The following is a 72,089-nucleotide window of genomic DNA, read 5'->3' as shown; positions in this document are numbered from 1 at the left end:
CTTTAAAATCAAGGAAAGTTAAATAGCTTACTTAGAAAAAAAAATTCTGAATTTTCTGCTTTGATTTATTTCATTCATTACAGGACTTTATATGAGCCAAATATTCATTTGTTTAAATGCAACTGGCATCTCAGGAGAGGCAACAAGGTGGAAGAAAGAATATAGGTACTGGTGTGAGAACTGGGTTTGAATCCCAGCCCTGCCCTCAGTAGCCATGACTTTGGGCAAGTAACATCAGCTCTCTGACATGAGTGTCCACCCCTCTTAATGCGAGCCATGGCAGCTACCTCATAAAATTGTGAGGATGAAACAAAGCATCATACCAAAGGTCCACAGCAGAAACATGCCACAGGGTAGACACTCAGTAAAGGCTAGGTTCTTTTCTGCACACCCCTCTAATTTGCATTATAAGTCATATAACAAGTTCATGTTTCATCATAGGCCCACCATTACCAGATGCTGGAGGTTGAAGAATTAGTAAGACACAATTTGGCTCAGTCCTTTAGGGAATTCATTCATTCATTCAACAGATATTCATTAAGTTCTTATTATGTGCTGGGCAGAGTTGTAGGAGAGAATAGACAATATCCCTGTCCTCAAGGAGCTTATATGTTACAGCAGGTGACAGTAATCATACAAAGAAGCAGATAATTATCAGACAAGTAGGGTTCAGTGCTCTGAAGAAAACAGGAGCTAAAGAATGATGAGGGTTGTTGTTTTAGTCACGTGTCTGGGGGCAGCCTCGCAAGGAGGCAACCCTTGAGGAGAAAACTGAAAGATTGAGGGAGCAAGCCATGTGGCTCTGGGGGAAGGGAATTCCCAGAAAGTACAAAGATCTAAGGTGGGAATGTGCTTGATGGAGAGATGAATGGGAGGCCTGTGTGGCTGGAGCAGAAAGAACAAGAGGATGGTACAGAAGGTGAGGTCAGGGACAGGCAGGAGTTAGATGTCAGGGAACAGACAGACATGCAACTCTCTGGAAAATAAGTGCTTCTGATGGCACAAACATGGTGCTTTGGGGACACAAAGGAAGACTTTGTTAATTCTTCTTGGGAGTGAAAGACAGCATATGGGTTGGTGTGAGGGAAGTCTTCTCAGAGAGCTAGAAATAGGTGAGCCACTCAACACACGCTCAAGCTCTGTTAAGTGCTGGGCTAACACAACAAGACAAAGTAATTGTCCTGATGGGGTTTACAATTTATTGAGATTATGAAACAAAATACTTGACCTGCTAAAGCCTACATGGGGTGTAATGGAGCCCCACTGAGGAAGAGGTCAGTGGTGTGTGTAGGGTATGTGTTATGTGGTGTGTGTAGGGCATGGGGTAGCCATATAGGGTGAATCTATGGGAGATACAAAAGTTCTTTGAGCAGTAAAGTAATGCGATTGGATCCTCTTGTGAGTGGCATTGAAGATGAACAGGAGAAGGGACAAAGTGGAGTAAAAAATAAACGCATTTGCTGAAATTGCAAAGGAGATCTTTGCCAACATGACACAGCAGGCTATATCTTGTCATGGGGGTGTGAGTGAGTGTAGCTGTCATGCCTTCCAGAAGCAAGGGGCTTCCTCTTCTATATCGCAGTGCACTACCACATGTTTAGATCTTCAGGTGGGAAACTGTTCTGCAGGCCTCTGTCCACACAGGGAACTAAGAAGAAATGTAAAGGGCCATTGTTTCAGGGGATGACCACATGTCCTCTTGCCCTGGGCCATCCTGTTAAGATGCAGGATGAGGAGGATGAAGGGCTCCCTTGGATGGGCCTACAGAGAAAGTTGTGAGAGGCGGCAGGCACAGACGGCTCAAGGTGAATCAGGCAGATCTAGTCTGATTTTCACTTCTGCCCTGAGAGCTGCCTGTGGGTCTATTACTAAACCTCTTCAGACTTTATTTTGCTCATCTGTAAACTGGGCTAATAATTATACCAATTTCTTCCTCTTGTTGTGAGGACAAAATGAGTTAAAAAGTATGTACCACAATGTGTGAGACGTTTTCCATAAAGTTCAGCTATATTTCTCATTATAATACATCTTATTAAATTGGCAGAAATGATCTCAGCACAAACTGCACAGTTTAAACTGTTTGAACTTGATTTGGTGGAACGATGGGATCCAGAAAAGTTCTTTGAACAGTGAATTAAGGAATAATGTGTTTGGATCTCACAGTGAGTGGCATTGAAGATGACCTGGAGAAGGTACAAAGTCAGGTAAAAAAAAATGAAGCAGTAAACACAGGTTTCTGTTTCAAGACTTTTGGTTGCACAGGGAAGGAATGACTGCATAATAATGTGAGGGGAATTTTTAGGATGGATTTTAGGGAAGACTTCAGATCCAGGCTGATGGACCTGATGTGATGTTTCTCACCATGATACCATTCACTCCCAGGGAGGCAGGCTTGGTCCTCCACTCTGGCCAAGGGATGGTAGAGAAAAGGTATAAAGTCATGACCACCCTGAGTTGGTGCCAGAAGAGTGGAACAAGGACAGAGCCCTTGCTCAGACAGTGTCCCCGATAAGCACTTTTGGCAACACCCTTTGCCATGGAAACTGCTGTGCGCATAGCCTCAAAGCATATGACTTCCACTGTTATGTTAGGTCAACTCTTTTGTTTTGGGTGAAGAAAACAACCCAACAGCACCCTCAACCATTCTTCACCATGCTTGGCACATATTACACACCCAATCATTACTTCTTGGCTCTATCAATCAGCCTATTTTTTTCTCTAATCAAAAATTAAATCATACTCTATTATTGGAGAAAGCTCAAACTCATTCTACTGGCTAAAATGGATGAAGAGATTAGACCAACGAACAGTCAATTCAAGTTCATGATCATAAACTAGAAATAGCCTGCAAAAAACTACTAAAGATTTTCCAGTTCACATGCATTTTATTAGCACATGTTTGCCAAACAAGCGACACAGGTGGGACAATAATTGCAGTCAGCCTTTTTAGTTTGGCTGTTGAAAGTCATTACTCCCTCCAGGCAAGGAAAGGGTGGGGAGGCTATGCAGCGGAATGCTCTGCCATTGAGAAACATGAGGAAGGTATACTTTTCAGCTGAATTTTACAGCTGGAAAATTGATGGCACAGGAAGGCTCAGTGTCGTGATCAGTGTCCCACCTTTAGGGACACATATATTAGGGATCATTAGTGATAACTTTCCTATGAAACTCATCAACAGACCGCCAACCAAAAATTATTCCATTTTCCCAACATAGAATTCACTAGAATGGAGAGGTGGCAAGAGGAAGATGATTAAGCAGTAAAACTCCTTTTTGAGCAAAGTGAAAATGTGTCTAAAGTATATAGACAAGGAACAGTATTAAAGCCAGCCAGAAGAGACCCAAGGAGCTACAACTGTTTAAATAAAATTGCCATTTTATATTCACAATGGGCCAGATTTTATCCCAGTATAGCTCTGCAGGAATTCTTTGGAAAGATTCCTAACTCTAGAATTACTTGGTGAGAGTGATTTGGGGCCCTATGAAAATGATACTTGGTGATGATTTTATGCAACTGCTTTTTAACCACCTAATAGACAGAGAAATACTTTTCTACTCTTCTCACATTGGCACAGTCCTGGGATGAACATTCATCAAATCCCATTATACATTGCATTGACTTTTCTTTCAATTTGATAGCTTTTGTGGAAAGAAGCTCCAACGAGTTGTATATTTGTCCAACTAACTCAGCATAAATATTCATTTCTACAGAATATGTGCACTATGCAAACTTGGCTCAGCTGTATAAGCTTATGAAAGTCCGGCACATGCTGTAAGAATCACTTAAGTAATGAGAATAAAAATGCCAGCAATGCCTATAGACCTAGAAAATCTGATTGCCTCCACCGCCTCCTGTTCCCTCACTCTGGGCAGCAAATTCCAAGGAAGTTCCTCCTGTTCCTCCTGCTTCTTCCCACTCTTGGCCTTTCCGATACTTTAAAATGTTCCAGCCAACTTAGTCTTTCCCTAAGTTGACCCCCAGTTTGGAGAACTGCTGCCCTCTTTCTTTACATTTCACTGTCTCAAACTCAGCATTTATGGAAAACCTCTCTCTCCATCCCTCCTTTCTTTTCCTAAGCTCCCATTGATATGGTGACACAAAGGTGAATATGTCACAACTTTTATCCTTGAGGAACTCACAGCATAGTGGAAGGTAGAAATGTGGTGACCAGGAGACACATGGCAGCACCAAATAGAGGTGCATCTGCCAGCCTTGGAGGAATACAGGAAAGCCCCCCAAAAGAGGTGGCATCTAAATTGAGTCATAAGATGTACACAGGAGTTGGGAGTGGGTGGCAGAGTGGGGGAGTAGGAAGAAGGAATCCAGGGCAAAGAAATCAATATGAGCAAAGGTCAAGAGGTGGGGGAGAGGATAATGGTGTTGTGGGGTAGTGGGGGGAGGAGGCCTACAGGTCCTTTGGGACACCTGGAATGGCACAGTAGGTGCCAGGCACTTGGGAGGTGAGGCTGGAGAGGTTGACAAGGGCCACATCGTAAGGCCTGGTCATTCTTGGAGGTTTTCCTTCCAGAGCCCTGCTCTGCTAAAACTTCAGGGAGTTCTGTTCCCAAATAGTCTGCTTCCTTACAGTCATGGCTACATAACAATACATGGCTGGAAGAAAGGAAAATGAGTCACTGAGAAATCACTTTCATGATGGGACTCACAGGGTAATTTAATACTATATTATGAAGTTCCTGAACACTGTTGGTAGTAAGGGTTTGGTTTCTGTGTGAAATAGTTTAGATGCACAATCAACTTGCTTATTGACTTACTCAGTTTTTATTACTTACATTATTCCCTACAATATTCCAAGCTTTGAGCCAGATGCCAAGAATATAAAGATAAGACACCAGGCCCAGGGTAGACTGTTCGCCTTTAAAAGTTTGGCCTAAGAGAAGTCCCTGCCCTTATGAAATTCATGTCCTGGTTGCAAAGACAAACAGGCAGATGCTATTTAAGTACTATAATCAAGATGTGCATTAAGCAGAGTAGTGGTGAAGCCACTAATTTACAATTCACAATTTCAAAGGAGGCAGCATGGGCACAACAGACAGCTTACAGCTGGGAGGTCAGGACTTGCCTCTGCGGACTGTACTCTAGGAGCAACTGTGCGGGACCTGAAGAAAACTACTAAAACCACTCTGAGTTTATTTTCCTATCTGTGAAATGGTGGTAATGACATTTAACTGATAGTGTAGTTTTCAGGATCACATGAGATAATGCATGTGCCTGTGGCATCGTGGCATAACACATTTAATTTTAGCAAACACTCCAATTTATATTCAAGTCATATGTACTGTTTCTTATTCCTCAAAGCACTAAGGATTCAAAGATGAAAAAGATATAGTGAGCACCTTTACCAAACTCTCCATCAAGTGTTAGTTTTCTTCTGATAATGACACATATAAAGTTCGACATTTATGTCTCAGTTTCTCATCTGGAAGTGAGGCTACTTTTCTTAACTTAAACACGTGCACTCACACACTCACGTGCACACACATACAGACAGGGTGTCATTAAACACACATTCTGGAAATAACTCACCAAACAAACAAAATCTCTTTGTGCCAGGATTCACACTCAGCTGGGGCTGGTGGTGCCCCAGAGCTCTAGGTTATAGCCTAGTTAGTCCTAGGACATAGAACAGCAGGTGACAGGCAAGGTTTCTGGCTTCTGTCCAGAATCCTGTTGTGGTTCCCTAGTGAGAAAAATGCAGGCAAATTCATAGGAGCCTCAGGTTCTCAAACCTCTCCCAAAGGCTGGCGTTGTCACTGGGCAGGGGAGAAGTCCACATGGCAAGTGCCTTTGATGACTACGATAAGGCTGTTGGGCTCTTTCCTTCAGGATTTTGTTTCTTTCCTGTGATGTGCTACACTTATTTACCTGTTCCATGTGTCCTAATTGTTAGGCAGCAGCTGTTTTAAAGTTATCTAGGTTAGCCCACAGGGACACTTATGTGTCTAGAACATTAACGATAATGCCCCTGATTAATCCATTTCTGTTACATGGTTTTCCTACAGAGAAACGGGTAAGAGACCAGCATCGTGATGATATTCTAGCTTCTGGGGCACATCTGCCACACATTAAGTGATCACTTTAAGGAGTCAAGTCTGAGTCCACTTTGGAAAGAAAGCTACAGCTGTGTCTCCCTGCAGGTTATATTCTATTGAAGGCAGCCCAAACTTATGAATTGTTGAAAACTTTAATCACTTGTAATGACGTATCCATGAGCTTTAGTGAAGCAGAATATGTTAAATGACATCAGTGTGTCTTTTTATTCATGTATTCCTTCCTTCCTTTCTTCTTGTTCTTTCTGTTTGTTTTTAAATGAATCTTTCTAGGTGATTAAATTGAGTTTTAACTCATCATAAATCTTGTCCCAGAGTTAAGAGAGTCCAGTAAAATGCATAAGCTAACTGGAAACTTTTCTTCGGCAAAAAAACTGTGTTTATGAATCTAGGACATGGGTCAAAGTTTAAAAGTAAGATTGGCAAAGCACATTGTGACTGACCTACATGGGTAGAGCATGGGTGGAACCCACCAAGCCTAGAGTGCACACAGGGGCTTTTATGGATCTTGTTATAGAAAAGTTCAGGGCAATTCTAGAATGAACTGGCCTGTCTACAGTCAAAAATAAACTGAGAATGTATGCTGTCTCCCTCCTTTTCTTGTCCATCTCAGACCCAACCTCATCTCATCTCTCATGCAAGCTCCCAGGTTCTGTCAGCATAATTCAGGGAGATAAAACAAAAATTTTATTTTTTTAATAGAAAATAGGAGGAGTTCCTGGTGAACTCTGATTGTGGCTGTGTAGTTTGTGGATAAAATGAGAGTCCCTGTGGCCAGGATTCTCACCTGGCCCCGGTTGGCTAGCTCACTGCACACCTGTGGGCAATTTGTCCCCCCAGTGCTCGTGCGACACAGTGGCAGGGCTGCAAGGCTGCAGGAGAGCAGAGCAGTGGCTGGAGTGGTGGCAGCGCCGAGGACAGAGGTCCGGGGGAGGGCTGGGTGGGACGACTGTGCAGAGGCCCAGAGGATGGCTGTGTGGGACAGCTGCGCAGGCAGAGAGGCCCAGAGGATGGCTGTGCAGACAGAGGGGCCCAGAGGCAGAGACCAGCCTGCTGCATGCAGACTCACTCTGAGTGAACGGGATTTTAGTGACTCACCTGCCACCTGGAAATAAAGTTGGGTATAACCCTTTCACCCCGAGAATGTTTTGCTGTCAATTTCTTTGGTCACAGTGAATCAATAGCGAACTTGCCCAGGGCTGAATCCATCAGCAAGGCAGGTTACAAGGAATTGAAACTCCCTCAGTGTAGTTAAAGAAACAGGGATTCTTGTAATAAAGATTCATCATGAGAATCACAAAAAACTGTAGCATAAGCAGGATTCAGGGAGCCAAAGATGGCTCAGAGCATCTTTGAAGCTGGAGTTTCCAAATCTTCACTCCTGTCATCCCATTTGGTGGCTCCTGTACCCACACAGATAATTCACACACAATGCTCTGGCCTCAGTCACTTGACTTCATCACATCCAGTGACTTTTTCCCGTAGCCACTGTTAGCCACCTACTATCATAGTCTTACCCTAAATTTTGGATTTCATATAGAAATGAATACTTGCACTACCTCCAAAATCTTGATTTCCAGCATCCCACACTTATTCCTTTGCTCAGTACTCCCACACTAAAAACTCTTTATTCCTATCAACACCTCAAAACCATTGGCCTGCCTGCTTTTTCACTAGCACCACTGCCTCTTCTTTCCCCAACCTCCTCATTTCCCTCTTTAACCAGCATGGATTCTGAAGTCCATCATGATCGTCATTCTCTCACACACCCTTAATGCCCTGGACCTTCTCTTCCATGACACTCACCTGGAAAACCCCCAATTCTAATTAAACCAAACACTCTAGCTACTTTGCTGGGCCTGCACCCAAGCAGCTAACTCAGCTGGGGGGAAATACACAAGTGTGCTCATTTTTCCTTCTTTAAGCTTGTGGCGATAAATCTCAAGTGGACCCTCTGTACCACCTGGTGATCTTACCATCTTTGTCTCAGTTCCCTCTTCCTTTCCCTAAGACAACTGTTTGATGCCTTCTCTTTTCTCCTAAAACAACCCTTCCACTTTCTCCCTTCCTCACTCTCCCTGAGGACCTCCAGTCTCGTATCACTGAGAAAATAGAAGCAGTCAGAAGAGAACTACTTTGTCTTTCTGCCACTAGACCAACAATCTGCCTTTACATCTACCCACATGCCCTGACTGCCTTCTTGTTAGAAAGAACAGACTTTTGTTGTCTAAGGTGAACCCCTGCATTTGCACACTGCATCCTACCACTTCTCACCCACCTGAGAACTTAGCTGCTACTGTTTTCTCTCTTCTCTCATTCATCACTGCCTACTGCATGCTAACATTCTATAAAATCTTCCATGTTTTAAACAACTTTCCCTTCATGCAACCTCTCCCTCTGGCTACAGCCTATCTCTTTTTTCTCCATAGCAACACTTTTCACTGCTTCTGCTTCCTTATTTCCCACTCTTTCCTCAACTGCTTCTAACTGGTGTCTGCCACCACCACTCCTTGAAATCCCTCTCCACAAGGTTGCTGATTACCTCCATGTTGCCACTGAGGTTGGTTCTCAGTCTGGCCTTCCCAACTCTCTGTAATTTAGGCTCAGTAATTCTATTTCCCCAAGTATGTTTACTTTGCAGAGCATGTTGACATATCTCATTTACTTCTGATCATTTCTATATGAAATTGATATTTTCATCTGAATTTTATAGGTTAGAAAACTGAGAGGTTATGTAAATTGTTAAAAATCACAAACCAGTCAACATTAGAGTTGGAAATGAAGCAAAGAGCTTCCACTGTGATGTGTCGTGCCTTTCCTGCCAGACCATGATGCCTCTCCAACAGAGAAGTTAATGGTTGTTAGGCTAGGATTCACTTCTCACTTACCTGAAACCTACTCGGTGCCCTTTCCTTCCCTGTTCCTTCTGCCAAGAAGGCTCTCTCCCTCTCCTTTCTCTTTCTTCATAATTCTTTACCGAGTACTCCAGTATACGATGGTATATGGAAAATGGAAGTTCCTATGGCTGGATCCTCACCTGACTCTAATCCACAGGTTCACTGTGCATGTGCAATGATGTAATTGGCCTGCTGTGAAGGTGCATGCTTGCACACCTGTTGGCTATGAGCCATTATTGTCTGTCTTGCTATATAAGAGCTCCACCTAGGACTCTCCCCAGCTGGTGGAAATAGAGGCTGAGGGGCATTGCAGACTTGCTGGACGCAGACATGATTCCAGCACTAGACCTGCCACCGTGAAAATAAAGCTTGGATTAAACCCTTTTACCCCCACTGTTCTGTTGTCATTATTCAGTCTCACCAAATCCAGAGTTAACTTGCTGTCAGCTAAAATCCCCCTCTGGCGCAACAGATGGTCTCTCAGATTAATAATGTTTATTGTTTCTTTAATTTACTCAGTCATTACCTCCCTCTGTCATTCTCTCACTCGTCCAATGTTTAAAGAATATCAACTCTATGCAGTTCTCTGTGCTAAGGATGGAATGCAAAGATGAAAAGGACAGAACTAAAGCATGAGGAGCTCACAGTTCAGAAAATGCATTTTTAGCAGACCAATATCACACCTCAGGTGAGAAATTGGTTCTTGGGTGCCAAAAAAATCTTAGTACAATGGTCTGTGGCCCTCTAAAGCTCAACCCTACTTGGCAAATCTCACTCCTTATTTTTCAATTTCTTTTGCTGGGTTTTCTTGGGTATCACACCAGCACCCCCGAAACTGAGTTCATGGAGAATACACAAAATGGAGCGCTACAGAACTATAGTGAACAGATGGCTGTGACTGGAGGTCTTTGTCTCGATTGACTGTATGACCTTGGAGTCCTAACTCGTGAGGTGGCCTGTGTGTGCATTGTGGCTGACATTAGCTGCCTTGTGAATGTTGTTGGTGTTTCTGCCTCAGAGCCTTTGTTCCTGAGAATTTTTTTAAAGCTAATTAATAAATGAAAGTAAATTAAAGCATGTGTACTGTTAAATCTACAAGTTATAAATAATTGTCATATAATACATAATTATGTTAAATGCTGAAAAAAAATGCCCATGATATCAAGTGATACCTAGCAGATAAAGTTATTTTTCATACTGAGTTAAAATGAAAAGTTAAGTTCACTAAAGACGATTTTAAGAAATTAATTTCTCAGTTATTTTGCTGGAAAAATGACTTAGAATGATTTCTTTTTAAGTTTGATTACATTGGTATTATTATATATATTTATATTGTTGATTTGTGTAGTGATTTTATACATTACAATTTAAGTAAGTGGTATTAAGTTACTCAGCAAGTATAGTTATGTCAAATATTAATAGCTTTAAAATTTTTAATTTATCATTAAAATTTGACATTTAGTCATTTTAACCTTGCATTGAATTAAAAACAAGCATTGTACTTTTTTAATGTACACATATCATTATATATCGTATATGCTGCATGTATTTTTGTACACAGCACAAATATACATACAGCATATTAAGGGACAGTTCATCTATGGTGTTGAAATACCATGTTCTGATTATGCACATCTACAGGCCGATCACAACTACCTACTTGCAAGTCACTCATGTTTCTGTGACACCAAGTCATCACTGTATCGTCTCTGGAGAGTATGGGAATGTGGTGCTGCTGGTGTGGTAAGAAGGTGCAAGTGAGCCTTGGTGTTAGGTCTGGGTGACATGACTTTTGTGAGCTGGTCCCGTCCATTCCAGATTGGAGTGATTTGCTTCCAAATTTTTTGTCTTCCTCAACAAGCCAAATACATACCTACCTCAAGGCCTTTGCACTCACTATTTCCTTTGACCAAAAAGCTTTCACTGCCAGACAGGGTCCATTCACTCATTTAGTTCTGGGCTCTGCTCAAAATTCGTGTCCTCAGAAATTATGTCCTGCTGGTCCTGCACTCTCAACTCCTTACTCTTTTTTATTTGTTAGCTTCAGCTTATGATACTGACCTCCAGCTGACATTAGGTTTTATATCTATTTGTTTTTTTTTATTGTCTCTCTCCCCCATTAGACTATAAACTCCATAGGACATGGCATTTGGTTTACTACTGTATCTCCCAAATAGGGACTCAGTATTTGTTGAATAAATGAATACATGAATAAGTAATGAACCCCAAGTTTGATTCTTGGCTTAACAGGAGCATAGCTTGAATGTTTCTTTTTCGTTACATTAGGCATTGTTTCTTCCTGAGAGTGGCAGTGAAGCACCAGAAGAAAACTGACATCTCTTCTTCTCTTGTGCATTCTCATTCTCTCTCTGCTCCCTCTTTCCCTTCCTCTCTCTCTCCCTCTCCCCCTCTGTCTCACGCTTATTACATTACAGATGGCTGATATGGTCCAGCACCTCGAGGGAATAAACCTCTAGAGGGACCCCCTCCTAATCCCTCTCTTCTCTCTCTCTGCCCTGCTTAGAACCTAAGTCTGTAATGGAATTTCCTGGGCATACAGCCTTTGGAGGTGCTTTCTTCACCTGCTTGCAGAGAGAGACACACCCATCACTTGGTCATCATGTACCACTGGGGATGGTGGGCGTCATGCCCGTTCCTGCCTACCAGGTCCTGCTGTCAGGTGTAAGGTACTGTGAGCTCACAGGTCTCACCCCAGTGTGATGACAATCTAGTCCAGGAAGGTCATGCAAAACATTTCTCCTGGAATATATTGCTCTAATCAATTTCAGACATTGACTTAGATGTCCTCGAAGCTTCCCAGGAACCATCTGAATGTTCATTCCCATGAGATTCTGGCCCAGGACATCAGAACACTTTGAAATTAAACTGCCTAATGAATTTAGACATCACTATGTACATATTCCTGGGGCTATCTAAAAGCACAATGTAATTTCTGTTTTGAGATGGGGGTTGGGTTTGTCTACCATATGAAATAGCAAAAAAGGAAACACATATTGATTTTTGCAAATGTGTACCTTTTTTATAGTCTCTAAAGAAATGAAAGAAATCAGAGACTCCATTTGCTGTTGCCATATGGAATACAGTGTGAGAAAAATTTACCAGCCTGCAAACCTGCAGTTTCTGGTCTTAAATCTTACCTATGAATTATGTTTGGTTTTTTTTGTCTCCCTCCCCCATTAGACTATTGAATTGTAGTTCAACACAGAGGCCCTTTTCACTGGATTAGACTGTTCAAATCCCTCTAGTCATGACAGTGTTTTCCTTATCATCCAGACTTCTTTCAGGCCAGATCAGGTGGGAAGATACCAAGCTGACTTAACTTTTGTGTCAATGATGTGGGCAGTACACCATACTAGTTAAAGGGTGAGCTTTGAAGTTGAGCAGACATAGAAGGGAAACTTGTATTCTCTACTGGTTCTTTAATTGGGGCAATCTCTTGAGGGAGGTGGTCTTGAAGAGTAGTTAAGAAGATGGGCTTCTGGGTCTGACAGCTTGAGTTTAAATCTTGGTGTTGCTGCTTACTCTCTGATCCTGGATAACTGACTTGACTTTTCTGAACCTCAGTTTCTTCTTCTGTGAACTAATGCTTACTTTACTGAGTGGCTGTGAGATTAAGTGAAATAAAGTATTAAAGCCCTTAGGACAGTTTTTGGCACATGGTAAAGGTGCAATAAATGGAAGTTGTTTTCTTCATTATCTGTAACATTAGTAATTGTGGTATTTGTTAAGATCACACAGCTAGTTAGTGATAGCATCTAAAAAATTCCTAGTTGCTTTATTCTCAGCCAAGTGATTTTTCTATTATGTCAAAGCATGTAGCTTTGGGAGAAGATTGGGCAAGAAGTTAAAAAAGTGTGGGTGGAGATGATACTGAGGATGATGTTAGTAGTGACGGTGATCGCTTGAAATACAGCTTTCTTTAGAGCAGTGGTTCTCATCCTTGGTTACATTTTAGAATCATCTGGACAATTCAGAAATACTGATGCTGGATTCCATCCCCAAAGATTCAGATTTAAACGGTTTGGAGTGCAGTCTGGGTGATGGGATTTTTAGTAATTCCCCTGGTAATCCTAATGTACAGCCAGGGTTGAGAAACACTGGTTTAGAGGCACCTCTCCTGGTTTGCTTCTCAGTGATAATCGTTAAACCAAGATCAGGCTGTGGTGACCCCAAGGAGGAAGCCAAGCAGAGAAGTTTTATTTCCTGGATCCCAAATTATCTGCTGTTACAGGACTGAAATTATGTGAGTTCAGGTCACCTTGCTGGCCGTTTATAAAGAAAACAAGCAGCTGGCTACCTCCCCACTTGTGAGCCATGAACCCTGTGCTCTGTGTGGATGCCTCTCCCTATATACAGCTGTCAAATGCTAACTCAGAAGAGAATGTGTATCTACCTGTGGGCCTGCATGTTTATCCTAGAGATAGCCATGGGAATCCCAAAATGTCTGTGTGTGTGTATATGTGTGTGCATGTGTATATGTATAAATACAAATCATCACAATCAACTTGTGATTTTCCTATGTTCAGCCATATTCAATACAAAACAGCTGATGGGTGATGAGGGGGAGAACCATGATCTTGAGAGAACCTCAATGCTGTCTTGAGCCACCAGATGGCGCTCTATATCACATCCAGCTACTAGCCTGTTTCAGAGGGTTGGGCAAGTCCACTTCAGGATTCATGGCATTTATTTATCCATATATGATCCCCCTTCTACCTAAGGGTGCACAGTGGGAGTGGGGCCAACCTGGCTTGAGAAGATCTCACAAGGCTGAGCAAATGTTTCAAAGTTGTGGTGTGTCAGGCTGGAGAAGAGACACTCGTCATGGTGTCCTTGAAGAGTGAGGGGTCTTGGGTGGGATGGTAAAGCCAGGCCAGGGTTCTGGCGCAGGAGCCCAGGTGTGGAGTCCATAAGGGTGTTACAGTACCAGGAAGACTGAAGAAGAGATTAGAGGAGCTACAGAAACAGATTGTGTCTGGAACAATTATGTTAAAATTGGCTCATGAGTGTTCATTTGAAGGAAAGCTGGGAATGGAGTGATGTGGACAGTTAAAGGTTTTTATGTATCTACTACAAATTATTTGTCTTTTGAAACCCTGGATACTTTGGCAGCTGACGCTGGTGATCTTACCAATCCACCAATCTCTTTTAAGCCACTCTGGGGTCTTGTCCATGGACACTTAGCCCTTCTGGATCCTGTCCAACTTTGCCCTGTTTACTCCCTCTCAAGCCAAACCTGCTGCTCTTCCCTCCAGGTGTACCTTCCTTCCGTGGGTCACTCTTGTCCTTGGCCTGCCGAGGGCCACGGCTTGGAACTGCCACCTCCACTCGGCGCCCTTGCTCAGGACCCTTTGCTGCCTCCACCAGCCCATTAAATACCAGAAGTCAGTGACTGTCCTTTTGAGAAGAGTCGATACACTAATTGACACCACAATATAAGTAACTTAGAAAAGCTTAGTATGTGACTTTTCCCTATAGGTTATTTGCATTTTTATAGGGAAGGATATTAATGGGAAAAGGAATTTTTAAATAGAATTTCGGGAGTCTCTCATTAGACAACTGATATATGATCAAAGATACTTTTATAAGAAAAGATGATTTTTATGAATTAGAAATTTTTCTTGGCCTCCCCTATACCTCTGACACAAGAACTGTCTGAATTTAATTCTGCTTCTACCATGTGTTGGTTCACACTTCATCCCATGTAGGATGAGGCATGAGGTACAGAGGAGGAAACAACAGTCTATCTAGAATCGGACTGGGCCTGAGCTCATACACTGGCACCTACCTACCTGTGTATGGTCAAGGCAATCTACCTGACTTACCGGGCCTGGCATCTTCATTTCAAAAACTAGCCCCATCAGAATTTATTGAACACCTGCTTAGGTCCAGTAGGGTGCTAGCTAAGCTTAGGGGTTCAAGGAAAATAGCATTCACTGAGAGAAACAAGACCCACCACAGTGCTTTCCTAGATGTACATACAAAAGGTGCAGAGCAGAGGACTTGAAGAAATGCATAACTCTGCAGGGGTGTGTTGGGGAAAGTGTCACAGGGCAAGCTCAGTGCTAGAACCCAGCTGCTCAGTGACCAGTACTGGGGACAGTGCCGCGTGGTGGGTAGCAGCTATGAGCTTCGCAGTCAGAGCCAGCTTGGATGGACACTCTAACTTACTAGTTGTGTAACTGGGAGCATTATCTGGAAAATGGGGATGATAATGGTCTATATACCCCATAGGTGAGAAGTAAGATAATGGGAGTGAACTGTCAGAATAGTGCCTGGTACATAGGAAATGCCAGCCTTTTCATTTATTATTGAATAAATGATAAAGGGGATTTCTAGAAGAAAGTGGAACAGAACATTCCAGGCATACCATGTTGAAAGGCAGAAATCCAAAAAGAGAATGATATGCTTGGGGACTAAGGACAGGACAGGGACCAAGCACCTGTGACACATGGGAGGAGGCAGGGAGAACAAACCTGCGGAGGCAAGTGGGGGCCAGACCTTGCCAAGCCCTGCAGGCGTTCTGAGGAGTGTGGTCTGTACTCAGAGAACCAGGGGAGCCATTCAGGGTGGGTGGAAGGATCGGGGAGTCACAGGTGGAAGAAGCCTCTGGCATCGTTGTGGAAGGTGGGCTGAGCCAGGGAGACTGGGAGGAGGGCTGAGGGACGGTCACGTAGAATGATGAGCGTGAGGAAGCTCCTTGTAATCTGCACAGTGCAGGGTGAGTAGGAGTGGTGCGGGGACCACGGCAGGGCTGGGAGCCCTCCCTTGACTGGGAGAACCTTGGCCGAGAACTGCTGCCTCCTGCCCTGGGAGGAGGTGGAGCAAGTTAGGGTGAGGCTCCCACCTCCTGCCTGCGCTTGAGTTCTGGCTGGCTGCTCAGGCTGCGAATCCTGGGGAAGAACTCCTCCCCACTCACCCCGCTCCCCTTTCTGCCCATCCCTCTCCCCAGTCCCTTGAAAAAGAACTCATAATTGCTGTTTGTAGACTAAGATTGAGAGATGTAGAGGTAGCCTGGACTTAAATATGCTTATCTTAACTACTAGCTCTGTGACCCAGGCAAATTCCTTAACCTTAACCTCCTTTGGCCTCAGTTTTCACATCCATCAAATGGCGTTAATAATATTACCTCCCACATAAGATGGCTTAAATGAATTAATATGTGGAGAGCACTGGAATGCTGCCTGGAACACACTAAATGCTAAATAAGGGTTGCTTAATTAAAAGTGGCAAAGTGATAAGAACTGTACCTACTTATAAATTTATTGTGAACATTAAAATATTAAGGTAATATCTGGCATATAATCAACCCTCAGTTAAGCTAGCTGCTACTATTTCTAGTCAAATGGACTCCCCAATGAAAAACCCAGGGGACAGGGTAAAAGTGTGGCTAGAAAAGACATTTCCATAGTTTCAGCGAATCCACTAGAACACGAGGCTTGCTTTGTTGCTGTTCAATTGAAGTTTACTTGGGCCTGTTTATTTTTTATCATTTTCTGCATGCTTAGGTTCTCACCTCTACACTCAGCAATGTCTGTCTCTCTGAAGAGATTTACTTCCAACTCATCACCATAGTACCGCTTGAGTCTGCTTTGCTCTGAGGCAGAAGGATGGACTAAATGACCTCCTTTTACCCTGAAGATTTTTCTTCTAAAAGTGATGTCACCACGATGCTTCTGACAAGTCTGACTTCCATCACCGTCCCACATGTAGCTCCCACACCTGTTATCCCATTCACCTCGACTGCTTTGCAAGATAAATGTAGGATTGCCTCTTGGTTTCCTGGAGCCACCCTTGGACTTGGGGAGAGAAGAGCTACGGGGCTGAGAACATTGGGAGAGAAGAGTAGGCAGCCCTTCCGCAGAAAAGCACAGAAGAAACCAGGCCGAGTGGGAAGCGGAGGGAATCAGGACAGCCCCGCTGTACAAGGGCTGCGTGCCCGTGGCTGTGGTCCGTGCGGAACAGCGTGGCCGCCCACAGGAGGGCTGGCTTCCCCGGAGCAGATCAGGGAAGCCCAGCCGGGGTCGCAGCCCTGTCCCTCGAGCGACAGGATCTGGGGCGACATCACCTCTCCAGCTTTTCATCCTCTGTAAGATGAGAACAATGGTGTGTCAAGAGTCGTTCATAAGGATTCACGAGGCAACAGCTTCCTATTTCTCAGACATGCACAGCTTGTTCCCATCTCAGGGCCTTTGGCTGTCTCACCATATTTTTTGTGTGGCTAGTTTCTTTTCCTCATTTGGGCCTCAGAACAAATACATTCTCCTCAAAGAGGTCTTTTGTGACCACCCCATCAAAAATAGCCGTCTTCTGACACTTTTACTGTACTGCTTCTTCTATTGTTTCCATAACACTTACCACTATTTAGAATGATCTTTCCTTATCCGCTTACTTGGTTATCATCTGTTTTTCCTGACAAGAGTGTAGCTCCACAAGGACATATTAACTGCCACACTGCACCATGCTTGGTACATTTGATGAATGAAAAACACCTGTATATTCAGCACCTAAAACTCAATATTATTATTTTCATTATTTTTGCAGGCAAGGATGCCAGTTTTACCATTTTCTTGTTTAATTTTTAACAATAAGAGTTCTCTAGGGTTTTATCATAGACAATAACTTCAGACTGTGTACTATTCAACTCATAAAAACCCATCTTTGATGAAAAACACCATAGAGGCATTTTTCAAAATATTCCAGAAGTTACACCATCAGGAGAACTATAAACTTGCCCCTTTCAAACGGTTGGCTAAAAATGAGTCAAATTTTTGTGCTCTGCCCTAGGCTCTCACTGAGGGGTGTCATGAGAAACCACCTTAGCAATAATTTGCCGTTTGAATTAGGGAGATGGCATATTGGAGCCACTATGAAAAACCCCAGTGTGAGGAATTCCTCTCAAAGTTCAATCCTTAGCAAAATATTCACTTCCTTTCTGTAGCTAGCATGTATTTTTGTCTCCAAGAGTCGGGTGACAGGCTGTGTTTCCCTTTTCACTTCAGTTGCCAGGAAGCTCAGGGCCAAAATTTTAACTTATATATGGCAGTTATGAACAATTTACTGATCTTCATATTTGCAGTCCTCTTTCATATTTGCATTTCTCTTTTTCCTTGGTCTTTACTTCATGCTCTATATTCATCTTCACTATAATTTACCTCCGGGAAGATCAAACATTTGGCTTAGGAAAGGACAGGAAACAATGAGGCTGCACAAATAAAACTATACCCTAAATCATATCAGAGGGACAAACTGGGGAGGCCACTGCTTCCACAGCTCCTGGGCACAGGCTTCTGCCTCTGCAGACGTGGAGTCTTGCGTGGGAGCGTCCACCTGATTGAGACCGTCCCAGCCAGGGGAGCTGTGCAAAGTGAGTACCTGTGTGAGGGGCAGCCCTGCCTCCCTCCCAGACTTGGACAGTAGGAAACTCCTGAAACATGGTTCAGATATGGAACAGCTCCCCAAAATAACAGTTCATTAGAGTTTATTTTTATTTGGGGATTTTTTTTCTTGTATACTTCAAAGCCTCTGTGGAATGAAATGGGACAGGAGGAAATCAATAAATATATATGCCAGATGCGAATTGCTCCATGCCACAAGGTGAAAGAAATCTTTCATTTCCTTACTTTTCTAAATGAAGACCTGCTCTAGGTGCCCTTCTCCAGTGCTGATGAGAAGTTCAGAGTGAGCCCCTTACTATGGCTTCTTCCTCATTTCTCAGACCTCCAGAGCCCAGGAAGCATAACTTTCAGAAAAACTGGACGGTGGGGCCCATCCTCCGGAGAGCTCTTCCCTGTGGCTGCCATGCAGAGCCTGGGCCCACGATGACGGGGTAACTCCCCAGGTAACGCCCGCTCCCTCGGGGCCAAGGCATCGTGCTGCATTTGTCGTCAGGTGGGCCACCCTAGTGAAAACGAAAGTATCTGGCATGGATTTTGGAATGACCTCCGGGTGGGAGGAAGTCAGGCTGTAGAGTGGATTTGCCATCATGCAGACACCAGGAGGCCAGAACACCGCAGCCCCTCCACTGGTCCATCCTCTCTCCCTAACTCCCCCCCACCCCCCACACACACACCCAGTGTTGGCGTGTTTACCCATTCTTACATCCAACAGAGTGGCACACGCCTCACAGGTTTTTCCGGCCTCTTCTCAGTCTGGAGATGAGAGACACGGTTGAGTGTGGGTCAGCGGGGCAGGATTCTCCCCAACGGGAGGAGGCAGGTGACATTTTATATTTTAAACACAAGAAGAGGCTGACTTTCCTCACAGCCCGCAAATCCCCAGGATGCCACTGGGCTACCAGGCTGAGCTTCCAGGGCAGCAGTGCTGGGCCTTCCCTATCCCAGGTCAGAACAGGTTAATCAAGGCATAGGGAAAACAGCTGCTCTCCGGGAGGTCCTGACTCGGTCCCAGCCCAGAGCTGCCCCTATTAAAAAGGCTCAGGATGCGATCTGAGCACCAGAGGGCGCCATTTGCCTGGCTTCTGGATTCCTGGATCAGATGCTGCTGCTCTCAGAGCAAGAACCTGACAGGTGTGACACCGTGAAATAAAACGCAGTATTTTAAATTTATTTTAGAGCCACTAGTTGGCTCTTTGCTGTGAAGTAACGTCACCAACAGTAAAATAGGACAGAATCTCGATTCTCTTCTCCCCAATCTCAAGACGAGAGTCAGTTAATATGAGCCTCGTTCAAATGGTTTTCAAGGAACTGATTTTTCCAGGCATAGGGGCAAATAATAGTGATTCTGGGCATGAGAAACAGAATATTCTGTAAAGGATGAAGAAGGCTTTTTCCCTCCGTTTTATTAAGATATAATTAATATACAGCACTGTGTACGTTTAAAGCTCACAGCATAAAATGAAGTCTTTGAAAAAATTTCAGGGAGAAGCTTTTCCAGGTTCTGCCACTTCTCTCATCTCAAGAACAAACAGTAGATCCTCTTTCTCACCCTGTCGAGCTATCCCTTGTCCAGTATTCCTCCCGCAGTTTTCAGTTGCATATAGTCCACTATAGGGACCAATAGGCAACCACTGGTGTCTTTCCATGAGAGTCTGCATCTTTTTTATCTGGCCTGAGCCAGGGTAGGCTTACGGAGAAAGAGCTTGCTGAGCAAATGAAAACTGCAAGAAAGACTTCAGTGGGCTGTGATCAAAGCTTTTGGTTCATGGCTTTTTTGTTGCATGTAAATAGATTGAACTTATAAATGAATCTCACAGGGCTATAAAGCTGGTCTCAGCAGGGCATACTTGGAAACAGTGGTAGTGGTTATGGTTTTGAAAATCATAAAAACATGTTTCTAAAAATCTGTAATTCAGACTCCATTTATCTGTCATTTAATTATTTACTTATTAATCACTGTCTATTTGCCTCTATATTCTATAGGTGCCCCATAGGGAGATGAATTAAGTGTAGCCTTTTGCCCTGGGGCTGTTCATTGTCTTGTAGAGATAGATATATATAAAAGAAAGTTGTTGTAATTGGGTAAAGACTGAAATGTGACAGTGTTCCAGGAACATAGAAAGAGAACCAACTCAGTATGCAGGGTTAAAGGTGCCTTTCTCCTCCAACAATTCCATACCTAATCATGTACTCATTCATTCCCCACATATTAATTATGTGGTGTCTAGGTAGCACGCACTGTGAGGCAGCGAGCACACACCAATAGCAGGTGATTAAGTGCAAAGGGACCCATGTTAAGGTTGGAATAGCCTGATGCAATAGGGGCTCTATAAACTCTCCAAACTAACTAGCCAAGTCTCACTTGCAGGAAAAGTCCCACGGGCAGGAGTACCTTTGGGGAGATCTTCCTGCCCACATGGAGCTGACATTCCATTTTCCTTTTGCCCTGAAAGAGATGTGTTTCTTTTTCTCTGCTAGAGGAGGAGCAGAAACATCTTTTAAGGCCACTGACCTATGGAGAAATTGAGGAATGTAGAAATGAATCCAGAAAAGTGAAATGCAAATTTTGGAAATCCAGCTTGGACAAGCTTCAGCTGGAATCAGAGTTTACTTGAATGAGACCTGGTATGGTTTACAGAATGGCAAGAGCATCTGACCATGTGGCTTTGGGATTAGAACTCGGGCCCCCAGTGGTTGGAAGCTGCTTCTGGATTAGTTAAAACTCTTGCTCACAAGTGGGAGAAACCCAGGTGTAACTAGCTTAGGCCATGCAGGGCAGGGATGAGACAAAGATGGATGGAACTAGAGACTCAATGCCCCCAAGTTTCTCTTGGCTGGCTCTCCCCTTTGGCCTCCTGGATGTGGGCTCCATTCACTCCTATGGAGGGACACTTTTCTATGAGGGGTTAGAACCAAAGTTGCTGGGAGTTCTTTGTGGACATCTTTTCAGCTTTGCCAGTAGAGTGTAAAGGGCCACCTTCTCCAACAGCCTTTAGAAAAATCTTGGTGAAGAGTCCTGATTGGCTTATTTTTCTGCAGACGGGACCAATCCCAGGGGCCAGGGGCAGGGGAAGTACTATGACTGGGCCAGCCTCAGTCCTGGGCCCCTCCCGCTGCTGGAGGGAGAAGGTGGAGTGGGGAAACAGGATTTCCCAAAAAAGGATGGGCCTGTCACTAGAAGAAGGGCTAAAGGGCACTAGGCCAGTGAGAAACAGAGCTCTGCTACTAGAATAGATGGGGGAGGGAATTCACAGTCTTACTAAGTGCCACACACACACATCACACCTCACACATGTTAACATTTGTATTTAGACCCAGGATTTCATTGAGAATTTCCTCCTTAAAGCCCTAATGTGGGCTCTCGTTGGGCATACAGGAAGAACAATAAAGACTCTAATAGGGAAACACATTTACAAATCCTGGTCTTTTTTTTTTTGAACAGCATGAGAAGTGGTAATTTAACTTTTAACTTTCATTATGACTACATCTTATTCAGCAAGAAAACTTGATTATTACTTCTTGAGGGCTGACACTGAGGAGCATCTCTTCTTTTGCCGAGAAAAGTCACTTGGCTAGTCCTTCTCAAATGGGGCAGTGTAAGCAGGCACCCACAGGCCTTGAGTGGAGGGGTAGGTATGATAGAGTTTGTGGGAAGGCAAAGATGTTCTTCCCAATACTCATTCAAAGGTAATCTGGAAATTTGGGAATAGGGTGGGAAATACACATAAGCGTAAAGAGGTTTTCTAGGAGGAGGAGGAATCAAGACTCACAGTTCCTTCTTTCTGATCAGGACCTTTCTCATGGACTAAGATGGTCTTAACTGAAGTCCATGTCAGAAAGATCCCTGCAGGCCCCTGGAGAGAACTCACGTTAAGGAAGGGGGTGTTCCCAGTATATATTTGAGTCTGGGAGTTACTCTTGACCCTGACATCCTGTTAGAAAGGGCAGAGTTGGGAACCAGTGCCCAAGCTCAAACATAGAAGTTTCAACCAGAGGACCCACATGTGGGGCATCCTTGGCTGAGAGTGACATACAGGAGGGAGAGGGACTTACTGGCCTCCTTGGACTTGGTAGGTCTCTGAGGTTCTTGAGCCACTCAACTGGAGGTGAGAGTAGAGAACAAGAGAAATTGGATGCTCTGTTAACATTAAATGATTAGCTGAATATTAGAAAGAAATGAGACCTTATTTGGACATCAGGCTGATGAAGGAGCTCATACCAGAAATATTGCAACGGGTAAAATTATGAAAATGTAATAAAAAAGAGATTTATAGTCTGCCTAAGATTTGGAGCATAGGTTTTTAAAACAGATACTTTTCAGAAATAAGATCTTCAATATGGAACCTAAGGTATTGCCTCTGCAGACTTTGAATGCCACGTTACACTAACACAACTATTGTGGGGAAAAACCTGCTATTACCTGTTGGGTCCTCTCTTTCTGACCTCATGTAATCAAAAAGAAAATAAACTCTGAACCAAGTCACCTAATCTTTACTCTAAAGTCTCGAGGATAATTCCAGAATATATGCGGAGAAGCTGGAGGATCTGTACTGGCCTTCTGCATGGGTTATGTGTGCGCGTGTACTGGAGCACATTGTCCTCTTCAGTTCTCATTTTCTGCCTTGAAGGAATCAGGCCAGTCAAATGTTGAAATGTACACCCAACTAATTTAGCTAAAGGCTCAGCCAGAGCTATTGGTTTGGGGGTTTTCTTTGGCCAAGGTGAAGTTACTCATTTGATTTGCACTGAACTTTGTGCTGGCGGGGATTTGGTCTGGCATGTGGCTGGCTAGCATGTATCAACAACAGCAAAACACACTGCATTGAAGAGTCTTGGAAGTCTGAGCACATCCTTCCTTGCTCAGAAAATTCCTTCACCGTGATTGGTTTTACAAGCTCTAAATGTCCTCTGTTTTAAGAATCAGATTCTGAGTCATGAAAGTGTATTAAATATCCATATTAGTAAGAAGAGGAAAAATGTTGTTAGAAACATGTTTATACACAATCTATATTGTTTCTGCTGTTAAAGATTGGACAACTTATTTCAGTTAGGGCAAGGATGTCTTACCCAAGCATTTAGCCTGATTCAAGAAAAAAAGAAACTTGAAATTCCACATGCCTGCTGGCTTCTATATACAGTGAATGGAGGGGGGCCATCATGGTTGACTGTTTTTTTTGCAAAAGGCATTGTAGGGTAGCACCATAAGTCTTTTGAGTGCCCATAAGGGAAGAAACAGGAGCTGATTTGATTTATTCAATGACGAAGTGGGGTTTTGAGATCCCCAGGACAATCTATAGGGAAACGGGGTGGAGGAGGAGACATAGCAGAAGCCAGGGGCATGGGGAGTAGAGATAGCCAGTGATGGGCTGTACTAGTGAGAGTGGGCCCAAATGCAGGCTCCTCAAGAACCCAGACACCCAATGGTGCCTTTCCAGATCTCCTGCGCCACGTGGCAGTCTTTCTCTGCACTTCCACTGCCAGCCGGTCATGCATGGCACCCTGTGTGCTGTGGGAACCAGAGGCCAAAAAGATGATAACTATATTCAAGGCAAGATGGCAAGAAAAGACAGTTAACAAAGGACAAAGGTGATAATTCTACATGAACAGGCTACTGGAATAAGTGGAGACTGGGAGAAACATACTCCTCCAAGAGTTCCCAGATATATCAGGAGCAGAAAAGATGCTGATTTCCCCACCTTAGGTGGGATGTGGGGTTCCAGATGTGTTAAAGTGAGTTATTAAAGAAAGGATGTCCCCAAAAGGCAGCAACAATCACTGGCACCCAGATGGTTAGCCCTTGAGTAACATTACAATTTCTTAAGCACTCTGTTAGGCTTTTTCATTAATTTTCTTATAGATTTCAATCTCCTGGTTCTAAAGCACATTAGTGTACCCTGAGGATAGATGGCACAGATTGAATGTTTCTAAGCTAATAAATTTCAAAATTGGTGATATGATGGGAGTGAGGGGAAGGTGAGGAATAACCAAATAAAATCACTGTCTATGCCATAGACCCTGAGAAGGACTGGTGGCTACCACTGGGGAGGAGTTGGGTGGGGGGCGGAATGTGGTGGGGGACAGGGATAAAGAGGCACAAAATCTCAACCATAATATGAGTTGGTCACAGGGATGGAAGTGCAGCATGGAGAATACAGCCAATGGTTCTGTAACATCTTCCTATGAGATAGCAACTGCACTAGTGGGAGTGAGGATTTAATAATGTAACTGTTAAAGAACTGTTGTATACTTGAAACCCATATAATATTGTATATCAACTATACTTCAATAAAGAAAGATTGCTATGCTGTCCATGTATCTGAGTTTTGAAAAAAGTCTCGAATATTATAATCACATTGAGCAGTTGCTGTGAATCTAACTTACTATAATTCTCCTTGTTGCAGTGGTTGGGAGTTTCCCAAAAGTGAGTCTCACAGGTGTCTTCAGCTCTTTATGGGGGAGAATGGAACCCAGAATTAACTGGTCTCAGTTATTGGCTTTCTTTCATCTCCAGCCATGTAAGAAAGATAACCACAGGAGCGTGGTAATTACAGAGTAATCAGCGATTTGCTAAAGGTAAACCTAGCTGGTGAAGTGCTAGGGATTCTGTAAACATTTTGTCAGTCTGCAGTTTGCAGACAACTTTTAAGGAAACATCAATCTGTTTAACCAGCTTCCTTGCTCTGCCCTGGGAGACTGTTACTCCAGCTTTTCATACTTCTTTCATTTGAGCCCTGCTTTTAATAGTTTTTCAACCATCAATCATGTGGCCAGTGCAACCGGTCAGGGTGGGAATTTGGAGGCTGCAGTCAGGGCTAGGGGACTGGCTTGCCCATGGATGGTTTTCTGGGGACTAGCCCCTCCTCTAGTCCCACTACTCTTTTTCTCCACTTTGCTTCTGGTCCTTTTCCTGGACTAGTGACATTGTTGAAGTAGGTGAACACTTCAACATTCGAGGCAAAGGAATGAATGGAAAAGCCTTTGTTGTTGGAGGAATTTATTCTAGAGAAATTAAGGAAGTGGTTGTTCCTCATCGATTTCCTATTTTTAAGCTATGTGCCACACTAAAAAGCATTAGTGAAGCTTTATAAAGAAGTGTTTTTTAAAAAAAATGTTAACTACGTCTCTTAAAATTTTATGGGGACAACCCCCAACCACCCAACCCCTGCACACATACACACCCCTCAAACAACATTTTTCCAAAAGAATGTTTATACTATGTATAAGTATACTATGTATACTTCCCATTCCATTCTGTTTTATTCCAATCTGTCCTATCCCATCCTTTCAATTAAAAAACTGCTGGTCATTACTCATTACTCTGCTGTCATAACCCACAATTTGTAAAACACTGTAATCTAAAGTACTTGACATTGGGTCATATTAAAATTTTAAACATTTAAAATATTTTAAAACACTTACAAATTTAAACATTTAAATATTAAAATTGTCCATTTGTTTTTAATCCAGCATGCCTGGAAGTGATCAGAAAAATGCATTAGTAGGAATCTCTGATCAGTCCTCTTTCTGATCTATTTAATTATCCTGAAAAAAGTCACTATGAACTTCATGATGGAGCACCAACCCTTCTCTTACCTGGCCAAATTGGGGTCAGGAAAACATGGTTTCTCAACCCAGCTCTTGGTCAGTTCTGCTACTAACTGTGAGACACTTCCTCACTTCTGTCATCTGTAAAATAACAATACTGTTAACAGTTAAGATGTTTCTATATGCCAATCACTATGCTAAGTGTTTTGCATGCATTCATTCATTTAATTCTCACTGCAAACCTGTTAATTCAGTGCTGTGTTGACCCTCACATTATAGCTAAAGAAGTCAAGACAAAGGAAGGTTATGTAATATGCCAAGCCTGCAGACCCACAATGCGAAAGCCAGGATTTGTGTCAGGCAGCCTGTTCCATTATCCCCCACCACTTATTTTGGGCCAATTAATTTGGGTGATTCCCTAGTCCTTTCTCCAATCTAACTTTTCATGAATCTCCTTGTCATGGTGGATGGGAGTATCTCAGAAGTGAACCTCACCAAATTATCCTCGCTGTGGTTCTTAGGGAAAGTTTTTGGTATAAAGCCCTAGAGAATTATTTCTATAAGATAAACCCCAACCCTTGTTTCTTAGGAAGAGGCTTGAGGATGTGTGCAGGTGGCCAGAGAACATGGTAGGCAGGAAAGCTGATAAAATCACTCAAGGAGATTTTTTCCTTATCTGTCATACCCACATCCCTACATGCCCCCTCCCACCTAACACACACACCGCAGGACACATCAGGAGCTGTGACAGAAGCAGGCACTATAGAATGATCTAGTACAGTGAGGAGAGAGGATGCAGGCAGCCAGGCTGGCCTTTCAGATAAGGCACATGCATGCATGGGGAGTCAGAGCTGAGAAAACTTACAGGCAGGTACAGAAGGATCCAGGACACTGTGTGTCACACCTGCCAGGTGTGTGCACAGGAGTAATGCGAGGCCAAGGTAAGGCTAGACTGTGCCAGACCTTGAATACCAGGAGAAGCCAAAATGTTTATGGAAGAGACCTTTAGCATTAAAATTATTATTTCAGGTACTGTTGTGTTACACTTTTAAAGTGATATTCTTGGCAAGTTGGCTACATAATATTGCTAAAATACATGCCAACTTCTAAGGGTCAAACAGTCCATGGCAGCCATTTGAAACCTTAAAAAAAATTCAGCAAGGGAATCATACTGTGGGCCCCACCTGATCAAAAAAATGCACCATACAGGGAAAGAATCAGTATTTATTTGATGCTGTATTTAAACAAATATCAAATAAGAAAATCCTTATGGGAGAGAGAGTTTTTTTTTTCTTTCTGCTTTCAGGGCCACTGTGGAAAAATCAATCTATCAAGGGACTCATTTAAATAAAAGGAAAAGTAGATTTGTTTTAAGTGGTAAGGTTTTATATTTTTTTAAAGAGAAAAATGAAAGATTGAATTCATTTTGTGTTTAAATTAGGATTAATGTGAAAGGAACATTTTTAAATGTGCTGCAGTCCCCAATTCTAGCTAGTTAAGGGAGAGGGATAGAAAGAGTGTTAGAATGAGGAAGAGAAACAGGAAAGGTCAAAGAGGAGGCAGTGGGAATGAAAAGAGAGGGAATAGACCAGGAGGGATAGAGGAGAGCCAGTTGCCAGGCTGAGCAGAAAGAAAATGCAATTAAGGAGGCTTGATGGGAAAGATTCAGGCAGTCAGGATGGTGGAAATAATGGAAGCCAAACTGAAGTGATCTTATCTAAAGAAAAAAAAATGGAGGAATTGGGGATGGTTCACATGATATAGTTGGAGTGGTGAAGAAAGTTGGATTTTTATCCCAAAAGGACTAATACAAGTTTTCCATTTGACATTTGTGTAGGTAAGTACAAATTCACCCTCAGTTATGCTTATTCACAGAGTCTATGCAAAGGTATTTAAAAGCCAAAATTGTCAACACAGCTGTCTAGAAAATTCAGTCTTTAAGCATATTATTTTTCAAATTGGCATTTCTTGAATTACTTTATTAAACCTTTGTGCTTTCTAATTGTGCTGAATATGCACAACACAAAATTGTACATTTTAGCCATTTTTAAGTGTATAATTATGTGGCATTAAAAACATTCTCATTGTTGTCTGACCTTTACTGCCATCCAACTTCCGAACTTTTTCATCTTCCCAAATGAAAACTTTGTACCCATTAAATATTAACTCCCCTTTCCCCTCTCCCCCAGACTCTGGCAACCACTATTCTACTTTCTGTCTCTGTACTTTGTTTTTTAAGACTAATTCATTATAATTTGTAATTGTGGAATTTCATAATCTTAGCATTTGAGAAGCAAAGTCATAGAGAGAAGGCTTTTTGAAGAAAGTTAGGGGCTTACAATGACTTTTGAAACTCTTAAAATCCCATATTGGTTTCAAAATGAAATTTCAACCATTTCTTAATTAACTCTAAATGATAGGTGACATATTTGTCTTTATTTTTAGTGATTCCTAGGAACAGATACTTCAAAGTATTGTTTATTAGAAATACATGAAATTAGTTGCATCAGTCGTTTCTATCTGATGGGAATATATAGAAACTCATCAGTGTAGACTCATGCCCTAAATATCAACATAAAATAAATGAAATTATTTCTAAAATGATTGAGAAAGCATTCACCACTTTTGATGAAGTAGTTTATTGTTCTTTGCAGTTTCTTTTACAAGTAAAACCTGGTATATTAGCAAATAGACAGGAGAGCAATAAACAACAGATAGTGCAATCATATAACTAATACTATTTAGAGTTCTGAAGCAAAAATAGATTAGGATAAATTGATAGTAAATGTGACATTCTCAGTGAGTGTAAATAAACCCTGAATTTGAAAACCTCTGTTTTCCCAGAGCCCCAGTAAACACACTTTTAACAGAGATCTCATGTAAAGTAGCCATATGCTTATAATTATCCAAACATTGTGGATCCCCTGTGTGAAATTTCACATCTTTATTGCTTCTATTTTAATGTTTACAAAGTTGGTAGTAATTTTTAGATCAAATCTGATGCTAAACATGAAAGACAATTTCCTATGTAATTGTAATTTTCTATGCAAGCTTTGGCAAGGATCAAATCATGCCTAGAATCTAACCATCTTTACTCTCATAAACATCTATGTGCTCATTTGAGAAGGCACTTTGTCAGCTTAATTTAAGTATCCCAATGCCTATTAACAAACTGCAATGTGCTTTTAATCTGGAATATTGGGACAAACATAAAACATGTTGAATCATTACAGAATAAAAGTGTTGCCACAAATTCACAGTGAAATGCAGTAAAAGCTCTCCTAGTCAAACAAATTTAGCCTTTTTAGAGAAGTTACTTAATAATAAATTCTTAAGAGGATATGAAAGCTAGTTAAGTTGAAGTTTTAAAATGTAATTCCAGAGTTGAAGTATAAAGATTGAGAACTGCTAAAATTAACAAAGAATTATTTGATATAAAAAAATCCTGATAGTTGAGTAATTTATGATCACTATACTTACCAATATCTGTATTAAGAATTTACATATGCTATTGTATGTAATCTGCATAAAAACCTAGAGGGATGTATGTCCCCCTCCATCTGAGGGGCCAAAACTAAAGATAGAAGATCTTGAATGCATATAGTTAGGAAGTGACAGAGCTGGGATTTGAATTGTCAGCTCCAAGCTCCTCCTCTTTCCTTTTGCATCCAGGCAGATAAGATGACTATGGTCTGTTTAATTCTGATGCTTCTGTCTCCCTTCCAGGTTCTAAACAGGCCCAATCCTACTATGTTTAGCGATCTGGCCACGTTAGTCATATTTGGCCTGGCATGATTATAGGCAATTAAATACACCTGGTTTGCATGGGGAATAAGAATTGTTTGTTCATTAGGAATCAGAATCATTAATTTGAGAATAAAGTTGCATACTATGCATTTCCTTTACAGCTTTCTCTTAAAAATCAAAGCATTTCTTGAAGTTCTTGGCAGGTAGCTTGCCCTTATTTCATGGTGTAGATCAGTGGTTCCCAAACTTCATCCTGTATCAGAATCCCCTGTGGGCTTGTTAAAGTGTAGATGGCTGAGCCCCAGCCCCAGAATTCCTGATTCAGTAAATTTAGGGTAAAACCTAAGAATGTGCATTTCTAACAAGCTTCCAATTGATGTTGGTGTTGCTGGCCCAGGGCCTTTTGAGAACCACTGGTGCTGGCAAACTACAATATGGTTGGACAGCTGTGTGCCCTGCAGTGCAAGCAGACAGAGCAGAGCACTGACTGAGTTTCTTCTCACTGATCCACGCTTCTTTCAATATCCAGAACTGGAACTCGGATCCCTGCCAGTCTCAGTGCTGTCATACTGCTGGCAGGCATGCGACCCACCAAATCTCTGTGTCAGCTGTAGAGCAAGGAAACAGAGGCTCAGAAAGGATATGAGTATTTTACCATCAGGCCTAACTCTTCATTCCATTTCACGGAACTCTAAATTATCCTGTGAAAGAATGGGTGTGCCAAAACAAACAAACAAACAAACAAGGGAAACGGAACAATCAGTCTCAATGTAAATTGGGGCAAAGAGGAGGAATTATGGGGCTGACACTTTCCAGTCTAAGCTGTGAAGGAGTTTTATCTAATGTGTACCCTTCCTTCTAAGGCTTTTTTTTCCTCTTCCTCCACCTCTTTGGAGCAAGCAGAGACCTCACCTTTCTTCCTAGTGCTTAGGACTGCAGCTTTCCACCCCTGAGCCTCTTTGAGGAACATTGCTCAGTCCTCTAATCCAATGGCTCTCATTTTTTTCTTTTTTGAGGGACCTTTTTTGCAGATGGAATTTTATGGAAATGTCAAAACATAAAAGCAGGGCTGCTCAGCTGGAAGCAAGCATGGGCAACATGAGCCCCACCTGGTTGGTTTCTTCTCATTCCTCCCGCCAAAAGCTCTGAACACTCAAAACAAAACAAAACAAAAAAAACCCCTACACTGCCCTAGTTCTTTTTGTTATTAGCATCTTTTAATCAAAATGCTTTAGTCTTAATTCTCATTTCTCTTGGACTATGTAGATGAGAGCTAGATAATCTTATCAGTTTATCAGTTTATTTAGAATAGAATAATAGTGGCAGCAAAATATGAATATGGATCCTAATCAACAACATTTGTATTTTAGCTGGGACGTTATGAAGACAGTACTTCAATCTGAAGAAATGATTTAGTTTGTAAATTTCAGGCGCTAGAGTATCTTCCTAGGATCTCTTTCCAGAGCCTTTAAAAATGGTTACTTTACCTATGAGCAGCACCCCTACTAAAAGTCAAATCTCTACAGTTACTTTTATAAAAGTTGTCTTTCAAGTGACGCTTGAGTGAAAAATGACATAATAAAAGAGACAAATTCCTTTATTTGTTTAAGAGAAGCTTCTCTTCCTGGGCTAATATGAAGTAATAATTTAAAGAAATAGCACAGATTTCAGGTAGTAACAGGATAATTATATTTGCTTTTGGTCCTGTATCTTTGAGCAGGTGTATCTCTCATGTATGGATGTTTTGTTCCCAAATGTTACATACACCTTATATATGACTCTCTAATTCCTTAAAATCCTGTAATTAGATGTCACCATCCCTTGCTCATTTTGCAAGCTCCTATAAAAACGGTCCTGCGCTGCTTTGGTTCTCCACATGTAATGCCCTCTGTGTCCACAGGGGGGCAGGACATACCATACTGCACATTTGTCTGTATTTCCTTCTATTTGGGAGGGAAAATTCAAGAAGGGAAGTAATGTCCCCCACTCCCAGCCAGATCTTCTCACTTCAGCTCAAGAAACTCTCGCCTTTTTTTTTTATGTTCTTCACAAGCGAAATTTCTGAGGAAATTACGAGAATCTAAGACTGGACTAAAACTTAAATTCTGTGGGTTATGTCAAATTCTCAAAATGTTGCAAGAAGGTATAAAGGTAGAGCTGTGACTTGTGGTTTGCTCTTTGCATCTTTCTTTTTACAACACCTGCAAAGACACACAGAAAAGGCCTTGTGTGGCCTTGTTAACACTATGGGGGGAATTCCTATTTGAAACATCCATGAGGGAGGATGAGCTAAGGCTTTGCACATCACTTCTGATCATTGTCATGATATTTGAAATATGAAATGTTTTTTAAAATCGGGAACACATTGGATTAGGGGTCAGAAAGACTTGTCTCCGAGCCCTGACTATATTCCTGACTAGTGTGTGACCTTGGGCCCCCTCCACTGTCAGTCTGTGCGCTCACCTGTGCGAGCGTGCTGCAGCCCTTTCAGGCACAAGGCAGCCAGCCCCTTCCTTGCAGAGAGCGGAGGCTGGCAGCAGTGAAGGAGAGTCACATATGCCCCAGGAGGTCCTGGAGCCAGGAGCGCAGACCACATCCTTTGTGGTCCCTGTCCCTGTGTCATCTGCTCTTACACATGATTCCATCTACTGTGCTGAAAGATCCTAAGCAACAGCAAATAGGCTCATTCCTTTGTTTCCTGTTTACTGATAACTTGTAGCAGATAATAATTGCTGTGGGCAAAATGGAGAGAGAACATCCAGGGCAGCAGTTGAAGGCAGGAAACATCCTCATTGGATGGAGAGTCTGAAACCATGAATCATTAACCAGGCTCCATACTGATAGAAATTAAAATACTGATAACACAAACCACAAGTGTTCATTTCCCTGAGGGAAGGGATGAAGAGACCACAAGGAGGAAGCCTCTTCTGGATAACACTCAAGAGGTAGATGTATAGAGTGAGTTGCAGGCTAGGCCAGATAAGACCATGTGCATCCCAGGGGTGACAGGTAGGCAGAAGGGGAAATGTTGCTTCTGCAGGTGAGAAGTGAGGAGCTTTGAGTCTGAGGTATGTGCAGGCTGTAGAGTGGTAGTACCCACCTGCAGAGAAGGACCAGGAGGAGGGATGTGAAGTAAATGGGCTTGGCCATAATAGAAAGCCAAGCAAAAAGATGAAAAGGGCCAGCAGACATGCTTTGGGTATAACATTAAGTGACAAGGGAAGGGTACAGCATAGTATCTATCCCTGGATTGTAATAATATGAAAATGATATATACACAAAAAATAAAGAAGAAATGGAAGGGATCCTATAAAGGTAAGAACATTTTGATTTGTTTTAGTGGTAAAAATCTGAGAAATGTTTTTTCATCCAGTCTCCTTTCCTTTTATGTTGCTAATTTGTTAAGAATAATGCAGAGAAAGAGAGGAAGGAAGAAGAAGTTAGGGCAAAGCACCTTTGAGTCTAAAGTCTCAGAACTTAACAAACATGAAATCAGAACTAGGAGACAGGTAGGATGGGGGTAGGGCCCGCGGGGCAGCCACAGAGCAGGTCCTGAGGAGAGCAGGCAGCCAAAAGCCCACTGGTGAGGGGCCCAGACTCTGGAGCAATGTGACCTTGGGCTGCAGTTTCCCTACCTGTTAACACGGGTATATCACAGCATTTGTCTCCTAAGGTTGTTTTGAAGGTTAAATTATATAATACATGAAGTCTGCTTACAACCCTGTCCAGTACTGAAGTTCTCTCAGGTGCTTGCCATTACCTGGGGGAAGCCAGTACCCAGGGTGTGGGGTATAGCTCAGAACTTCAGGAAGTTAAGAAATGAAGGGAACAGGGAAGCAAAACTCCCTTTCCACGCCATCAGGTCAGTGGTCCCTGCAGACAGGAAAAAGCATGAAAAAGGAGTAGGGTAGAGAGACTGGGAACACACACACTCACACACACACACACACACACACACACACACACACACAGAGCAATGGGGGCAGGAAATTGTCTGAGATCAAATGAAACCACGAAGAAAAGAGGCAAAGATCACATGGAGATAACTGGGCTGGGGACTCATTTTTTAATGCTGGAATGGAAGAACACTAGGTTTTTAGGTCTGAGCCTTGGTTTTTGTCCCTGCTTGCAAGTCTTCTTGGCTAAGTGTCCTTGGGAAAGTCATTCACCCATTGTCAGTTTCACATTTAAATCCGTGAAAGTGAAAATAGTAAGGCCAACCTCACAGAACTGGTGGGACGACTGAAGGGGAGCATTTGGGGGTTGGTAGCTGAACACCCAGCACTGACCAGGAACCTCTATGTTCATCGCATTCCAGAGCACAGAACACCGTGGGAGAGAGGCAGCCCTCCGCCCGACTTTCAGCGCTCAGGCCCGGGAGTGAGCGAGGCAGTGGGCGGGGAAGACAGGCACGGGGAATCTGGGGACAGATAAAGGAAACTCGTGATGGGGCGAGGCTGGGTTGAAGAGAAACAGATTGGGGAAGCTCTGCAAAGGGAGGGGTCCACGGAAAGGGGAGGGGTCCGGGGAGGGAGAGAGTGGGAAGGCAAAGAGAGATGGGAGGGCAGTGAGAGAAGAGAAGCAGGCTGGGGAAAGGGACTGGAATGCAGAAGGAACTTGGGGAACGAGGAAGGATTGAAGGCGGGAGGGGAAGAAAAGAGGGAAATAGGGATGCAGTGGAAGCGACGGCTAGGCCGCGAGAGCGAAGAGAATCCGAGAAGCAGTCGAAGAAGGAAAGAAGCGGCTAAAGCCAGCGTCAGAAGAGGTGGGGGACTGCGCGAAGGGAGGCCGGGGCCTGCAGGAGAACGCAGCAGCTTTTAGCATCCATCCAGACGCTAAAGACTCGTGGCCTTTGCCTGACCTCGAGGGTCGGGAACAGACGTCCTGTCTGTGGAGAGCCGTGCCCCACCGAGAGAATGGGGCTGTTTAGAGCTGGGCCCTGCGCCTGGAGCGCGGAGAGGCTTCCCTGGCCCTGGGCTGGCCCCTGAGGGGAGCGAACGGCCGGCAGGGAGCCTGGGGCCGAGGAAGGAAGGTACCACCGCCCGGAGCTTGCGCGCGGTCCGCTGCAGAGGCGCCTGCTCCGAGCTGTCTCTTGGGGGCGCCTCCGCCACTTCCCTCGTCCCGGGCCGCACGCTCCCAGAAAAGTGGAGGCGGCTGGCGACGACAGAGAGCCCGCGCGGCGCTGCGGAGGGACGAAGCTTCGGGAAATGCTAGGGGCACTCTGCGCTGCGGGTGCTCCAGGCTTCCTCGCCGCCGGGTGGCCTTGCCTGCCCTCCCTGCCCAGCGCTCAGCGCCCGCGTTGCGCGCCCCGCCCGGCAACCCCGCGCGCGTCCCGCAGGGGCGCTGCATCTCCCGCCACACCGGCACACCACGGCCCCTCTCCCCTACACCTCCTGCCCGCACCACCGGGCCTCTCCTCCCGCCCTCCGCTTCCCTCCCTCCCTCCGCTCTCCTCTCCTCCCCTCCCGACGAGGGGCGGGAGGGGGCGTGGCGGTCCCGGGGTTTGTGTGGCTGGGACCCGGCTCCTCGCACTCCGAGTCCGCCCGAGGAGCCGGGCCCCGGACGCTGTCCAGCCGCTCTGTGCCCAGCGCGCCCTGCGCCGCCGCCTTCGGGGAGACGCTGCCATCCGCTCGCCATGGATACTCCTAGGGTCTTGCTCTCGGCCGTCTTCCTCATCAGTTTCCTGTGGGATTTGCCAGGTTTTCAGCAGGCTTCCATCCCATCCTCCTCGTCGTCCGCGGAGCTGGGCTCAGCCAAGGGAATGCGAAGCCGCAAGGAAGGGAAGATGCCGCAGGCGCCGCGGGAGAGTGCCACGGCCCGGGCGTCCCTGGAGCGCCAGGAGCCGCAGCCGCGGCCGCAGAACGAGCTCCGGCACCGGCAGCAGCCGCAGCCCCAGCCCCAAGAACAGGAGCTTCCGGGCAGGGGCCCGCGCGTGGTGCCCCACGAGTACATGCTGTCAATCTACAGGACTTACTCCATCGCTGAGAAGCTGGGCATCAATGCCAGCTTTTTCCAGTCTTCCAAGTCGGCTAATACGATCACGAGCTTTGTAGACAGGGGACTAGGTAAGTGGCAGAGAAGACGCCCCACTCCTTTCTCCCTGGAGCTCCTCAGCCAGGGAGCTGCTCTGGCTCTGGCAGGAGGCTACATTTGTGAATTCCTTCCCTCTCTGGATACCTCCCCCTTTCTTTTCTTAAATTGTTTTTCTCAAGACCGGGTAAGTTTCTGAATGCGGTTGCCGATTTTATTCCAGTTCGTAATCCTCCCTTCTTCTTTCTTTCCCTTCCTTTCTCCCTTTCTTCCTCTCGGCTTTTGCAGAAGGCAGCGTGGTGGAAGCTCGTCTGGTGGTTGGCGGAGAAGGCTTGGTGGACGGGGGTGGGAGGCAAATGACCGAGACTGGAGAGGGGTCGTGGCGGGGACTGACAGAACCTGCGCTGCTGGGTCCCGGATTGTACGCGGTGCGAGGTCCAAAGCCTGAGTTGCAGCGGACCGGGCGGGCCCTGGGGCTTACGTGAGCGCCGGAAAGCCTCAAGCTCCGGTCCGCTGCGCGAACAGCCGGCAGAAGCGAGTCCTGTGGCTATAGGAGTGGGTCCGCCAGCTTCGTCTGGCAGACCGGGGCCCAGCGGCTGCACGGGTTCTAGCTGGATGTGGGGCTGTCGACCCCACGGGAGCTGGGCGCCCTCGGGCTTTTTTGCTCCGGCAGCGCTCTCTCCGCAGTTCAGAGGCCGCAACCGAGCGGCTTCTGCAGAAACAACAGCAGCAACTGGCGGGGCGGGCCAGGGGCAGCGGCAGGGCAGCTAAGTTTGGGGTTTGTTGGTACTTAACCCACAAGGTGCATGGATGTCCTCATCCACCTTTCTCAAGCAACAATCCACTCCTTGAGCTTCTACCACGGCCCCCGTGCCTGGTCCCCTCTGCAGGCGCGGGTGCACGTGTGGGTGTCTGCGGAAAGCCCTGCACCACCTTCATGCCGCCGGCTTTGCCCCGCAGCGTGGCGAGTGCCTTCGAGAGAACTTCGCACTCCCACCGGTCCCAGAATTAGGGAGGGATCCATAGGCGCCGCGAAACCAGCCCCTACAGACGAGATAACCTGGAAGGAGATAGAAAAGCAAGCGAGAAATAGGAAAAGAAGAGGAAAGGGGAGGAAGGGGACGCGAAGAAAGGGAGGGGGAGATTAAGAAGAAAAAAGAAAAAGAAAGATACAAGCGGCTATCCATTCCCTCCACCCCAGACTTAGCTCCGCGGCTTTGACTTGTTCCCCGCCTCGCACTCAGAGGCGAGTGCAAGTGGGGTCGCCCAGGGACCCGCCAGCGCCAGAATTCGGGATGAGAGAGCTGCTCCGCCAGGCTGCGTTGGGTACTCGAATGCCCTCGAAGCTATTCAGAGCAGGCTAATGGCCCCCGAGCCCCGGGCTCTTCCCGGACTTAAGCCCCCAGCTCCCTGCCTTGCAGCAGCCTTCCCTGCGGGCAAGGGTCCTGCTTAGGCTCGGTTCGCCGCTGCAGACGGAGGTCACTGAGGTTCATGAGCTGCTGAAAGGTCCGGGCGGCAAATTAACGCCGAGTATTTTATGATGATTTTAGGAAGTTACCTTTGCAAATACACTTGGCTTCTTCGTAGCGCTGCAACTGGGTCCCCAGCCTCTGTGTTGTGCATCTTCCCCACAGCCCTTCCCTGACTCCGTAGTCCCTCTCCCTCCAAATATGATAATCGCGCGCCTTCTCTACTACTCTGATCCAATACCCTAGGCCAGGGAAGCTCAGAGTGAATTGCTCAAGAGGCCTTTCCCCCAAGGGAAGAAATCCCGGAGGCCCAAGCTGGCTGGCAGTTGGGAGCGCATTTTCTTGTCCCCAAGGGAGATGGCAAGACTCTCTGCCCCTCCCTCAAGCAGCAACTCTAAATTGTAAACTGGCGTCCTGTGAGCTTGGCACAGGACCAAGGGACCCTGCAGGCTGTTCGGAGGTGTCTACCAAAGCCTGTAGAGTTCAGGCAAGTGTGTGAGGGTTCTGGGGGCTTCAGGTCCTGCGCAGACGTCGGCTGACTTCACCCTTTCTTGCACGCTGCAGCCTTTTCCCAGGCACCGCGCTGGGCGTCCCTGGGCTCTGAGATCCCCCGGGCGCTGGAGGCTGGGAAGGGACCACCTGCGCGCGCAGGCTAGGGTACTTCTCTTCTCAAGCCAAGGTCTCCAGGCTAGCCGCACAGCGATCCCCAGCCAGACCAGCCATGGCGTGACCACCTGGACCGCAGCTTCAAGACGCGGTGTCCTTCAAGCCCTCAGGTTCCCAGAGAACGGAGGAAAGGCCCCTAGTTGACTGAGAAGGTTGTGCCGAGCGTCGCACGCCGCGCGGGGGCGAAGTAGTGCGGAGTCGCTGGCTGGCCCCTCCAGAGGAGGAGAGGGTGCGTTGCGGGCTACAGCCCCAGCTTGATACAGGAAAAGCCTCACTTTCCCTCTCACTGATTTTGATTTGATGTGTCACCGGCGGTGACCTCGGGCTGGACCTTCCGGGGCTTGCTTAGCATCGGGCCCCTGATTGGAGTGTTTCAACTCAGCGATCTAATTGAGGGTTCATGTCATAACACATCAAACGGTGTCTAGTCTCCCGTGATGGAAGGGACTCGCCAGCCGCGCATCCCGGGCTCCTGGCGAGGACTTCCGCCCCTCTCACGTGGGGACTCTTAACCGCGCAAAACTCTCCAGCACCCCCTCCCCCAACCCTTGGAAGGCAAGGCAAGGAGGAAAGAGCCGCCGCCAGCCAAGAGCAGGGCCAGCCGCACTAACTTGGCGCCTGGCCTCGGGGATGTTTAATTGCCGTCGAGTGTTGCAAGCTTGGCTTCTAGGAGCAGGGGTCTCTCAGGGGGAGGAGCAAACAAAATGGAAGGAATCCTGAGCTGGGTCAAGAGGCATGCACTACTTACTTATGTACAATATTTATAAAAATCCTTCCTCACCCGTGACCCCCTGAACTCCAAAGTTATGCCTGAAGCTTGCTATTAAGAGTAGGGGACAGGGAGCAACTCTGTCCAAAATGAATGAAGTTCGTAAAGACACCACGTTCTATACCATCTCTTCGCATGCCACCTTCTCCCACTCCTGCCATAAGGAAACCTTATTGCAAGTTAAAAACAAGAAAAGAAGTCTCTCCTTGGGTTTGCTCTCCAAACATCTAGAGACAATAATAATAACGAAGATATATTGAGCATTTACTGTGTACCAGGTACTGTGCCAAAGTTTCTTACATGAATTGTTCCATTTAATTCTAACAACAGTCCTTGGGGAAAGTGCTATAATCACTGTTATACAGATGAATTAAGGAAGACAGGTTAAACAAGTTGCTCAATGTCACATAGCTAACAAGAGGTGAAGCACATGTCCAGTTCTAGACCTTACATGCTTAGCTATGGCACTGCATGGATAAGGTAAGGGGCGAGGCAGAATAAGGCACAAATCACCTTATTCCTGATCTTTAAAAATGCCTCCATATTGTGCTTTATAAATGATTTTGGATCCACAAGGATGAGAAAGAATGCGCGTGTGCATGTTGATGCAGTCATAGGATCAGAGTGAACGAGGTTAAATATACAGAAATTACAGTTTGCACATGATATAACTCATTAAAAGGCCACTAGTGCTGGAGTCTTGGACCGCCAACACTGAGGCCTAGGAAAGGCAGACAATTCCTACGTCTGTGAATTCAACATGGCTGAGAGTGGGAAGGAGGAAGAGAAACAAAACTCTGACCCACGTCTTATGTAGTAAGACGTGCCACACAATTCCAACAAGGTGGGGAGTCTCTCAAGGATGAAGAAACCAAAATGAGTCTAAGAATATTGCTATGAGTTAAGTTTCCAGATGATTTCGAAATAAGAACACTTTTTAAAAATTTTGTGTTATTGTTATTGTTACAATAGCGCTTTCAAAAAGGAGAACAGATAAAAACCAAAAAGGAGATAGGAACATCCTTGAGGAACCTGACACCCCAGAAGTGACTCTAGAGAGTTTGCGCTGCCTGTTTGTTGGCTTCTCGGTTTCCCTTCTGGGTCGCGATTATCATGGGGCAGGGCAGGGCAGGGCAATTGCTGGGGCAGCGTGGCTGGGAGAGCATTCTGAGCTACGCAGTTTCCTCGCGATTGAAGCAGCTTGGTATAGCATGTCAATGCAAGACAGCGAGTTCCTGGGTGGACCTAGGCCGCAGAGTGGTGTAATCAACGCAGCAGCACTTTTTGTCCGGACCCTGTTGTCGCTGGCAAACGGAAAATGAAATATAAGCAGGGAAGTATTTTAATGGGGACGGAGGGAATTCACAACTGTTAATTATTTGGTGACCTTGTATTCGATTTGTTTGAGTCCCTTATAAAAACACTAATGCAGACCAGACGGCCATGTGAGGAAGCCGGCAGAAGGTTCCAATCTGGGCTTTATTTCCCCGGAAAGAGCGAACAGCCTTGGAAAAGAAGTGCTTAGCGTTCAAGTGTGTGCGTGAGAGCGCGCGCCCGCGTGAGCGCCGGCGCGGGGTTTGCGTCGCCGTCCAGGTTCAGGATCCTCCTCCAGCTCGGTGAACTGGCAATCCTGAGGAAAGTCCGGGTGGAGGGAAGGAGGACTTACACCAAAAGTTTGTTCTGCTCTTCTGGTGGGAATGATTTAAACATATTAAAGGTCACACACCAACCCCTTAGCCACTGGCTTGTTAAATAACAGTAAATGTCATCCCCATCCCTAAGGCCTTAAGGGCTGTCTTACAAGACCCTTACATGGGCTGCTTTACAAACCTATCTCAGTAAGAAGCTAAGAACACCTACTGTCTTCCGCAGAGAGTGCAAGTTGTGCCGGGATTCTGGGCGTTTCCGCAGGGCTGGCTAGTCTGAGAAGGACACAACGATTTGCGCAGAGCACGGGAGGCTCTCGTGCTCCGAGAGTTTGCGCTGTCGAGTTGCTGGTGGGGGAGGGGATAGAAAAACATGCTCAGAAGTCCTTGTGGTTCTGCACATTAAAAAACAAAACGCTAAGCCACAGCCCACGACAGGCGGTGTGAACTCCTTCACCTAAAAACTGAATTAAGACAGAAAAGCCCCCCCCAGTCAGACCCAGAGAGAATGCAGGTGTCTGGACCCGCTGGCAACGCCAGGCGTAGCACTGATGGATGATGCCCTAGCGCAACCCGTTTTTACCCAGTGGAGTTCTCGGGGTTCCGGCGGTACACCTCCTTTAAACTTGGTGACATATTCCTGGATGGCGCGGGGAGTGGGAGACCGGAATGGAACGAGAGGTGGGGAAAAGACGAATGATAGAAATAGGACAGAACGAAACCTTTTGTTCCCTGCCAGGACTGCAGCATGCATCAAAAGACCCAGAGCAAACATACAATAATCCCTGGAGGCTTTTAAATAAACTGATGGGCAATAGTTCGATAACCCTTCCTTCGGGTGTGGAATAACCCTGGTTAAACGATGCTCTGCAGACCCGGAATCCAGCTGACGCCACTTGGTGCGGCAAGCGGAAATGTGGATCCGCCGCGCCTTTTCGTTGCTCGGCATCTACCATCTACCTAAACCTGCACCCACCCTCTTAAAGCCCTGGCTGTTTATTTTTTAAGCTCAGTCGGTTAAGTGGTGTCCTCTGTTTACAGGAATTAAATAGGTCCTAGTTGGCCTAATGGGCTCCAGGGTTGCTGTTCCCCGCTCTCCGGGACAGTCCATTAGCGCTGCCTTAGGCAGAGAGTTTGGGTCGCCTTGGAGTGAGCGGCTTCAGGCGCCTGGAGGGGGCGGGCGGCCGGCGACCAGCGGCGGGTTGTGCCTGCCAGCGCTCATGGAGACGCGCGCGCAAAGCTGCCAGTGGCCCCGGGAGCCTGGGGGCGGGACACAGTTTGGGGACACGATTGTGGGCGTGCAGGAGTGGAAGGGCGGGCCTTGGGCCCCGACTGGCGGAGGTTTAGCTAGGGGAGCTGTGCAGAAAGCTGGAGCAAGGTCCGCGCGGAGGTTTGGCTTTGAGGTCACGGGTGGTTTACACGCCCGGCTCCTTCCCTAAATAACAGGATGCAAAGAGAATACGTGTTCCCGCTTAGCAAATTTGGCTTTAAGACCAGTTGGTCCCGACCCCAGTGCACTTCCCAGCTGAGTGCCGCTCCCACGCCCCATGGGAAGGAAAATTGAACGAGGCTACTACGGCTTATAGCTGCCATCACGAAATTCAATTTGCTTCGACGTCATTTTGGGATTTAGCCCGAGGTGAACGCAGTGGAGCCGAGTTGCAGCGATCCCTTCCTCAGAGTCTGCGCGCAGCCCAGCACTTCAAAGAGCACATCACTGAGGTTTCTCCTGTGCAGGACCCCTGAGCGCTGCGGGTCCAATATCCTGCCCACCACAACACACCAGTCTGAAAACTGAAAACTCTTGTCCCGACCTGCAACCTCAGAACTGGTCGGAGAGGCGAAACTACATAAATAGGAACCTTTTCTTCTTTTGATTTTGAAGGTCCCAAAGTCAAAAGGTCCGAATCACGTTCCAGCCTAAACGGTAGTTTCACCGCTGCGACTTTCTGCACTCTCATCCAGTGACTGTGTCTGGGCTCCACTGGGCTCCCAGGTGGCCCTGCTGGTCAACGGAGCAGGGAGGCGGGGTGGACCCTGCAGATCAACCTGGTCGTGGCCATGCGCGGGGGCTCCTAGGGAGTGTGGATGCTTTCTGGGAACGCGGGGGCGGAGGTGTCGGGGCCCAGGCTGCTTGGGCCAGTAGAAAGGTGGGGAGAGAGGGTCAGGCCTGTGGGGACTATATTGAGCTTCCGTTTGCATTTAATCTGCAGTGACGTCAAATAGGATTTGAGCCGCTGTGGTTGGGAGACAAGGTTGGACTGCGGTGAAAAGAGATGCCCCCTGAAATGTCCTTGATCTCAGCTTTGCATCTCTGGCTCCTGAGTCCCTCTTAAGGACAAGCGGCCACAAGGGCTTGCAATGAATAAGTTCATGTAAGCTACCTTATAAATGAACTTTTCATCCCAGAGAGATAAAAGGAACCTGTGGGGTTTTCCAGGCCCAGTAGTCAGGGGTGAAGGATCTGTGCTTCTGTCTCCCACCAGAAACTGGCCTGACTACCATTGGAGGCTGTGCTGACGCTCCCAGGGCCGGTGAAGCTAAGTTTTTTAGTGATGGAATTCGGCGTTCCCCATACCTCATTTGCCTCAGGTTGAGGAAAAGCTTGCTGTGCTGACTCTGGGATTTCTCTGCGTGGTCCAAGCAAGCCACCAGACCCACTTACGCCTGTGGAGTTCACAAGGCCCGGGGTCATCACAGGAAGAAGGAGGGCACAGTCCTCAAGGAAAAGGGATGGAAAAATCTCTGCAGATTCCATGGAGGACTTGCCTTGGCCCTTCCTGGTCTTTGCAAGGAGGAAAGAAGGGGAGAAATGCAGAACAAGCTATTGGGGAAAGCACTGGAGAAGCCAAGAGACCCAGAGAGAAGCTGGGCAGGTGCATGTGTGGCGAGGCAGGGCACACACTGTCAGACCTATCCACTAGACATTCTCCGGTGACTCAGGCAGCAACCGGTCGTGTACTACAGTCCAAGAGCCTTTCATTTCTACAGCCCCTTCCTCCAACATGGGCCTGGCCCTCTGCCAGCTGAAGAAGATTGGAAGGGCATCCCTGCCAGCCACCTCAGGCTGGCTCTCTAACAGATCACGCCCCAGCCCCGCAAAAGGGTACTAACTGGGGAGATGAGGGTGGGGCAAGGAGCCTAGCCTTCAGGCCTGTCGGGGTGGTCTACCCAGCCAGGGAGCCAAACAGGGTAGTACCTGTTAGTGCTGGCCCTGATCTGACAGAGGGAACTGCAAGGAGGGCCCCATCCTCCATGGGGTAGGGGCTGGAGGTGGGTTGTTCACCTGGCTTGTGAGAGGGACCTCAGTAGTGGATATGCCCCTAGGGGACTGAGAAGGATCATGGTGATAGGGGTGAAGCCACAGCCCCTAGGGGCCTTGAACTTTGCTGGACCTCAGATGAGTGGAAACTGGAAGCACTTGCTTCTCCCTTTATCCCTCTGCCCAGCATCTTTCCTCCACTCAGTTCTGGAAATCCTGTGGTTAGGACTGGACTGCATCTCCCCAGAGAAGGCCAGAAAGATGACAGGTACATCTTCCCCATACATGGGTGTAGTTATAATACTGTTGGCTGCATTTATGGGTGCTTCTGTGTATCATGTACAGCCTACCCTGGATGCCTTGATTCTGTAAAAAGTCATTTTACAATGACTTGAAAGTGGAGGAGGTTCTCCCATGAGAGAGGCAGATGAAGGTATATGAAGCTAGGAGACCCAGTCTATCCAAGGTCATCTAGCCAATACATCACAGGATTCAAATGCATGTCTCTTAGACCCTAGATTCCAATGCTCATTCCATGTTCTCAGTAGTAACTAATATTTGCACACATTGTCAGATATCTTTCCTCCTCTTTATCTCATATGCCACCCTTCCCTCAGGGACTCTGTGAGCTGGCAATGTCCTCATTTTGTAGATAAGAAAATTAAGTTTCCTTGTTAGTTCTTTCAAAAGTTCAGTTTGGCATCCCCTCAGTTCTCCTAATCAGGACCTGGGATGCCCACCTCCCCCACCCCGCCTCCCTAACATGGACAGCATAAAAGGGTTAGAGCCTTCTCAGGGTTTCTACTAGACACAAAGATTAATGGCTGGGATGTTGGGGTGTGGCCAGACACTGGAGGCAGACTGCCATGTCTACATCTTACTATCTCAGGCAAGGTTCTCTTAAGTAATCAGTGTTTTGGTTTTCTGATCTATATAACATGGACATAATACTGCTCTCTCTGTTCCCCCCATAGGTGGTTTTGAGGCTTAGATGACTTGTTGTAAGAATTTAGATCATGCCCAGCACATAGTAAGTTTTACACCAGTGTTTGCTATTATGATTATTACCATGAATGGTCAAGGAAGAGCACCCTGTAGAGGGTGAATTGTGCACACTGCCTCCTGAATCCACATAGCAGCCAGAATGCTTAGCAATATCAGTAGTTTGCAACAGATCTCAGCAGAGGCCAAATTTAGGACAAGAGTATAGAGGGATGTCCAGGAGACCACCATGTTCCAGGAAAGGGCAATCATTGGAGCACAAATTGCTCAGAGGCCTTCCTAAAACCAGGGAGAAGACTGGTGGCTCATTTTTACTCATCCAGTATACCTGAATCTATTTCCATTCTGTGGATTTTGGCACAGCAGGGCAATGCCTAAGCTGAGGGACCCAGGGAAGAAGCCACCCCCTGACCCATAGTTCCCCGTCTGGAGATCTTCTTCCTTCTAGTAAGGAAAAAAGGAAATCCCAGGGAACCCAGCCAACTTGGTGTCGACTGCATAGATGATGACTGTGTGTCCCATGCCTCCCTCTGCTGCACCATCCAATCAGAACCCTGGAAGAGGGGTGTGTCTGCAGGTCGGAGGACCTTAGTTGGAACTGACACCTTCACATCCTGTCCTTTACTAGTTGCAAGACACTGGGCTACCGATGATACTTCCTAGAGCCCAGTGTCCTAATCTATAAATGAGTGCAGTGGTTGGGTGGGTCTCCGACGCTGGCGGTGAGGACCCAGGGACAGAAGCCGTCGAAGCCCAGGCACGTGCCTGCCACAAAGGTGGGCATGACAAACGTTCAGTGCTGCTGTTGGCTCAAAAATGAGGGAGTGGAGGGGAGAGGTTAGTGTAAAGACGGCTGGAGTTCCCTTGTGAAGATGGGTGACTATCCCCATCTCTCCCACTACTGCCTTGGGGGTGGGTGGATGGGAAAGTCCACTGCCATCTTGGCCTTATGAGCCACCATCTAGTCGCAGGGTCTGTGCCTTCAGAGGGCATGGGGCGGGACGTGTGGCTGGACAGCGGATAGAGATGGGTGGGACCTGCTAGACGCCTGGCCAGAGGCGATCCAGGGTCGCTGCGAAATTCAGGAGATGAGAGCAGGATGCGCTCTGAGGAGCTTCGTGTAACTCAGTCTGTGGCACGAAGCTCTCTCGGGAGCTGGAGCCTCGGTGGCACCTCCGGGGCAGTGAGTGACAGGAAACCCAATTAGGACCCTTAAGACCTCAAGCTGCATGCATATCTCGGAGATGGCTTGGAAAAACTTAAGGGCAGGCTTTCCCAGGCCTAACCCCAGCCTGCAGGGTGGCCCAGGGGAGCCGCCCCCAGAGGCACGTTTTCCGCCACTGCGCCACTGTGTGTCCCGCCACTGCACCACTGCGTGTCCCTCCCTAGAGCCTCCCTGCTGGGGCTCAGGACATCCTTTCCTTTCCCATCTGGTGTTTGCTTCTCAGCTTCCTCCAGCCCCCCAACTACTGTCTCCCTGCATAGATGACTGTGCCTTTCTAAAGCTATCTAAAATGGGAGTGACAGTCCCTAATTTACAAGTGATTAGTTCTTTTTCTCATTCTCATTTTTAATTTATCAATTTCACACCAGATGTACATGTTAGAGATGTCCTCAGCCTTTCACCGACTTGCTCTTAACTTAAAAAGGCTGACCTATCATGAAGAATTTTCTACAAATATACAGGTGTTTGTTTTGCCCTTCTCCTCTCCTGAGGCTCCTTCCTCTAACTACCCATTCTCAAGTAATAGTTATAAGCACAAATCCAACAACTGTATTTTGAAAGGTCTGAATGTCTACTACTCAACACTGAGTTAACTGGGGTGTGAGCCAAGCTGTAATAAAAGAGGTTGATACAAGTTAAAGCAAAATAAAAAGCTCCCATGACTTATTACTGATCAATTTCAGTTTTAAGGCCTAAAGCATAATATATAAGAAAATGCCACAAATCCAGGCAAAAGTGTATGTTTCTAGTCAAGAGGATCATTGAGGGAGAGAGGGTCATTTGGTTCATCTGCTCTCATTTACGCAGGACTTAATGGGAGAAGAGGCTGTGGAAGAGTGTGAAGGGTCAGCCTCCTACTCACAGTGCGCCAGGGCAGCAGGGCCAGGCTTTGTGATGCCCAGTCAACAGGCAAAGCGTCTTCAGGGTCACAGCGGATGATAAGCAAGCACTCCCCAAGTTGGATGACTCCTCTAGGCTATTTCTGTGGTACATGGCTCCAGAGCAGGTCCAGACAGGTGGGGAATGTGATTTGTAGGAAGCTACACAGAGCAGCCAGCATCTTGGACCCTCTGTTTAAGAGGTTCACGGTTCTGGAGACCCAGTGAGAGTACATGTGGCTGAAAGTAAAAAAATAAAAATAAAAAAATAAAAAAAATGTGGGTGTGGTTGTGGGGGCAGGCAGTCTTTGGGAGTGACTGTGACTTGGTCCTGGTGAGTACTGCCTTAGAACCTGCCCTGGGTACTGTGCTTTGGAGGGCCCTACTTTGTCCCACTTCCAATAGTGCGGTGTTCACCCGGCACCTGAAGAGCCAAGGGGATCTGTTCATGTAGATCAGTGGTTCTTACAGTGGAATCCCAGGCCAAGACAATCAGCATCAGCACCACCTGGGAATTTAGGAGAAACACAGATTCTGGGCCTTACCACAGACCTCTGGGGCCCAGGATAATCTGTGCTTCTAAAAAGTTCATGTGTGATGCCAATGCAGATTTAGGGACCACTACAAATTTAGTGACTTTAAGAGTTACTACTCTAGTGTAGTCCTGAGCCAGAATTCTTGCCCAGCAGCCCTAAGCCCACTTCCAAGGCCTGGGCAGCTTCTTCATTGGGCCTACCCTCCTAAGAGTGTATCACACCTCCCAGGTGAGCACCTGTAGTCTGGGAAGCTGGGACCCATGGGCAAGGGTGCCCACATTTACACCAGTGAGGCCCCTCAGACCATGGGATAGAACTGGTATGGGAAGAAAAGGCAGTAGGATACAGATTGAAGCCCCCATTTGTGCTCTTTCCCAGAGCCCTAGAAAGAGTAAGAATGAGCTGACCTTGCTAAAAGATCATCAGAAATCCAAAGGCTGCAGAATCACTATAGCCCTCTCTCTCTAGATGCTTTTCTCTGTTTTGACCACTCTCAGGGACCACAGAAATTTGGCTCAACTGTGCAGATTAACCATTTATTAGCTCACACTTAAAAAAAAGAATAAAAACAAAAGCAGGTTGATGTATCCATGCTGCATGAGAGAAATAAACAAACCATTATCCTTTCCTCCAATGTGCTCCAGCCAGTGACAAATTACTCAAGAGTTATGTAAGCAGAGACAGAAGTGATTTCTTTAGGGAACCCAGGTTTTATTCCTAGCAAGTCCTGCAAACACAGTTTGAACTATATTTCCCATCCTGTACACCCTGGTTGGTTTTGGAACCCAGTAGCCGGTCCATAGTGGAGAGGCAATGGCACTTTGGGGCTAAATGCTCCAACTCTGAAAATACATAGACCTAGGTTTGGATCTCAGCCTTACTACTTACTCACTGTCAGACATAGGAAATTAAATCAATTTTTCCAGGCCTTGGTTTTCCTATCTGTAAAATGGGAATAATATGCATACTCACCTTACAGAACTGTTCTGTGCTTGTGGATGAAGTAAGGATGAAACCTGTGTCAGTTGTCACACCATTTAGCTGGTGCAGAAAGTGCCTTAAGTTTGCCCCTCTCATCACATCTTGAATTTGGAAAGAGAGAAATAGGAGAGGCAGGAAGTTGAAGCCTAATGCGATAGGTCCAGAGATCTGGGTGGTGGCTGAGCATTGTCAAACACAGGTTTCTTTAAAGGAAGAGAAGAAAGTGTGCTGAATTCCCACTGATTTTAATGTGACCTGGTCTGTTTGAAGGTCTTGGCTTCCATAAATCAACTGCCTCCAGCAGCTTTTCCCTTTTCACCCCTCTAACCCTTCCCACAGCTCCATCTCAGGTTGGGACGTGTGTTAGAGTGAGGCTGCCAGCACTGCCGTCAGCCTGGAGTGTGCACTAGCTGCGGCTGAAGCTGCAGGTCCAGTGCCCTGGGGCTACATCTGGACAGGCAGTGAGGGTCGGACTGGGACTCAGTGGTACTTTTACTATTGAAATTGACCCAAACTTTACTGGCTTCTGGGGAAAACTGGGAGCTTTGGGGATTTTTGTATTTGCTGGGTTGTAAATATTTTATGAGAAGGCAGCCCAGGAAAATCTGGTTAGTTTTCTGCCTTGCACATTGGAAAGGGGTTAGCTTCGTATGCAAATGTGTCAGAAAAGAAGTCCAGTTTTGCCTTGGTCCCAAAGAATTTGCCTTGGATTTTAAAGGCCTGCTATCCCCTCCCACCATGAGCCCCACATTTCTTTATCTCACTTGTAACCCCAAATTTTTTCTTCAGGTTAATTACAAAGGAAGATTTCAGATTGGGTGGGTGGAGGAGCAGAGAATGTCACTGTGTGTGTGTGTCTGAGGTTTTCTCTTTACTGATGCATTAATTTCTGCAGCATCTTCTCAACAGGTAGAAGCTTAGTGGGTGCGTTGGTTCATTTGCTACTCCCCCACTTCTGAAAAGCCTCTTTGCTTTTTTTGTTTGTTGTTAAATGGTTGGGGAATTTAAAAAAGAAAGAAATAAATCACAACAGCTCTTCATTGTATAAATTCTGTGTTGGGCTTAAATGCTTCAGCAAAATTTCCTAAAGGGCAGCAACGTTCTCCCCGACCACTGAGTCTAAACTAGGGCTGCACCTTCAAATCATTTTGGAACTTAAGAAAAGAACAGCTAACAAACAAACAAAAAACAACAACTCCCAGGCTTCATCCTCAGATACAGATTGAGTTAGTTGAAGCAAGCCTGGAACTGGTAATTTATAGTTCTCCAGATTACAACGGGACAGCGTATTGAGAAATGACTGCTCTAGAAGTTTCCCACTTACTGAACAGCGTGTACTCTAGGTGAGGCACGGCTGTAGCAACTGCGGCCCGGAAGATGGACTCGACATGGTTCTAGTTCCTGTGGCCGGTGGTGATGGTGGTGGCGGGGTGGGGGGCGGCGCGTATTGCTGGGAAAGACCATTAAGGAGACAAAAGTAAAAGAGATCATTGTAGATGGTGCTAAGTGCTGGGAAGGTTAAAAAACGAGGGTCCTGTGATGGTGACCAAGGAAGGCTACTTTAGGTCAGGGTGGTCGAGGATGGGAGAATGGGCTGTCGGAGGAGGTGACGTTTGAACCGAGATGCGAATGCTGAGAGTGAGCCAGTGGAGAGCAGGTCTGGGGGAAGCGCGGCCCAGGCTCCAGACCACAAAAGGCACATTAGTGGTTATGCAGGCTCTTGGGAAAAACCCGGGAGACCACCACCGCGCCCGTGTCACCACCGAGTGCCGCCCTGGGAGTCCTGGGCTAACCGGGAGGAGGGCGCCTGCCCCCGTGCATCCCTCCCCACGCCGTGCACGGACCGGGCAGGGATTCGGGGCGGTCTGGCCCTGGGCTGGCGTGCAGGACTCCCGGCCGGCCTGCCCCGCTTCCCGCCCTCTTCCTCTTGGGGGCAGCCACAGAGCACCAGCTGATTTCCCCCTTAAGTGAAACTGACTGTGATTATTTTTTATCTCGCAGACGATCTCTCTCACACTCCTCTCCGGAGACAGAAGTATTTGTTTGATGTGTCCACACTCTCAGACAAAGAAGAGCTGGTGGGCGCAGAGCTGCGGCTCTTTCGCCAGGCGCCCACCGCGCCCTGGGGGCCGCCGGCCGGGCCGCTCCACGTGCAGCTCTTCCCCTGTCTGTCGCCCCTGCTGCTGGACGCGCGGGCGCTGGACCCGCAGGGGGCGCCCCGGGCCGGCTGGGAAGTCTTCGACGTGTGGCAGGGCCTGCGCTACCAGCCCTGGAAGCAGCTGTGCTTGGAGCTGCGGGCGGCCTGGGGTGAGCCCGGGACCTGGGAGGCCGCGGCGCGCGCGCCAGGGCCCCAGCAGCCGCCGCCCCCCGACCTGCGGAGTCTGGGCTTCGGCCGGAGGGTGCGGCCCCCCCAGGAGCGCGCCCTGCTCGTCGTGTTTACCAGATCACAGCGCAAGAACCTGTTCGCCGAGATGCGCGAGGTGCTGGGCTCGGCTGAGGCCACAGGCCCAGGAGCCGAGGGGTCTTGGCCGCCGCCGTCGGGCGCCCCGGACGCCGGGCCTTGGCCGCCCTCGCCAGGCCGCCGCCGGCGGCGCACGGCCTTTGCCAGTCGCCACGGCAAGCGGCATGGCAAGAAGTCGAGGCTGCGCTGCAGCAAGAAGCCCCTGCACGTGAACTTCAAGGAGCTGGGCTGGGACGACTGGATTATCGCGCCCCTGGAGTACGAGGCCTACCACTGCGAAGGCGTGTGCGACTTCCCGCTGCGCTCGCACCTGGAGCCCACCAACCACGCCATCATCCAGACGCTGATGAATTCCATGGATCCCGGCTCTACGCCGCCCAGCTGCTGCGTGCCTACCAAATTGACTCCCATCAGCATCCTGTACATCGACGCGGGCAATAACGTGGTCTACAAGCAGTACGAGGACATGGTGGTAGAGTCCTGCGGCTGCAGGTAGCGACGCCGTTCCTGCAGCCTTGGTGGGTCCTTAGGGGAGGCCTGACTGCTGAGAGGTGGAGGAGGAGCTGGCCTTGGAGGAGGCAGAGAGTGGGGGAACAGCCTGGACGTGCAGCCCGGTGGGAGAGGAGGGAGTTCAGCCTTCCCAGAACCTTCCACCTGCCAGCTCAGAAGGAGATACGGATTTTCACACCTTACCTGGCCATGCTGGAAAAACATGCCAAGGAGAATTTCTTTAGTTTTTATTATAGTGGCTTTGGATTTCCTTGTGTGTCTCACAGGTTTTGACAGGAGATTGAGGGAGTCACATACCTGTTTCTTAACTGCTCCATGTATTGGATAACCAGTAGTTTAAGAAGAGATCCTGTGTGGGAGGAAGAACCACCTTTGACCCATTTCTTGCTTTGTTTTTCACCAGTGTAAAGAAGGTGGGGTCTTTCTGGCCATGTCATAGCCCATGCCTTCTGACCTCCCAAAGAGAAAGTGTTAAAATAGAGGAAGTGGCACAGAGAATAAGGAAGCCAGGGAGGGACCTGCTTTTAGTAGAGCTTTAAAAGAGGTGCGCCCAAGTGGGCCTTTCTGCTTCTTGTATACCCAGCTCTGCCCTCGTTTCTCCCAGCGTACAAAACTGGCAACTGGCATCTCCCTTCAGGGGGCTGAGGTCACTGCCTTTACTGTAGCTTTTTCTGGTGGGGAAAGGGGAGCTGGTATGGGTGGAATGACAAGAATGAGTCTGAATGGAATTCCCTGAAGGACAGTGAGAAGCCACAAGGCCTCTGACAGGGCTGATGCTGAGTGCATTACAGGCAAGAGGTAATCCAGGAAAAACCCTTTGCCATGTCTGTTTCTAATTGATTTTTTTTGGACAGAAATTGCCAAAATTCAGACATCCCTTTTAAAGGGGAATGTGATTTCCCAGTTAACAACAACAAAAAAATGGGTATGGATGGGAAACTATGTAACTAACGGAAGAGGTGCAGAGGAGGGGAAAGTGGCCCAAGAAGAAGGTAAAGTCAGGAGGAGAGGTGGTGGGCCCCACAGAAGGATGGGGATAAAGGGCAGGCTAGGAGCAGGGAGAGAAGGATGAAAGGGGACACAGTCCCTGCCTCTGAAGTTTCTTTAAAATCTGTGTTCCCTGCCCTCTCTCTGACATTCCTGAAAGATTATCAGCCAGCAATAGTCCAGGACTCCCCCAAAAGAATTGTTGCAGATTGTAATTAGCAGTTAGGCAATCTTTGTAAAACTTAGTAATGAGAAACTGTGAAAAGAGCAAAGTGTTACATTGAGCTCCCCTGGGAGGTGGGGAATGGACAGTGAGGAAGGAGGCAGAGGTAGAACTCATTTTCCAGAAGGAAGCAGGAGAGAGCACAGCACAATTTAATACCCATTCCCAGATTGGCACAAATGAACATTTCCCTTGACTGCACCAGTGTTATTTTCAAACATTGTCCTTGAGTATCAGGTCCTCTGAAGGGTTAGCTTCCTTCTCGTCTTTGACCATGAAATGGTTTCAACAAGTTAACTTGTACAGATCATTAAAAAACGTTTGTTTTTCCTACATGGTTTTGCTCTCCCCATCTAAACCTGTTACTTGTTTGGTTCAGAGAACTACAAACTGTCCAAGAAAGGGTGAGAATGATAATAAATGCTAATATAAAATGCTAAGTAAAAAAAAAAAAAGAAAGACTTGGCCAGGAGAAATAATTTAAATGCACATTTGCTTTGGATGCACTGTTGTTCTGTTAAGGCTGTATATATTTGTTTATTTAAGGTGACTGAAAGTGCAAAGAGGAAATGGACAGCATGCAATTCATCTTAGTGTACAAAATGTTATATGCACTCAAATGTTATAATTTCTAATATTTTTAAAGTTTATATTCGAGTTGTACAAAGTTAAGCATTAATCAGATATTTCATTCTTTCATAATGTTATCATTTTCTTAAATATTATAACAAAATTTTAAGTCTGTCTAATGGAGAGTTTTTTTAACTGTCTACCTCACTATAATACAAGTATTTACAACACTAAAATTATGAGAAGTGAATTAATATTCAAAACATTTTTTACAGTAACTTTTTTTGGATGATAATCTATGCTGTACTATTAAACTCGTTTTTTTCCCCTTAATAACTCAGCCTGGTTTATATGGATCTATTTAGAAAAATCATTTTCTGAAGGAATTATTGTTTCAGTGGTATTTTGGTCTAGTATGGGTCTGAATGTCTGAAAAGGCAGTGATTATTTTAAAATTCATCATTTAGAGCATTGTGCTTTTTCTTCATAACTCTTCATGGTATTGTCATTCACTAGGTTACAGCCAAATCTTTGCCAACTATTAGAATAGTGTTGATAAGCCTGTAGCTCATTTCAACATCTCAAGGGCCCAAATAGGAATTGGATTATTTCTTGGTTTCTTTTGTGTTGAGAAAAAGTTGTACGTTACCTAAGCCAACCAAAATGTTGGTAATTACTGTTTACACTTACATCATACTGGAAGTGAAAGATATGAAATGTTTTCCTGTATGAAACTTGCTATAAATTATGGAGCCTGTGCGCAAGTGTAAGTCTGAGCACTCACTGTGTCAGGCACAATGTTGTATATGCATTATTTCATTTAAATCCCTCAGAAGCTTCACTAAGTAGGTATTATTATAATCCCCATTTTACAGATGAGGAAACTGAAGTGCAGAGAGGTTAAGTAACCTGCCAGTGATCATCCAGCCAAGGAGTGATAGTTAGGAATTATACCTAGTTCTTTCGACCCTATAGCCTGAGGGGTTAACCACTATATAATTCTGCCCAAGATCATTTACTTGCTCTTTAATTGTTCTTAAATGTTAATGTAGGGAATTTGCAATTAGCTACAATTGTGGGGGTGGCCAACCAGTGAAGATGGAGATGCCATAGGGGCCATCAGCACTGCCTGCACTTTTGCAACACATGAATTGTGACTGCTGGGATAGAGGAAGCTGAAAAATGGATATAGATTGCAAAGCTCAGTGAGTTCTTAGTTCAGAGCAAATTCATAGTTTAGGCCATTGCTGGGCTTTTGTAGCTTCTCTGCCATTTTCTGGAACTGCCTTGGGTGTAGTTTTGTGAGTTTCGGTTATTAAAATAATGATCGATTTACAAATAGGTCATGTTTCAATAGACTGGTTATATATGGGCTTAGAACTGAGAAACATTTCCTACGGCAACAACATCCATTTGCATTTCCAGGTCGTTTGCACAAGTTTTCTTTACCCAAATGGAACTTTTTAACAAAGCAATTTTGACTTTTGAGTTTAGGGAATAATCACCTGGGAATACAAAAAAAGCATCTCCTTCTCTTTCCTGGGTGGAACCTGTTTTTGAAATAGTTGAGAATTATTTTCATTTTTCCACCACTAATATTCTATATCCCTCACTTCCCAACTACCCTGAGGACTCCTGACTCTGCACCTTAAGATGTCCCCAAACCAGAGATTTCCTTTTGGCACAAAAATATTTCCATCTCCAGCATTATTTTCCTTTCTTTCCTCCATCATAAACTTCATTCCTTAATTCAGATGTTAAAAGAAACACAATGTGATTGCATCATATTTATATTTGATATAAATATCCCCTAGCTCCTTAACCTTGGAGATATTTGCATTTTCAGAAAAAAGTCTTAGTTAACCCAGATTTCTTGTGAGTGATGTGAAAGACAATAGATGGGAAGATTCAATACTCAAGCCATGCAGTTTTGAGAGTTGCATGTGAGCTAGGCACTAATGATACAGAGATGAATGGAGATACTTGTCAATGTTAATTTTTCGGTGTCCCTTAGGGGATATTTTGTGCAGTGAAGAGACTTTATAGCTAACTTGTTTAAAATAGCCAATGTATTAAAGCAAAACTTTTAACAACTTAGTTTTTTTCTTAAACCTCTTAAATCTAATGAATGTAGGCCCCTAAACATTTTTTGCCTTTGTTTTACCTGCCATATTACTAGTATCCAGAATAGTGCATGACACATAACATAATTTTAATAAATATGTCAAGTGAATAAATTTACAAATCCTATTTTACTTGTAAATCTAGTAATTTTCACAAGCATGTTCAAGGAAGCTTTTGATTTATATCTCTTCCACTCAAGTTGAATGGACCAACCTCCCTTAATCAATCAGTTCTGTTACAAATCTAGTTAATAAACTTCCTTTAAATATTATACATGCTTATATCAATTTAATATATTCAATTTTCTTTTAAAGCCCTTACATTTCTGTAACAGGAAAAGCCTTTCCATATTAAACCACACCAAGTAAGACTAATAAATTAAACTTCTAAAAATGGTGATGCTTAAGTTCTATTAAGGATTTCAGTACTGTTTTCAGTGTTTGGCTTACCAACAGGAATCTAAAATTACTCATTACCCATTTAAATTGATGTCAGAAGGCTAACCTGTTAGATACCTAAATAACTACATTTTCTTAAAGCTTGCAAATATTTTAAACACCAAATAAGTACAGATTCACGCTGATTTCAGAAACCATTTTTGAGTGAAATATAAAAGTATTAATAATCTAGATTTGACTTATTAATCTTTGTAACTCTATTCCAAAATTTCTTTGGGTTAAAAATACTAACTTACCACAACTGAAAAATTATAGTGTCATAAGCAAGGAGGGAGACCATTTCAGCAGACTGTGGCTGCATATCTACCAGAGGCTTTGGTTGAGAAAGGAGATGGGTTCTCCCTGGGATACTGACCAACACGCAAAGTTCCTTTTAATACTTACAGTAACAACAGGAACCCTAAATCCATATCTTTTATGAGTTGATCTCTTCTGGGTCTGGTCTGGCCTGGTTCTAGACCGTCCATTTACTGGGTCTGGTCTGGGTTCTAAATAGTCCATTAACAATTTTTCCTCCTGATTTGAATAAATTGAACTCCTCTCTCCCTGTTAAGATTATAGGTAACTTTCTTGACTTATTAACTGAATTTCACATTTATTTAACAATCATAGGACATTACTTTGTTTTTACTTTTTGCTTTAAATTACTTGACTGCCACTTTACTGAATGATTCTACCCTTACATAATTCTCCCACAACCTCTCCCAGCTTTATTATCAAACTCTGGTAATCAGAATTCTGTATTGTTTCTCTACATTCTTCCTGTGTGGAAGAGCTACAACTCCTACAGATACCGAAATGACATCTAACAGAAACTGTACGTCCCTTGTTCTTTGTCTAATTCTATGGCCATAACACTAACGTTGTGTTAATGAAAACAAAGCCCCTATCTATGCTTATTGAGTCCACAGGAATATTATTATTGTTACTATTATCTTATGAGGTAATCATTACAAAATCTAGTGATCATCACTCCGCTTTACAGATAGAAAACAGGCTTTGTGAGGCTCAATCACTTGGGAAGAGCTAGGATTTACTCTGGTAGAATCCAAAGCACATTCTTAGCTGCTCAGTCATTCAGCAGTTGATAAATAAGCTACCATAGTCTGGCAGGCCCTGGTGGAGGCTCTGGGAACTTTGCAAATAGAATTAGAGATAAAGGAAATTGCAAAACAGACTTGAACTTCCAAGATTTTGCAGACTCCTAAGGGCATGCTGCTCCCTCTACCTAAGTTTTGCTTTTTATGGCTTACTTCTCTCCTTTCCAACTCATCAATTCTCTGAAAGCTTGATCCACCCTTCCTCCATTGAGGAAGCAGGGAGAACAGGACTAGGAGTTGAGGGGCTGGGGAAAAGGGCAACATTTACAGCCATGCAGATGTTCAAAATTACAAAGGGTGTAACGCTAACCCTTCCAAGAAGTCCAAACTTATTAGGAATAAAATGTGATTTAAAAAGAAAGAATTTAATAAATACTTATTGTATACTAGCGTCATCTCTGACTAGAGGCAGGATTCACCAGATGTAACAGAATGAGTACATGAGTGGAAAACAAAACTTGTTGGTGCAACTATGTTTTTGAAAATTCTTATTTCAGAAGTGATTATTCTTTTACCTCTATTGGGAGTTTTTAATTGTGATAATTATTCAGTAGCAGGAATGTGAAACCAGTTTATATACTCTTTCTCCTCAAAAAGCTAGGAAACCAACAGTGTGTGTCCACAGAATTTTTAAATAAGTTTAACAGGATTGTTTACTCTTGACATATGGCAATGACTGAATGGGATGCAACCCCCAAGCATAGATTTGACAGCTCCGTGTCTGATTGCCCCTCTTTGGAGCAGAGAGAATCTGTGTCTCTATCCAGAAGACCTGATGATTCACTCAGGAATGCCCAGTGACTTACACCAAGCCAGTTGTGCCCTAAACTTCAGAAAAAAAAATTACTGATTTGATCCCTACTTTGTTGGAATTCTTTTATAAGTTCTAGGGAAGTGATGGGCTCCAATCTGTTGGTAAAAAGGGACACCTGGCCTGACAGATGTCTTCACTCCTTGCCTTTGCAATGAATACAGTCATTTACACTGGGGAATATTTACAGTTTATGTGGAGATAGTCTTAAAAGTCTCAGAGGTTTAGTGTTAATTTTGAAACTTCCACATCTCCAGTTTTATACCTAAAATATAACTAAGTTTAACAAACCATGGAGATAATTAGTATCTGAGTTATATTATTATATTCTTAGTGGTTAATGTTTCCTGGAATCCAGAAGTATTCAAATCATGGTAGAAGATTTGAATTTATTCAAGGCTTTTGGTTAGAGGGCTCAGTTCATAGTTTATTTGCATCAGAAAGAACTTTTAATGTTGCTCACTTCAAAATCGCTGTCCAGAACAAATGTACATTTATCTTATAAGTATGTTTGGTTTAGACTTAAACAAAACTGTATGTATTCATTCCAGATTCAACTTATACTAAAATCTGACTACTGAAGTTTGTTGGGAATGAGTTGCCAGTGAACAAGAACTCCTGCCATTGCAGTGAATAAATGGTTTTTCCAAATAAACAGATAATAGTTTCATTAAAAAGCAATTTTCTGGTTTCTAAAGTTTACATATATTAATTGGAAAGTGATTTCTTAGCCATTGCATCAGTAGCTGTTGTCTAGCTGACAGTGAGAGTGCCCTGAATTGAACAGTGTGACAACATAATAGTTAAAGAAGATGCATTGGAGGTATGATCTGAACAGCCATGGTATCTTGGAATTCCTCCAGATTATCCAAGTTCTTTGAATTAGGGCTATTTGTCTACCAGAGGAGTGCGGGCACAGGAAGATCTAGCTCCTTCACATGAGTGTTTCCAAGGCTATAGGTGGGCCCCCTATGATCATGTTTCCTGGGTCTGTATAGGTCCACCATCGTTTCTAGAAGAAAGTAGCCAGGAATTTGTATCTTCCCAAGCAAGTCAAGAGTATGAAGGAGAGGTCATTAGGGCAGGACCTCTGCCCACTCTTGCCTGGAAGTCAGTGGGTTTTGAGGTTGGTCATGAGATCTGACTCTCTGCTAGTTATATAATATTATAGACAGTGGTGGTGTTAATAGTGGTTGCAGCCAGTCATTTCAACCATTAGAAATTAGAGATAAAGCTTTGACAGTAATGGATGGTTGTATCACTTAGGTCTTTGTTCAATTTTATTTAACAGAAACCCTCAGGTTAAGAGTAACTTAAATAAGAAAAGTTTAATTCACACACGTAAATGAAAAAGTTCAATGATAGGCAGTCCAGTGCTTAATGAGGGTTCCACCATGTCTTCAGAGCCTGAGACTCCTTCTCTTCCTCTGTTCTAGTGCATGGCTTTCATATTCAAGTTTACCTCATGACTGAAGATAGCAGCTGGAGTCCAGCCATCACATCCCAGCTGCAGGTCAGAGAGAGAAAAAAGCCAGAAGGGGAAAAAGGGCTCTTCTCAACTGGGCCAGCTCCCTTTAACCAGCCTTCCCAAAAGTTCCAAAAAATATTTCTCTGCATTTTTCATTGGCCAGAACAAACCTACATCTGGCTTCCAAGGAGACTAGTAAACATAGTCTTATTCAGTATAGCATATAATCATTCTTTGGTTAGCCAACAAATTAGCCTGGTAATACTGTGGTATTGAGGAGTGGATCCAATCGTATCACTTATACCTCTTCATTCCTGGGGTTTCCCAACTCTGAGAGCTTGTCGCCTAGAGTACAATTAGTTATAAGGAAAACCAAGGGTTCCTAAAGTGATGGTAGAAAAGTAAAAGCTCTCCAGTAAAAGCTTGACTGGGAGACCAAGTTGAGGCTTGGAAGACTAAAGTCTTTTGCTCCTTCCCTCCAGAACTGAAAGCGTCTGCATCTACAGAGCACATCAACCTGACTTAGCCACTTACTTGTGGGAACAAAAAACATCAAAACTGAAAAAAGAGAGCAAGAGCATTTTAAGAGAAATATTGACCAGTAAGGCAAATGATTGACTTTAACCAATGGGACTAGAAGGCTCTAATTGGGGAAAGGGCATAAGGAGGAGGATCCCATGTCAACCTTGACTGTCCTGCAAGCAGGTGTTCATATAGGCTGTACATGTGTCTACACACAGAGATATACAGATGTATAAATAAGCCTGTTATAAATACAGATAAATTCTATATCTTTATATATGCCATGTGTTATATATTAAACAATGTGTCTTATAACTTTGAGTTCTGCAATCAATGGACCCTGAAAGGACTATAAGTGTGTTGAGATGTTGGGCTTGGGGCAGCCAAAGCCGACAGCATATCACTGCTATCCCAAAGCAGATGCTTCTGCTTGTCCCAGGCTGTTTCACAAATACTATCACTTTCAGTGTGTTCTCTGTCCCCAAACATGCTGAAAACACTGCTATAAATTGGTTTATTCTAGGCAACCTCATAGTATGTGCAATGAGTACATCACTTTGATTGTCATTTATCAGTGATGGAAAACAAGCAGAAGCTCAAGTTGGTTGTAGGCACCAAGCCATAAGACTGATTAAATGCAGTGCTGACCTGTGCTCTTGATCAGTGATCAGTGGAGAGAGGTAAGGACTAGTCAGGATAACCATAGCTGAGAATCGAAACCTCCATAGCCTACAGAACAAAGATCTTTAATGAGACAGATGAAAGGCTAGGCTATTTCAAGCAATTAAGGTGTTGGTGATATTTGTGACATTTTCTATGATAAACAATAAAACCTAAAGCAATATTTCACTACTTGGATACTTTCAGTGGAGTTTTACGAAGACCTGTAAATAATATATATGCATTTAAGTGGTATCTTTTCCACCTAAAACATTCTACATGGTTTATTATTTAACACTCAATCTTTGTTCTACAGAGATGAAATGGTAAACTTAAGTGAATGTTAACAGTTGAGGTCCTTTCATAGACTAAGTGTTAAGTGCCCAATAATCACATATGTTATTTTGCTTCCTAAAGGTAGATTACAGAATAAATACTTCTTCCAAAAAGTATGCTCAACAAGACATTCAGAAGCCTATTCAGCTCTGTAGGGGTGGTGGGGTAGAGGGGAGGCGTTCAGTGATCATGGCACCAAATCACAAGGCTGCTTTTGGGAGTATGTATGATCTGAAAATGTGGACCATAGGTATAGATAAAACAGAAATACACACACACACATACATATACCTCTCTCAGAGAGTTTTTTTCAAGCTTAACAAATGACCTAAGTATATAGAAAGTATTCAGTAATTGTCAATAATTATATTTGGGTAGATTTTTGAAAGCTACATTCATTTTTGACTAGTGATAGAAATGATATTCAAATGAGTCTCCAGTAAGGGATATGACTCTTTCATTAAAGAGTTGTGAATATTTTTGGGTATCTATCATTTGCCAAGTGCTCTGCTTGGCACTAAGAATATTGACTTAAATAGAAAGTCTCTGCAAAAGAGAAGACTTGCTAAAATAATTGCAAAACAATGTGGTAAGAATTATTAGAGATTTGAACAACATTCTAGAGAGGAGGAAACAGAGGTCCTGCATACAAGAGTGGCATCCCCTTGAGTTTTTAGTGACCTGTTCCCTCACTGCTAATCTCTCTCATTGGTTAGGTGGGTTGACAAGTTAATGTGTAGCATGTGATTATAAAATTTTCTCTCCTCTATCTAAAATAAACTATGCTTTTTGAGAATCAAAGTTTTGACACACATCTTATTAACCCTGATGAGCAAACTCACCTGGACTCTATATTTTAGTCAGCTATCTTAAAAGTTATGGGGTATGCCTTGTAATAAACCTTGCTATGTCAGCTTGGGTAGAATGAAGTCTGGGATCTTAAGCCAATGTAGAGAATTCACTCTGGAGCCAGAAAAAGGAAAAAAAAAAATGGGTGTGTCAATTAGAATCAGGTTCTTCTGCTTAAAATAGAAAGCCCCAAATAACAGTGGTTCAAACCAGATAGTTTATTTCTCTCTTGAAAAAAATAATTTGAATTTGACATTTCAGGGTTGACATGTGATATGTTAGAATTTTTTCATCATTTGAATATGTTTTCTATCATCAAGTTGCCACCTAGTCCAGGATAGCTGCTGGAGCTCTGGTCATCACAACCATATTCAGGTAAACAAGAAAGGAGAAAGAAGGAAAGGAAAGAAGAGTACACAGCAATCTTAGCGGTGTTCACCACCTTTATGGAGCCTTTCTGAAGTTTCACAACTTATTCACTTACTTCGCATTGACTGGAACTCAGTCATGAGGCTTAACAGAGGGTGGGAAATGTAGTCTTTTATCTGGGCACATTTTTGATGGATATAAAACAGAGGTTCTGTATTCACGGAAGGGCAAACATGGATATTTGGAAGATACTGGCAGTCTGTGAGATAAGAGGCATGAGTAAAGGTTACTAGGCTGCAAGATTTTTTAGAAAAATGTTGCCTAGAGGAATAAATTCTGCCTAGTAGTAAGGGACATGCCAATGGGAATAGAGAAGCAAAGAGGAGCCAGGAATGTAGGGTGAGTTTTCTTTTCTTTTAAAAACAAACCAACAAACCACAAAACACTGTGTACTTTTCTCAATTATGAAAATGACTTATCCTTAATATTTGTGTTATTGTATAATATGCTTTTAAGATACTGCTTTCTTGAATTATCTGGAAAATTGTGATCCCGTGAGGAGAGAAATTTCATGTCCTGGGAGATGAGGGTAGTGTTGACTCATGTGCCCTAAAGAGCAGCAGCATTTGGCTTTCCTACCTGCCGAACAGCAATGCAAGGGTTAGTGAGTTCCTGCTGACCCAGGGCTAGGAGCTGAAAACCAGTAGGCTGGGATATTGTTTTTATTGTGTTGACACAGATGCATTTTCGTAAAGATTTATAAGAAACTTTTAATTTTTCAAAATATTCTGCCTCTTGCTTTTCAAATTCCATTTTACTTATGTATGTGTCATCTATGCTACAGCCTCACTGGGGGAGAACAACAACGAAAACTATTTCTCTTTTCTTTGAGGTTTTACATTTGTGTGGAACATTTTGCGTCAATAAATCACTGTTTACCACTGAGGGTTCCCTAAAGGAACTGATCTTCAGAAAATTTTCTGAAATGTGGGCAAAGCACTACTCATTCAGGAAAAGGGAACAAACGACTTGAGTTTATCAACTTCCCAGGGAAGCAGGAGGTTTTGTATGATAATATCACCGCCACCAGTAATAAAAACAGCAACCAGTTATTGACTGCTTACGATCTGCCAGGAGCAATGCTCAGGGCTTTTCATGCATCTTGCCCCTCCCCCATTTCCTCCTCTGTACTTGCACTATCCCCAGTTTGTAGATAGAAAAACCGAGGCTCCAAGAGGTTAAATAAAATGCCTGTGAATACAGCCGGAAAAAAAGCAAAGCAGGGAGCCACACCAGGCAATCTAATCCCAAAACCCACAACAGTCTTAACCACTATGTAATACTGTTTCAAAAAGCTCCCAAGAATCTGCTCGCTCCATCTCTTCTCACTGACAAAGCCTTGGATTTGCTGGTAGAGAAAAAAATGCTTGAAATCTAACTGGGTTCCTCTAGTATCTGTTTTGACAGCCGAAATTAATTGTTCATTTTGTGAGCACTTTTTGGCAACTCTTTCTAATAGCCCGAACTGCCGTCTCCTTCCTTTTCGGCTTGGCCGTGCTCCCTGGTGGGGAGCCGACGGGGAGCGGGTGGGCTGCGAACTCGCAGACGCGGGGCGCTGGCCGCGCCGCGCCGCGGCCTCCTGGGAGGAAGGCGGGGTTGTTCTCACTCCCTGGAGTTGCTGAGGCGGAGGGTGGGCGTTTCCCGACTCTTGATGAGAGTGAAAGCGCCGCAAAGCTGATTAAACCAAATGCGATAATAGAGTTGAGCCTATCGCACATCTTTGTCTTGTCTAGCCAAGGTAGTATGAATTTTCTCACCCTCCGCCTCCACGCACTCCAAGCAAAGGTCCCGCGCGCTGTTTCTAAGCACATTCCCTCCGCGGCGACCAGAAGAGGGAGCCGCTTCAGTCGGAAGGTGAGAAACGCACAGGCACATGCTAGAAGGGGCACCCAGTTCCAAAAATGCTCAGACTTTTAGGGTTAAAAAATTCGTTGAACTAAAAAATGCTACTGAAGACAGGAAATTATCAGCATCTGCTGGTAGCTCTGAGTCCCTAAGTATCATTTTGGACAACTTTATTTCAAAACATGCAGAAGCTGTCCCCAAACATGCATTGAGTACTTGAGAAAACCCGTCAACATCCTTGATATGTTACTGTGAAAATACACACGTGCAAGTGTTTGAACACGCAGAAGGCATAAATCCTATGTGCAAGGTACTTACAGGGTAAAGTGTGAAAGAGATTGTGTGGATAAACACGGCATTTCTGCTCCCATCCCCGTTTTTTTTTTTGTTTTTTTTTTTTGTAAATAATGCAGGATGCAAATAAATGGGGGAGGTTTGGCTTTGGAGGGGATTTTCTCCCCTGATTCCTCACAATCGTGGCAAGATTCCTTGTGGGGGTGAACTTCAAGTTGGGTTTAATAAGGGGGAGAAAAAGAAATTGGAACTATGAATTGGGGGTGGGGGTGACTCCTACAGGTGAAGGCTGGAAGCAAGAAGAGATGGAGAGAAAAATAAAATCAACAGAACTCACCAGCATCATCTTGACAGTAGCTGGAAGAATTTGGATCAGCCAGACTCTTGGCAAACTGCAGGAGACCAAGTATGAATTTTCGACTAAAAGCAGTGGGGAATTACTGAGAAGTATTGAGGCAGGACTGAAGAGTAAGGAGGTGAGGCTGGCAACTTCGGATGATGGTGGAAGCATTCAAAGCAGTGGGTCCTGGTAGGGGAAAATTCAAGGATTATAAGGCTATAGTTAGGGATGCCAAATGCAGTAATTGGCCAGAGAAGGCCCCAGATTATACCTGCTGCCCAGGTGAACTATTAATAGCTCCCCTGTTCACTGTCTGAGTGTCCTGGTTTAGCTGGTAAATGACAGTCACCCATGCTGAGTTTACATATGGTTCATGGTCAAGAAATAAATCACATACTCAGCTATGCATGTGGAGGGAGAGGGATAGATTTCGGAGACCATGAGGGGACCGTGAGGGAGAAATGCGTTGCTCCATATGACAGCAGGAGCCCCAGGAACAGTTGATAGTATTAAACAGAAAATAATTCATATTTGTTAGATGAATGAAACTGCACAGGTGGAGGAAGCAGAACCTGATGGGAAGAAGAGGTGAGATCAAGGCCTGAGAACGAGCATTTGGAAGCAGAGCTGATTTACAGGATGAGGTGTCTAGCAACAAGTGTGGAAGGCTATGTGGAGTCTCACTCCCAGTGGGCCAGAATAGAGAATACAGAAGCAATAGTTGAGAGGTGGAAGAGATGTAGAGCGGACGAGGCTTCTGGAATGGAGGGGTGGTGAAGATCTCACGTCCAGAGTGTGCCAGGCGCAGTGCAGGGCCTAGGGACAGAGGTGGGTGACGCACACAAGCAGCTCTTGGTGTCCACGGTGTTCATGGTCTGGCACTTTAAGACAATCACAAATAACCAGTTTGGGACTATAAAGTAATCAAAGTAGTAATATTAGAGGAGTACAATCAGCAAGAACTTCATTCTGCTTCAGGGTGGGGAGTGAGGTCCCATGGGGGGGGGCTAAAGCTGGTGTCAAATTGTTAGAGATGGGTGATGGGGCCCTTGAAGAAAGAATAGAAATTTTCCAGTTGCAGAATCGGCTGAAGGGAGAATGGCACCATTATTCCAGGTGGAGGGATCAGTGTGGGCACATGCAGGGAAATGCAGCTGGGGTGTGGAGTATCTCTGGGTTATGACAGAGGATGAGGGCATGTGATGAGCGGTCTTGAATTCGAGCTAGAGCATCTGAATTTTATCTTGTGGCTCACCATGAAAAGTTGTTAAAGAAGGGAAGTGTTTCACAAATCAACTGAGCACTGGTCAGAAGGACAGATTACAGGGTGGAGAGACTGGAACAAGGAAGATGGGTAAGCTATGAGAGAATTCTTGGCATGGCAGGAGGACTAGAGAGGAGGGGAGGGTGCGAAGGGACACTTGCAGGGGCTTTCTGAAAGGTCTCAAGGGCAATTTGGATGTGGAAGGTGAGGGAGAAAGAGGACTCAAATATTTTGACTATGAGGAAATCTTTGAGAGGGTGGTGAAAGGAGACAGCCCCAGAACAGAACTACAACGATGTAAGAAATGAGTTTGGTGAAAGAAAGCAGAGACAGGTTGAGAGAGTTTAAGCCTGGAGGGGTTGAGATGGGGTGATAGTGTGATGGGGGAGGGAACAGTGGACAGGAAAGAGGGGGTGATGAGGGAGGGGACAGCAAACGGGAAAGAGGTGGTAATGGGGGAGGGGACAGTGGGTGGGAAGGAGGGAGTGGGGGTGGGCATGCTGCCAAGGCTGCATGAAAGTGGTTTTTGTCTTGTTTCCGAAGATGGATGGGGAAGCCTGGGTATATTTGGTTTTGATGGGGTTATAGAAACAGAAGGAAAATGCTGGTGAAAAATGAGGGAGATTCTATGGTCACTAGACAAAGCAAACAGTTCCAGCAGATGTTAAGTTCTGGTAGGAGGCTCACTATCAGTAGGTACTCCAATTATCAAAGATGATGGTGGTGAGTTAAAATTCAGGTGAAAATTGTCAGGGAATACAGAAAAAGAGACACTGCTGAAGAGGTAGAGAGCAGCCAGAGACAAAATGGAATGGAAGTGTGTTTGACCTAAGGGAGCAAGATATTAATAGAGATAACAGTAAAGAAGGGAAGAGAAAGAGGGAATGTAGGAAGTCAATGTGGGTGCCGAGACAAGAGAAAACATAAGAAAAGTAGAAAGCAACTTTAGGTTGGTAGTGGGTATTTATTGCTTTTGCCACCTGACATTTATACCTACTTCTGAGAATTCCCTGAATTTGTTTTGGGGAAACAACTCTTAATTAACATTTAGCTCAAATGCTTAGTATTTAATTGAGGGCCTGAGCCCCAGCACTGGAATGGGAGAACTGGTCCTGTCCTAACAGCATTCTCCCCCACCCCCTGTCACACCTCCACATAGTGACTGGCACACAGCTCAAGTCAGAGGTAGGGAGGTTCAATTCTGGGATTCAGTACTCAGCTATTGAGGAAGAGGACCCTTTCTTTAATGCTGGACTTGAACCTAGAAGGATATAAACTGGAGCTGATACAGATACTTTACAACCTTTAGGGGAAAGCATACCAGAGAATATAGACAATATAGGGGAAGGAACAATTAATAGATGGAGAGAGAAACTGGGTCTGCATGACATCATCTCAGACCTATGCCAGAAGCTAGTCCAGCCCTGGATTTTCAGTTATATGAGCAATAGACCAATTTTCTCTTAATTCAGCCATTTGGACTGGTTTTTCTTATTTGCCATAGAAAGAGTTACAACTGACAAAAGTTACAGTTGATAAAAAATGGGGGAATTTTATGGAAGCACAAAAAGTGACTGAAGAAGGGAGATAGCTGAGTGTAAGAATGGAAAAAGGCAGAAGCAAAGAGATTGTTGGAGGTTATAAAAATAAGGTTGACAGGATTGAAAGGAAAGGATGACCTGACCAGGGCTAGCCGGACATTTAATGTCTGAAGGGTACCCTTGGAGTGAATATATTTCACTGATGGACATCAGCCTAGGAATTAAAGCTGCCCTGGGGATTCAAAATTTTTCTCTCGTGTACACAAAGAGAACAACTTGTAGTGATGATAATCACACTCTAGAATACTGATGGAAGCCCATTCATTCATTCATTCATTTATAGTTCCATTCATTTGCTCAGTAAAAGTTTGTTAGCATCTGCAAAACACTGTTAAGAATCAGAAGGTGGAGAAGGCATGGTCTCCCTGAAAGTGCTTCATTGAAATGGTGGTAGTCAGATGTGATTACAGTGCTGGGCATTCTGCACCCTGGGGATCAGTCCATGAGTCTGAGCTCAAAGGGAACTAGAGAAAAGTGTCTACATGGTCATAATAAATTAATAAAAACTGTGTAGATACCACAAGCGATGACTGGTGGTCTAGGTGAGCTTTGTTCTGCCTTGGAGTCTTGGTCTCACATCAGTAAAAGGGAACCAGATGAACATGGTTCTCTCTGCTTCCCTGTTCTGTTTCTCTTAATGTGAACAGACACTTGCTTATTAACTGTGTTAACCTCTGGTTATTGAAGGATGCTGTTCATTTAGGCAGTCAGATGTGGATTTTGAAAGTCCTTTTGACTTTTACAAACTGGTTGCACTAAGTAGAGTTCTTTTTTTTAGATCAGTATGCAATTTTGTGTGCGTAGCTTGAAAAGGCTCACTCTGCCTCTCAGAGTGGTGTGTCTAAGCAGCTGCAACACGTATTTGATGCAATGAAAAAGCAATTTTTGTCTTTAAAATAAACACCAACTTTTCTCTTTCTGCAAGCCTGTCCACATGATCAAAAGGCAGATAAGGTCCTGAAACAAATTCCCTTTTACCATTTGCAATGTAAAAAACTCCTTGATTCCCAGCAAACCTCCCCTTTCATTAATGGAAACACAGCTCTTATCTTGATGTATGTGTAGCTGGTGCTTCTTCAGTTCTGACAACAAGAAAAGTGAGCAACAGAAAATAATGGAGCCCTGAAAAATTGCTTTCCTGATACCACTGAAATTTCTCCTTCTTTCAAGCCAAATCCACCCATGTGTCATGTTTGAGAAATGAAGAGTGTGAGCGGTATCTGTTAAGTTGACAGTCTGCAAAGGTTTTCTCTTTTAAATAGTCAATGGTTATTGAATCATTGGCCAGTCTTGAACACTTTTCCTGTTACAAGGGACAGTTAATAGAATGGGGAAGACACTCTCTTCTGCTCTTCAGAAGCTTCTAACCTAAAATGGGCAAAAACAATTAGAATAATAAACGAAGAATAAGAGCTGTAGCACTCTTGGAATTGCTGGCCTCAGATATGTGGCTGCAGCTTCCTGACCTCAGATAGTGGCTGCAGCTTCCTGGGTCATGTGCCTCTCTTAGAGTGTGTGATAAACAGAAGAAATATAAAATTCTCTTGTTCTCTACATACATTGAAGTGAGTAAAAAATAATAATGAATTCCACCCCCGAGGGAAACCTTGCCTATCCGCACTGTGCAGAGCGGTGCTCCTGCGGGTGCTGTTCCTGATGGACGTGCCTTGATGAGCATGGCATCAAACCTGCCAGCACTTGCAATGGAGCAGCGATTTGTAGCGAGACCACATCTCCATGTTACAATGAAACTACGGGTAGTTAATTTCTTTGTCATGTCATCTAGGATGATTATAAACAAAAGACTATAAAATATGTTTGCTCAAGTCCTTTTGGCCAAATCTTCAGGCCAGACAACTCTGCCGTTAGTCAGTCTGGAGCAGAAAGGAGGAACCAAAAAGATCCGACCACCTCATGATAACCTCGAGCAAGACCCCCAAACCCAGGAGCCTGGCCGAGTGCCCTCTTCTCTGTGCTTTGGCTGGTGGACACCATTAACACTAGAACGCTCCCATTTGCTCCTGAAACTTCAAGCTGACCACTCGGATAGGCAGTGGTCTGTGTGCTACGGACTGCATGTTTGTTAATCAGAAAGGGTTAATCGGGCAAAGAACGGTCATTACTTCAGTCAAAAGAAAAGCCCCACCAAATCCATATTTAGCCCGAATCCCCATGTGATGTGTTTGGAGGTGGGGCTTTTAGAGGTAATCAGGTCATGAGGGTGGAGCCCTCATGATGCGATCAGTGCCGTAAGAAGAGACGCGGGAAAGCTTGCTTCCTTCCTCCCTGTCTCCCCACTGCATCAGGAGCAAGGAGGCACCTGCGTACAAGCCAGGAGACCGGCTCTCGCCAGGAACTGATTCAGCCAGCACCTTGACCATGGACCTCTCAGCCTCCAGAACTGTTAGAAATAAATATTTGTTGTCTAAGACACCCAGTCTATGGTATTCTTGTTATAGAAGCTCCAACTGACTAGGACTCCTGAGCCACCTCACCCTGGTCTGCCTGTCTCCATTTTCCTGGCCAGTTCGATACTAGTCTCCACTTACTAACTTCATCCTGGTCCCGATTTCTCACCTAACTTCTTTATGCCAGGTTTTGCCTCACCCACCAGCACAGGAAGGGTATTACAACCAGTAGTACTGACTGAGCAAGAGCTAGCCCACAAAACCCTTGATGCCAGTGCAAGATGGCAGCATGTGCCCCATGCCATGTTGCTAACACCATTGCCATCTATTTCTGAGGGCACAGAAGGGTATGAAGGAAGTGGATAAACAGATGCTCAACTGAAAAACAAGAGCAGCAGCTGCTACAAAGAACAGATCCCCAGTAATAACAAAACAACTGTTTACAACATTCCACCCCAGGATCTCAAGGGGGCCATCAGCAAAATCCACTACCTAAGAGCTAGAATCCTCTAGTCTAAGCGGTTCAATGTCAAGTCCTGTCTGCAAGCTTCCTTTTCTAGAGCACAAGGAAAGGATGAAATGGAATTCCTGGGGGAGGAGAGCAACAGGAACACCTTTGTCTCTGAGAATCAGTAGTACCAGGATGCTGCAAGAAAGAAGAGGGGAATTTCAGCAAAGAGGCCAAGAAAGAGACCTGAGGGAGTCCCCCAGCCCAAGTCTTGTCAGTTGGCTCAGCCTTCAACATGGCTGCATTTCCCCTTTGGAGTGACCTCTTCTGTCTCTGTCTTTATTATACTGGAAGGATTGGGGTTGGAATACTTGTCCCTTTCTTCTCTCGGAGAACTGAATTAGGGGGATCTAATGTCCTCCCTACCCTCCATTAAAATCCAGTAAAATATTTCCACCAGGGATTTCTTCCCACCTAAGAATGTACTACCAAGTGCCCATAATTCAGGTGGCCTGATCTGAGCCCAGATTATGCCTAAGAGAAAAAGAGGACCAAGGTAATTGACTCCTAGCAAGGAGGACCACAGGGTCATTCTTGACTTCCTCTTTCGTGTCCCATCTCCAGGTGTCTCCCTGTTCCTTCCCTTTCTTTCCCACCTCAGCTCCAGGGCCAGCTGTTTGGTGGTATTATTCCCATTGTTGAGCTCTCTGCGTTCTGCCCTGAGCTCTCATTTTCCTCTGGAGGAGACCTTTCCAGTCTGCTGAGGTGGCCTAATCCCTTTCTGGAGGCAGCCAAGGACACCGCCTCCATCTCTAAGCTCTAGGAGGACCTCCCTCCTCCTTTTCCCATGCTCAGTGCAACCCTAAAATAAGGAAAGGAAGGCTATTGTCAGCTAAAAAGAGTAATATTTTTCCCCAGAGGATACTCCACCATCACTCCTTTGTCAATTTCTCTTTCTCTGTCATTACTGGGGCCCTTCTTCTGTCTCCTGTTTTCCTATTCTGCCACTCAGATTCTGTTTTGTGTGGAATCTGCTGCTTTTTGAAAAGATGATGTTGTTCTATGAGCCAAACAAAATGGAAAGAGAAAAGAAACTAAGCTAAATAAAGACTCACCTCTTTTGCTTTCTTTTAATAAGCTTTCATTAAGCCCCTAGTGTGTGCCAGGCATTCTACAGGGAGGGACACACACATCACACACCACACCGCCTGCAGCAGCCAGTCTTGCTTCCTCTTTGGTGGGAGCTGAGCCAGGTGGGAGCTAAGGAATGGTGGGTAACCTCTGGAGAGTAGGGTTTAAGGCTGGAGGGAGGTGCTAAAGGAGGCCAACTAGAACGACAAGGATGGGAAATGTGCTGGGATAATTTTCGGTGACTTCATAACTCTTCAAAGCCCCTCTGGGAGCACTGAAATTGCCAGGTTAAGGAAAACTGTCTACATACAGTGGGGCAAAGCCATTGATACTCACATTTATATAACTTCTGCTGCTTATTCTAAAGCAGTGGTTCTCAATTGCAGGAGGTTTGCCCTCCCCCCCCCACCCCTTTTCAAGGATATTTAGTATTGTCTGGAGGCATTTTTGATTGTCATAACTAGGCAGGGAAGGAAGGGTATTGTTACTGGCATCTAGTGGGTAGAGATTGGGACGTGGCTAAACATCCTTCAAAACACAGCCTCCCACAACCACGGATTATCAGGCCCCAAATATCAGTAATGCTGAGGTTGAAAAACCCTGTTTTAGAGGAGGAGACCCTTGACTCTTCACTAATTTGCAATGACAATGATTACTAACATTTGTCAAGCACTTGCCACATGTCAGACATCATTCTTAGGGTCTTACATGCAGCATTGCATCTATTTCTCATAAAGATTACAGGGTAGGCTCTACCATTCTAGAAGGCAGGCTCATTGTCATTTTTTGGATGAGAAGGTGAATTTTGGTGAGATTAAGTGGTTACCTGAAAGTAAGGCTGAAAAGCAGTAGGGTGGGGGGGTCAGGATCTGAAGCCCCATGGCCTGAATCCAGTGCATGTACGCTCAGCACTCAGCTGCTTCAGTACAGCTGTCCCCTGCCAACAGAGTGCTGAAGGCCATTGCTCTTAGTTGGGAAGTGTAGGCTTTTTCCTTTTTCTTTTTTTTTCTTGGGTGAACATAGAAACCTAGAGGAGGGAGTAAAGGGGAAGGGACAACTTCAACAACTTGTCTTTGTAAAGAAAATAATGGAGGTTTCTGGTTTCAAAA

The 72,089-nt window shown here is 45.0% G+C and overlaps 1 protein-coding gene across 1 annotated transcript; it reads left to right on the top strand.

Annotated features, from left to right (window-relative positions):
• Positions 1–34,241: 34,241 nt before the first annotated feature.
• Positions 34,242–53,133, top strand: GDF6 (growth differentiation factor 6). Its single transcript, XM_036995262.2, has 2 exons — positions 34,242–35,742; positions 50,143–53,133. Exons 1-2 carry the CDS (start codon positions 35,313–35,315, stop codon positions 51,096–51,098), a joined length of 1,386 nt encoding a protein of 461 aa, XP_036851157.1. The 5' UTR covers positions 34,242–35,312; the 3' UTR covers positions 51,099–53,133.
• Positions 53,134–72,089: the final 18,956 nt, after the last annotated feature.

This window comes from Manis javanica, chromosome 2, assembly GCF_040802235.1.
Source record: "Manis javanica isolate MJ-LG chromosome 2, MJ_LKY, whole genome shotgun sequence".
In the NCBI taxonomy this organism is placed as follows: domain Eukaryota; kingdom Metazoa; phylum Chordata; class Mammalia; order Pholidota; family Manidae; genus Manis; species Manis javanica.
Note: the sequence above shows the minus strand (reverse complement) of the source record. Positions and strands in the feature narration are given on the sequence as shown.

Coding starts and splice junctions, on each gene's coding strand:
- GDF6 (XM_036995262.2), top strand. CDS start 35,313: ATGGATACTCCTAGGGTCTTGCTCTCGGCCGTCTTCCTCATCAGTTTC. Junction 35,743..50,142: donor CTTTGTAGACAGGGGACTAG/GTAAGTGGCAGA, acceptor TTTATCTCGCAG/ACGATCTCTCTCACACTCCT.